The sequence below is a fragment of the Pagrus pagrus genome (genome assembly GCF_965226575.1).
Source record: "Pagrus pagrus genome assembly, chromosome: 11".
Taxonomy (NCBI): domain Eukaryota; kingdom Metazoa; phylum Chordata; class Actinopteri; order Spariformes; family Sparidae; genus Pagrus; species Pagrus pagrus.
The window spans coordinates 32,641,110-32,713,198 of NC_140195.1; the positions used below are offsets into that span (position 1 = coordinate 32,641,110).

Genomic DNA, 72,089 nt, shown 5'->3' on the forward strand with positions numbered 1-72,089 from the left:
ATCATCCCCTGCTATATAACCCCAGTCTCATCTCCACTCCGGCGCCAGATTGTTCTGCCAGTTACGGTGATTATTATCAAGGGCCTCTAGCCATTGTGTTAGCTTTGTATCTCCTAGAACTAATATTCTACGTCCCACAGACCTCCTTGTGTTTTTTCTCTGTGAGCCCCGTCTCATATGATATTGTTTGTTCTCCCTCGTGGCAGAAAACTCCAGCGCCTCTTCGCCCCAGCTTCCAGAGTTCCACCTGAGCAGCTCCCAGACGACCTTACCTGCCTGCCTGCCTGTTTGCCTGCCAACCAGCCAGGCTCACTCCACTACGTCCCCCTCCACGAACCCTCTGAGTTCTAATAAATTCACCTCAACTACCGCCTCCGCTCTCTGCATTTGGGTCCAGACAGAAACTCGACATAACAGAACAATCTGGCCAACATGGACCCAACGGAGTTGGAGCATCTGGTCACGCCCTCACCTCCCAAGGAGTCATGGTCGGACACCATGAGCAAGAAACTGCCTCCCGTGAGGAGCTTCTCTCTAGAGCTATTAGGTTGGACAATAGGTTAAGAGAGTGACGCAGGGAGAAGGCCGTTAGCATAGCCACAGCTATCCCCCAGCCCAGAAGACCGGTGTCAGCTACATCCTTTGACCCATCTCCATCCCCTCCTGTGTCATCGGAGGAACCAATGCAACTTGGCTGGATGCGCCTCACCCCAGTGGAGCGTCAGTGCCAGTACCAGGAGGGTCTGTGTCTCTACTGTGGGAGGACCGGCCACGTCATTTCCCACTGTCCTCGGCGGCCAAAAGAGCAGGCTTATCACGTCATGGAGGGGCGTTGATGAGTCGACCTATCACCACCAGCACCTCCTCCTCTCATATCCAGCTTCAGGGGACGCTCTCATGGCCTCAACAATCTTTACCCCTGCAAGTACTCATTGATTCGGGTGCAGATGACAGCTTCATAGACTCGGACATTGTAACCCAGACCCATATACCCACACTCACCCTTTCATCCCCTAAGGATGTCTTCGCTCTGGACGGCAGACTCTTAGCGCAGGTAACTCAACAAACAATCCCACTGACCCTGCTCCTGTCAGGTAATCACCGAGAGACTATTCAACCGTTCATTATCCCTTCGTCTCAATCCCCCCTGGTAATGGGGCTTCCATGATTAAAACGCTTTAACCCACACATTGACTGGTCCGGTTCCAGAGTCGTGAATTGGAGTGTTCACTGTCATTCCCATTGCCTGCACTCTGCCACCCCCTCCTGTAACCCCTCGACACCTGTTATTCCACAACCCAGTGACCTCTCTTCAGTTCCCCCAGTTTATCATGACCTCAGCGAGGTGTTCAGCAAGGATCGAGCCCTTTCATTAACTCCTCACCGACCATATGACTGTGCTATTGACCTGCTACCTGGTGCCACTCTGCCTTCGAGTTGGCTATACAACATCACTTGCCCAGAACGAGATGCCATGGAGGCCTATGTTATGGGTCCCAGGGATGGGAGACCACAGTAACAAATATGTGACCTGTATATAGCAGGTGAAGCAGAGGAATGAGGACACCGTTTGTCTTGTTTCCTTTCCAGATTGCTCTCTGTATGATTTATTTAACATCATGTATCATAACAGTCACATAAGCACAATGCATATCTTTTTACCTCCTCAGTTTTATGTAGTTCAATTTCTCATTTTCCTAATTCAGCGTTTATCTCACTTAAATCACTACTTCAGTCTCAATTACATACATTTTATCTCATCTTCTCTTTTCTAATCAACACATATTCAAATTTATATCAATAAACAGTTTCTGTAAATACACTACATTTTCTTGGTCATTTTAGCTTGAAACACATCATGTACAGGAGTTCAAGGTCCCTTATTCCAACTTTAACTAGTGCAACTGCAGTCGTGCTCGGCACAAAATGGTGTTTTCACGGGAAAAATTATCACATAAATGTTGTTTAAACACGAATAACTCATTGAACAGATTGCAAACTTCACACAAGCTAGTAATATCTATCAATGTAACGGAACATTTCATGGTGCATTAACCGTTTAGCGACCTGTATATAGCAGGTGAAGCAGAGGAATGAGGACACCGTTTGTCTTGTTTCCTTTCCAGATTGCCTCTGAGGAAACAGCAGCAGTTGCGCTCCTTAACCGTTCCCCGGAGCAACTCAGTAGAACACAAACGTTCCACCCCCCCATTTCCAATGTAAACGGAGCACCTCAATACTTCTTTTGGTCTATGACTTCTAATTGAAAACAATAATATATACCATAACAAAATAATTGTGATACTCATTAAAGGAATCTTACCACATAAATGTGGTCACCCTATTTTACACACACCTACATCACTGACTCCTCCGCCTGTCCTCCTCGCCAGTAGGGGCAGGATTCTTCTTCGTGGCAAAGAAGGATGGCTCTCTTCGCCCCTGCATTGACTATCAAGGGTTAAATGACATTACCATTAAAAGCAAATATCCTCTGCCCCTCATGGACTCTGCCTTCGGACCTCTCCATCGAGCCGCGGTCTTCTCAAAACTAGACCTTCGTAACGCATATCACCTGGTGCGAATTTGTGAGAAGGACGAGTGGAAGACTGCCTTCAAGACACTTCTAGGCCATTTTGAATACCTGGTCATGCCCTTCGGCCTCACCAATGCGCCAGCTGTGTTCCAGAACCTAATGACATCCTCCGCAACATGTTGGACCGGTTCATGTTTGCTTACTTGGATGACATCCTCAACTTCTCCCAGAGCCAAGAGGAGCACGTTCAACATGCTCGGTTGGTGCTCCAGCGTCTACTGGAGAACAGATTGTATGTCACACGACATCAGTGTATTTTCTCGTTTTCATTATCGAGCGTGGACAAGTGAGGGCGGACCCCTCAAAGGTGCTGGCAGTGACCGACTGGCTGGTGCTGGAGCGCCGTAAGCATCTGCAATGATTCCTGGGGTTTGCCAATTTTTATAGATGATTTATCCACGATTACAGTAGGGTGACTGCCCCCCTCACCCAGCTCACTTCCACCAAGCTCCCTTATCTATGGTCACCCAAAGCCGACGTGGCTTTTGGCCGGCTTAAGAAGCTATTCTCCACTGCCCCAGGTCTCTTCCACGCAGACCCAAGCCTGCAGTTCGTGGTGGAAGTGAACGCCTCCGACACTGGAGTTGGGGCCGTGTTATCACAGCGTTCGCTGGCCGACCAGAAGCTACACCCCTGCGCCTTCTCTCGTCGTCTCTCTCTGGCTGAGAAGAATTATGACATTGGCAACCGGGAACTGCTAGCCGTTATCCTCTCCCTTCAAGAGACACTGGTTGGAAGGAGTGACGCATCCTTTTCTGGCATGGACTGATCATAAAAATCTGGCATACCTGCGCTCAGCCAGACGACTGAACTCCCGCCAGGCCCGGTGGGTGTTCCTGGGGCATTTCGACTACACACTCACATACTGCCACGGGTCCAGGAACACTAAGCCCGACGCTCTCTCTCGCCAGTTCTCTATCTCTAGGAGACCCCCGAAGAACCAATTATCTCCCCCCGATGTGTTGTGGCAACAGCTAGGTGGGATGAGGAACGCTCAGTCCTAGCGGCACAGCGCTCTCATCCTCCCCCCAGTGACTGTCCCCCCGGCCGTGTGTTTATTCCGGATTCAACCAGGTTTCAAGTGCTCCAGTGGGGCCATTCCTCGAAGCTGGCCTGCCATCCGGGTTTTCAGAGGACCCTGTCCTTCATCAGGCATAGTTTTTGGTGGCCGGCAATCTACTCCCCACTACTCTACACCAAGGAGTTCGTCTCCGCCTGCTCCATCTGCGCCCGCGGAAACCCTGCTCAGTGACTTCTACCGGGAGTTTCCCAATAAACCTGGTAGGACACCTGGAGCCACCAGTTGGGGGCGCCATTTGGGGGGGGGGGGGTACTGTCACTGTGGCAGTCGGGGATGTTGTGTTTTTTTTGTTCTCCCCCTGTCTGTCTTCCCCCTCCCTTTTCCCTCACCTGCTCCTTTTTACCTGTGTGTCTGGACCTGTGGGCATGGCAGCAGAGTCGGCAGCAGCGGAGAGGTGAACCTGCAGATCATTCCACTCATCATCCCCTGCTATATAACCCCGGTCTCATCTCAACTCCGGCGCCAGATTGTTCCGCCAGTTACGGTGATTATTATCAAGTGCCTCTAACCATTGTGTTAGCTTGTATTTTCCAAGAACTAATATTCTACGTCACACGGATCTTGTGTTTTTTCTCTGTGAGCCCCGTCTCATATGATTGTGTTTGTTCTACCTCGTGGCAGAAAACTCCAGCGCCTCTTCGCCCCGGCTTCCAGAGTTCCACCTGAGCAGCTCCCAGACAACCTTACCCGCAGATTTCACCGGATACGTTACAGCTGCGTTACGGCTGACCCGCAGATTCCACTGGATACGGTACGGCTGCGTTACGGCTCCGCCACGGCGGCGAAGCTGATCGGTTGCACTCTAGTCTATGTGTTAACTTCCACCAGGTCTGCTGCGCTGCATGTCTGTTGCGTCCCAGCTCCGGCAGTCCGCAGCCCTGCGGAGCAGATACGCAGCACAACGCAGCAATTACGCGCACAATTCCCTGATCAGCGCCAGCTACCGGCATGACTCCATTCATGGCCGCTTATGGTTATCAACCTCCCCTTCTCTCAGCCCAGGAGGGCGAGATCGCTGTCCCTTCAGTCCACAAACGTATCACCCGGTGCAAGGAGGTCTGGAGAGCGGCTCGAGAGTCCATCACCCGGTCTACCAGGCGCAGTCACAGTCAGCCAGGAGAGAAGGTGTGGCTTTCCGCTCTGGATCTCCCCCTCCAGGTTGAGTCCTGCAATCTGGCTCCACATTTTGTTGGTCCATTCAAGGTGAAGAGATCGATCAACCCTGCTGCCGTTCGTCTCAAGCTGCCCGCCTCTTTACCTGTGCATCCCACATTCCACGTCTCCCAGCTCAAGCCCGTCTCCTACATTGAACTCAGCCCTCCGGCCGAACCCCCGCCACCCACCAGGATCATCGACAACGCTCCTGCCTACACCGGACCGGGATACGGTCCGAAGGAACAGTCCTGGATTTCGTGAGCCCTCATCCTGGACCATACACTCCTGACGGACTTTTACCGTGAGTTTTCCTCACAAACTGGGCAGGGCTCCTGGAGGCGCCCATTTAGGGGGGGGGGGGGGGGGGGTGCTGTTATGTCCTGTGATATTTGTGGGGGATTTTGGTGCTTAGTGTGGTTTCTTTTCTGTTTTATGCTTACAGAGGTGCTTGTAGAGGCTGGGCGGAGCTTTCCATTACCGGAGCCGCTGTCACATGCGCACCTGCAGCAGGTTGGCAATCAGCGGCTGCTGATCAAGCCCTGCTCTTCACACTACCTGTTGCCAGATGATTATATCTACTCGATGTGACAGATGGCTCCTGTTAGACTGTCGCTCTCTACGACTTCTAATTGTTTCGTTCCGCTCTCTTGGAAAACTAACTACTCTCGTGCTCTTTCTAGTGATCACCAGCCCACCAGCTTCCCGTGTCTCCTGCTCCAGCCATCCAGCCCCCCGCATCTCTGCAGCCAGCTGACTCACTCCGTGCTCCCCGGTGTCTTGACGCACCACGCTCCTACCAGCGTCCCTGTGAGCTACTGCACCTGCACCTCCACCTCCACGCAACCAGACGGGGACTCTGCCTGGAGCGTTCAACTCCCTCACTATCTAAACCATTGTGAAATCAATAAATCACTCCTGAAATTATTCCCATCTTCAGTGTCCACATTTGGGTCCTCACTCTACCAAACGTTGCACAACACTGGTACTGCCTTTTGCTAAGCCTGGTAAAGACCCAGCCAACGCAGAAAACTACAGACCTGTGGGGAGTAGATAAGCAATCACTGTTGGATATTTATAGAGCTTTAATACGGTCATGTTTGGCAACACTACAGATGGCGCCACGGACGGCTGCCTCGGTGCTTCTCTCCACAGTACTTTGTTTTTGTTTATTTGTCACGTAATAAGTTGTCCTTCCCTCATCCAATATACTCGGGAGGAACTTTTAAAGTCTGATCATTTAACTGCTCACACTTTTTTGCCATTTTCAGTCGATCCTGGAATATTTTCGGACCTTTTAGTTGGAGGAGCAGCCGATCTCTATGGGATGTTCAGGAGACGCAGACGGGGCAAACGAGCTGGCGCGCTCGTTAAGCTCAGACAGCGGGGATTTCGAACAGTGCTCCCGTCAATACACCTGGCAAATGTCCGCTCCCTGAACAATAAGATGGATGAACTGCTGCTTCTTAACAGTAGAAACTTGGACTTTTGCAGATCTGCCGCACTGTGTTTCACGGAAACCTGGCTCAGTGAACACATCCCGGACACCGAATTACATCTGCCGGACTTTCAAATTCTCCGAGCGGACCGAGTAACGGAGCTCTCGGGGAAGAGGATGGGAGGTGGAATCTGCTTTTATATTAAGGTTGGTGTACAGATGTCACAGTGTTAAACAAATCGTGCAGCCCCCACTTGGAGACACTATTCATAATCTGTAAGCCGTTTTATTCACCACGGGAGTTCTCCTCGTTTATTCTGGTTGGTGTTTACATCCCACCTCAGGCCTGTGTTACTGAGGCTTTACAACACCTGGCTGACCAGATAACAGACATGGAGAGGAAACATCCAGACTCTCTGCCCATTGTTCTTGGGGACTTTAACAGAGCAAACCTCAGCCATGAACTGCCAAGATATAGACAGCATGTTAAATGTCCCACCAGGGACAAAAACACTCTGGACCACTGCTACACTATTTTAAAGGACACATATGGCTCTGTCCCCCGCGCAGCTTTGGGGCTCTCTGACCACTGCATGGTTCATCTTCTCCCAAATTACAGGCAGAAATTCAAATCTGCTAAGTCTGTAGTGAAGACTGTTAAGAGATGGACCACAGAGTCAAAGCTAGAGTTACAGGCCTGCTTTGACTGCACAGATTGGAGTGTTTTTGAGGCTGCTGCTACAGATCTGGACGAACTCACTGACACTGTGACATCCTACACCAGCTTTTGTGAGGACATGTGTGTGCCAACCAAAACCTTCTGCACATACAACAACAATAAACCTTGGTTCACTGCAAAACTCAGGATGCTTCGTCAGGCCAAGGAGGAGGCCTACAGAAGTGAGGACAGAGTCCTGTACAACACGACCAGGAACACGCTGACAAAGGAGATCAAAGTGGCAAAGAGGTGTTACACTGAGAAGCTGAAAAACAGTTTCTCAGCTAACAAGCCTGCGTCAGTGTGGAGAGGTCTACAGGAGATCACCAACTACAGGAGACCATCCCCCCACATTGCAGTGAACCGAGAACTGGCTGACGACTTGAATGTCTTCTACTGCAGGTTTGAGAAGCCAGCATCAAACAACCCTCACCACCTGAAGAACATCACAGGCCCCCTGCTGGACCCCCTGCAGTTTGCATACCAGGCAAACAGGTCAGTGGATGATGCAATCAACATGGACTGCAACCAGGGCCGCCCCTGGCAAAATTGGGGCCCTAAGCAGAATTTTATTTGATGATATTTCTATATTTAAATATTTTTATATAGTTATTTTTACATTTTGTACTTAGGTTCTATATTCCTATACTGCTGTTTTTGTTGCTGCAACGCTTTAAATTTCTCCATTGTGGGTCAAATAAAGGATTATCTTAATTTATCTTATTTTATCTAATCTTATACTGTTATGTCCCCAGGGACATATGCTAGGATCCTGTTTATGGACTTCAGCTCGGCGTTCAACACCATCATCCCAGACATCCTCCACTCCAAACTCACCCAGCTCACCGTCCCAGCCTCCACCTGTCAGTGGATCACAAACTTCCTGACAGACAGGAGGCAGCAGGTGAGGTTGGGGAAAATCACATCCAGCACCCGATCAATCAGCACAGGCGCCCCCCAGGGATGTGTGCTCTCCCTACTGCTCTTCTCCCTATACACCAACGACTGCACCTCGAGAGACCCATCTGTCAAACTCCTGAAGTTTGCAGATGACACAACGGTCATCGGCCTCATCCGGGACGGTGATGAGTCTGCTTACAGACGGGAGGTGGAACAGCTGGCCCTCTGGTGTAGTCAAAACAATTTGGAGCTGAACACGCTCAAAACTGTGGAGGTGACAGTGGACTTTAGGAGTAGCCCCCCTACACTGCTCCCCATCACCATTTTCAATAACTCCATGTCTGCTGTGGAAACCTTCAGGTTTCTGGGATCTTCCATCTCCCAGGACCTAAAGTGGACTCCCACCGTAGACTCCATCATCAAAAAGGCCCAGCAGAGGATGTACTTCCTGCGTCAGCTCAGGAAGTTCAACCTGCCCCAGGGGCTGCTGATCCAATTCTACACAGCAATAGTCCAGTCTGTTCTCTGCACCTCCATAACCGTCTGGTTTGGATCAGCCACCAAACAGGACAGGAAAAGACTGACACGGACAATCAGGACTGCAGAAAAAATCATTGGTGCTAAACTGCCCACCATCCAGGCCCTATACTCATCCAGAGTCAGGAAACGGGTAGGAAAAATCTCTGCAGACCCATCACACCCTGGACACAATCTGTTTGAACTTCTCCCCTCCGGCAGGCGCTACAGAACACTGTACGCCAAAACAACCAGACATAAGAACAGTTTCTTCCCCCAGGCCGTCACACTGATGAACACTAGATCAGTCACCCATTGTCAGTAACCCCCCTGACTCCAGAACCATCCACTCACAGTCTTTACATTTACAGACTAAATTGCACTTTATATGTGTGTGTATATATATATATATATATATATATATATATATATACAGTATATTTACTACCTGTACATAATTGAACAACATCAGTCCTCCCTGTAAATAATATAATATATATATACTTAAATATATATTTATAATAGACCGGACTTCTGAACACTTTTTAACTTACTGTTCCTTGTTGTTCTTCTTCCTTCTAGTTGAATGTTTGTTATGTTTGTTTATGTTCATGCTTACGTCTATGTACATCGTGTGCTAAGAAAAACCAAGTCAAATTCCTTGTTTGTGTTTTACATACTTGGCCAATAAAGCTGATTCTGATTCTGATTCTGATTATGGATGCACAATATATGGAGCAGCAGCAAAGAGTGTACTGGAAAAACTAGATTGAATACAGTTCAGAGCTCTGAGACTCAGTATTCATGCAGTTAAAACAACTCCTACGAACGCACTACTGGTGGAAGCTAATTAACTACCACTACATCTAAGACGTACAAAGTTGTCATTGACTTATTGGGTTAAGTTGAAGGGATCCGGAGAGGAACAACCTGTAACTAAGGTGATAAGTGATTGCTGGGAGTATTCACAGCAGTGCAAAGGTAAAGGATTTGGCTGGTATATTAATTCAGTGGCAGAAGAATATTGTATAAATAGGTTAGAGTATAAGCCAAATGTTGTTTGGGGTAATGTTCCTCCATGGTTATTCCCAGTATCCAATGTGGACTCATAACTTGTGGACCAGAAGTGTGAATGGATTAAAAGAAATGAGGATAATAAAATTATTTGCAAAAGAACTATTATAATTTCATACCAATATTTACTGATGGATCCACAGAGCCAGTGAGTGGACTTGTTCATACCAGAGTTTGATGTAATCATATGCAAAAGAATTTATAATAGATTATCTGTGTTTACAGCAGAACTTACTGCTGTAATTTTAGGAATGCAATGGATAGAGGAGGTAAGGCCTGAGAGAGCTGTCGTCTGCTCAGATTCAACTGCAGCTCTCGAAAGCTTGAATACAAAATAAACAGTAGGAGAGGATCTATTGATGGAAATATATATGATAATGCTGATACTACAAAGACTTGGGATTAATGTGCAGTTTTGTCGGGTTCCAGCTCATGTTGGTGCAAAGGGTAATGAGAAAGCGGTAACGTGAAGTACATGAAGCCCTGAGGCTACATACTCCGGTACAGTAGGTGGCGGTATGCTCCTTTACACGTTGATTTGCGATCCGCCATTAAATTAGAGAAGAAGAAGCGGAAACCGGCGGCAAGCAACCACAGTGTGGACAGAGTAATGTGCAGCCAGACCTAGCAGTAGCTAAAAACTGTCCATTTAACTACTTTCCAGAACTGTCAACAACGTCTGACAGTTAACCCGACGTGAAATGCTTCATTTTGAACACTACATCAAGTAATGCTGCTGTTGACACATGATGTCTTCACTAACTCTGAATGGTGTAACTGTGAATTTCCCTTTTACTCCATATGACTGTCAGAAGGACTACATGCGCAAAGTGATAGAATGTCTTCAGAAGGTGAGTAGTTAAATGTAACATCGCTAATGGGAATGCTATCCATCAATGGGACACAACAGTTTTGTAATATTTCTCAGCTGGACAGCCGTACTGAAAGCGTTCATTTGAAATTGGTGTACATATGTGCCCGTTTGTTTCAGAAGGTGAATGGGGTTCTGGAGAGTCCCACAGGCACTGGTAAAACTCTGTGCCTGCTGTGCTCCACCCTGGCCTGGAGAGAGCACTTCAAGGACACCATATCTGCCCGCAAGGTAGCAGAGAGGCTGGGAAGTGAGGAGATGTTCCCCAACACGCCTTTGTCATCCTGGGGGACAGCTGCTACAGATTGTGACACACCAAGTATGTTCATACCATGTCACCAGACAGCTCAGTCAGTGCAGTTTTTTTAGTGGCCTTCTTTGTCAGTACGCATGTTAACACCACAATTAGTTTGGGAAATTTTGAGCTCATATTTCCCCTGACAACTTCAGTGTACAGTGCCAATGACGGTACAGGGAAAGCACTGCAATCAAACCACCTGTGAAGTTAAAATGTCCTGTTTCTGTAGACACTGTCAGGGAGGTGTTCTATAAACAATATAGATAACTTTAAGGCACTGGCTTTCACAACACCTTTCAGCTTAATGCAGTCAAATACATCAATGCGTTGGCCCACTGACAGCCTGGTGTGGCAGGGCCCCAAGGCTAAAAGTAGCTCCTAACTGGCTGAGTTAGGAGAAACTAAACATAAGGAGCTTCTCATTCTAAATCCAAAGACTCCTAAGTAAAAGAGAAATGTACAAAGCCTTTTAGCTCTGAAAGTAGCTCCTCAGCCTGAGAGAAGTTAGAGGCAGTCCAGAGGACTCCTCAGTCACTGCAACCTGCTCACCATCAGCCAAATGCTGCATGTGATGTGACTCATCGCATCAGTTGTTTGGAAAAATCCAACAAGCTTTAAAAAGCAGATTTTGATGGCTGGTGAGTAAAAAAAAAAAAAAGAAGAAGAAATAAATCAGCTCAACAGCAAATGGAAATTATCCAAAATGATTGCAGACAATCTTTTTAACAACTCCCCACTTCTCAGACTCTAGAAAAATTGGCAGTTTGTGGTGCTGACAAACTTGGAATATCTGAGCTGTCCGTGAAAAATATACCTCTCTTCAGATCCAGATTTTTTTGACAAAATCCAGCTAAATGGAAAAGCCTTTAACCCAAATCCACTAATATCACGGGCGGACACAACTACATTACTACTATATTAAGCTTCATGTGATTAATCAGAGTTTGCCAAGTTTTGCCAAAAGTTTGAAGTGAGACTTTGGGGGAAGGGACCTTTGGTTGCTGGCGGAAAAAATGGGAAGCCAGATTGAGAGTAATATCTCATTTTAAAGTAACATTAGGATTAGACTGTTGTGATGTCATTATTTGTTCTTAACCATCAATATTTGCACATTTTCCCAGTCACCTCCATGCCAGCTACTCTCCCTGCTCTGTTGGCCCCTGCTTGCTTTCTGCCTCTCTGTCTTTACTCTGAATATACCAGTGAACATGCAAGAAATATTATGAGTAAAGTAGTGACTAGAAAGAATGTTCATACACACATACACACATATTCAGGCAGCCCTTCTCCCCCACCAATTTTTTTTTGCATCTTAAAAAACAGTTTCCTGCAATTTTACATATTGTTCATAATAGGCCAGCATAAGTATAAATGAAAATAACTGTAAAATCTGATAAAGCAAGAAAAATTCAGATAAATGATCACTGGCCAGAATGAAAGCAGATCTTTCTGCTTCTGCCCTGACATTTTGAAATGGAAAAAAAGTTGTCAAGTGTGTTTGACCCATACGGTCTCAAAAAACTAGCTACTGTCCTGTAAATCAACTTAGCTCATAGTATCAATGAGCTCACAAGCAAATGAGTGATTAAAATCCAATCTGACACTCTACACTTAATTTGAATCATATAATGATCTGAATATTATTAAGAATGTTTCATATGCACAGTCAATATCCTTTTCCTCATATAATATTTCCCAATTTGTGCCAGTAAATTGTGTTTTAGTGCATTCATTAATTCCTCCGTCCTCATTCGTTTGTATTCTGCATTCTTGTCCGAGTGATCATTTTTGTGTTTAATGTCAGACTATAAAAACTGGTAGATGGTCACTGATATTGTTTTATTAATAGTCATAGATCATTGTATGGTTTTCTATGTCATTAGTGAATAAATTAATTATTAAAGTGGCACAGTAGGCTGTTACTCGACTGGGTCTGGTCATGTTTGGAAATAGGCACATACTGTACATTGTGTTGATTAATTCTTCAGTATTTTTTTGTTTATTTGGATTCAACAGATCAATATTGAAATCCCCACAAATGAAATGTACTTTCCGACTTATTTCTGAAAACATTTCCTCATCCAGTCCCTGAAAGATTCAATACTAGTCCCTGGTGCCCTGTATATACAACTAATTATTATATTTTTGTTTTTCTCTAAGCAGATTTAAATTGTTATACTCTCTAATAAGTTGTCCACCACAGTTGTCATACATTCTATCAATTAATGATACAGGTTTTTGTATACATTCATAGCCACTCCTCCTTCACTCTTATTTTTTTTAATGTTTATATAACTGAATTCATATCTGTCTGTTTCCAAGTTTCTTCCTTTATCAGGGTTGATCCAAGTTTCAGATATGGCAATTATGTGGAACGTTGTCATAACTGACTTCAGTGTTCCTTGATGTTGTTGAAGTTTGCATACAGGCTTCTGTAGTTGAAGTGGATTTTTGATAATCTGTTAACTGTCTTAATGGTTTGATATATTGTTCCTCTGTGTAGTAGCAGTTATTATCATTTGTATTACAGAAAAAAACATTGTCCAGATCGATATCATTTTCCATGGTCTGTAAATTGTGATGACAATTTAAGAACGCATTTTATTAATCTAGAAAAATAACATTAATCATATAAAAATGAGATGGATACCTACCATTTGACCTTTAGCTTCAGCTGACAGGCGGTCATTATCCAGCTCACAATATTTTTTGAATGTTTGCAGCCTGTCACGCTGAAGTTTGTTTTGATGGTATGACCCGTCCTACTCTGCCTCTGATTGGTTGGTACTCGTTGGCCTTTTGTTGGGTTGGTTAGATTTAGACATGAGGGCTGATGGTTGGTTAGTGTTAATATCTGGGTAAGCCAATCAGAGGCAGAATAGGGCCCTAAGTACGGCAACCATCAATTGAGGAAATATATTAGAGTGGGAAATAATAAAAAGGGGCAACTTATGATCACTGTGTAACATATGAGGTTTAGCGTGTGACCGTGTGAAGATGCTCGATTGCGTGAGTCTCATGGTCAATGTGTTAGACTTGGCAGCTCTGGTATAATACATTGTGTGTTATTGTTTTCCAGCTTACTACACAGATGTGCCAAAGATCATATATGCATCCAGGACACACTCTCAGCTTGCACAGGTTATTAATGAGCTAAAGAACACTTCATACAGGTAAACTATGTCATTTCTAAACCATACAAGGTGTTAGAATTATGTTTGGGTTATGCATGATGAATGTCGATGCATATTGTGGAAAAGATCAGATATATTTCTGACTAAATCTTATGGTCAGGGTCAAATCAGATCACTTAAGGATATGGCTGCACAAGTGATCAAAATACTATAAATAATTCAAAATCGCAGTATGGCCAAGTGCAATGTCCAAATTGCAGGAGGTGCAATTGTGCAATCGTGACTCATTGCAATTGAAGTATCTTTCAGAAATAATCACAATATGATTATTTTTGCACATCATTCAACCCTACTGTAGAAACAACGTTTAGATCAGTTCACTCAAAATCAGGATATCAACACTGCGATTCGGATGATATTCTTATCCCTAACCCAGTGTTTGACATTGACTCAAGTGTGGTACCCTTTTTCTGATGTAAAGGTAAACCCATATATAATTGTAACCTTGATGTGTCTGATTCAGGCCAAAGGTGTGTGTGCTGGGATCAAGAGAACAGCTGTGTATCAACCAGGAAGTGATGCGCCAGGAGAGCAACCACATCAAGGTAAGTGACTGATAACACTGGCTTAAACTCTAAGACTACATGTAAGTTCCTATTAAATTGTGAATGCTGCAGCAATCCCTATGGGTGATCAAGTTTTGCTACTTGTCTTAAAGAAGCAGCAGGTCAGACATGGAAGTTTGCACTGGAGATGAAAAGGTGGTTTTGAAATAGTCTGTGTCCATCTGAATATTTTCCTTGTGGATTTGATGGAATCTCCTGATTTTCAGGTCCATATGTGCAGAAGTAAAGTTTCCACCAGGTCATGTGTCTTCTACAATAACTATGAAGGTAATGGCTCAACACTTAGAAGAACCACATACAGTAGATATAAGTAATGAATGAAAAAGCAACACAAAATAACCTAAGGCCACATGTAATATTTTGACACCAGTATCAGTGCCACAGGAAGATTACTGGATCAGTAATGGAAGAACACAGCCGGCGGTTCTTCCAGCTGTGATGGGTTAAAGTGTTTGGAGCATCTGGCAATGACATAACATAATATTGGTTTTAAATGTTGCATGTATCGCATTGTAAGAGTTTTAACTATGATCTTTTCTTCTTCAGAGAAGAGCACTGACAAAGAGTTGGTGAATTCTATCCTCGATGTGGAAGATTTGGTGAAATTTGGCAACAAACATAGGTGGGATTTATATATTCATGTTCACTTACTACCAATCCCTGTTTTGATTTATTAGAAGTTCACTGAAACAGCTGGTGCATGGAACTATTGGGAAATCCCAATAGTGGTGTGTGGAGGGTAGGGCTGGAAGTATAAATTATTATAGAATACAATAGAATAAATCTTTATTTTCCACCAGGGTGGAAATTTTGGAAATAAATTATTATTATTTAATCAGCTGAAACTTTGTCTTACACAGATTAATAAATGTCAGAAAATACTAAATGTATCACAGTCTCAATTTCCTGAGGCCTAACTTGACTTCTTTAAAGTTGAATCCAACAAAAACCCTCACACTCAGAGATATTCAGTTGACTATTGAATAAGATAAAGAAATGTGCAAGACTTAAAGTTCTGCACCACTGTGCTGGACTGCCAGGGCTGTTTGAGATTAGAAAATACATTATTATTATATGTCTATGCCAGTATATTCTTGTATATTTCTTTTTTTAACTATCTCGTAGCAAGAAAATGGTTTTGTATGTATGTTATATGTAATAATGTAGACCTACTTTATTAATAAAATCTCTGTTTACACTGTAATACATTTGTAGGCATCTAGTAAATCACTAGTTAGGAGGCACAACACCTTGGCTGTGGCAGTCACCTGAACACGAGAGCAGTCACTTAGCAAACCTTATGAACATATCTGAACACCTTAGCAACCACTCCAAACACACTAATAAAGATGCCCCTAGAAACCTGGCAGGACTTTTTGGAGACAGTACTGGGAGTAAAAAAATTATCATATTGATACACCAGTGCACTGAAACAGTAAACTTCACTGCAAATTTAATTATAAATTACCCCAAGCATCATTCACTGCATTATGTTTTGCATAAAAAAGGCCTCATATCAGTGCATCAGCTCTGTGTTGGTGTTGGGTGCGGCTCAGCTCCTCCACCACATACAGAGCAGACGGCAGCGCAGAGAGGCTACAGAAAAGAGGATGAATGAGTGAGACTGAATGACTCACTCTGTGTTTTAATGTCGGGAATATTTTTTCTTTTACTTTGCTGTTGTAAAAATTGCAAATGGTGCTCAACAAACAATCTTTTGTTATTATGCCCTTTGTGGTGCAGCTTTGTTGTTGAAGTTAAGTCACGTAAAATCAGACTTTAACATTTTTCTGCAGGGCCTGTCCTTACTACCTCTCCCGGTCCCTGAAACAGCAAGCAGATATCATTTTCATGCCGTACAACTACCTGCTGGATCCAAAGGTTAGTAGATACTCAGATGGCAGATATCTGTGAATAAAGTTGCAAAGATCATTTCCTGCTTTTTTTTTACTTTAAAGAAACTTAACCCTTTAGATAAACTGCATTTACCTTCTGTTGGAAAATAAGACACAAAAACCACAGTTTTGATTATTATGTTTTCTAGTAACAATGACATATTCCTGGTAGGTAATGTCTGACGGTGTTAAAGCTAAAGCTGACCGTAGTACCTTCTTGACCATAGTAGAATCACCCAAGTACAAGGATGTGTCAACTGCATTGCTATGAGCCAAAAACAGTTTAATACACAAATTTAAATGAAAACACTGCCGACCTATAAAGAAACAGTGTAACTTCTCTAAAACCCTGCTGAGTATAAACTTAAAGACAGGACAATATGGTACACATACAGTACATCTCTTGAATATGATACAGTAACCTATTGACAGAGTTAGCTATCACTCAGAATCATTGGTGACAGATTAGCACTGGAATATTCCTGGTTGGTAAGCATGATAGTGGCTAGCTTTCCAGTTGGACAAATGTGCCTAGTAGTCCAGTGAGTAGTTATAACATCTTCAGCACAGCTTTTTTCATAAGACACCCAAATGAACCAGACCTTAGAGTGCTTTCTATCACAGTCACAATGAACTTGCAAGTTAAGACAGGTTTTCTTTAAAATGTAAAAAACAAATTTTCTGTTGTTTTTTTGTTGTTGTTTTCTTTACGTATTAAAACAAGCCCCCTATCTACTGCAGTTGTTTAGGAGAATTTCTGCAACACTTTTTTGCTGTGAAGCTCCAGAAATGTTTTGTGAGCCATGAAACCTCAACTGACTTTGCATCAGCATGGGGTTAAGTAGATAATGACTAGATTTAAATTTTTGGGTGAATGTTTGCTTTAACCGAGACTTTAGTGTGATCATTACATATCCATAGGAATGCTATTAATCTGTTCTTTGTTCCACAGAGCCGCAGGGCGCACAACATCGAGCTAAACGGAGCTGTAATCATCTTTGATGAAGCTCACAATGTGGTCAGTCTCTGTCATGGACATATTTGCTCTCTGTGAATGTCATAACTTATTAATTCCCACTTCAATGAAGATTGTAATGATTATTATATGTGATAACTGAGCACATTTTCTGACGGTCTCAAAAAGGTTCACGATGTTGCTCTTGATCGATTACACAAGAAGCAACGGTAGTGTGAAAAATGAAAAAGAAAGAATGATGAAGCCCTGCCCTGCCTACTCTTTCACTGTAGATGTGATTGTCAGTTTTGGACTTTGTTTGATTAATAATATTAAGATTCTGCACATTTGAATGCAGATGAATCCAAGTCTACACCAATGATTTTGAGAGCTAATGCACACCAACTGGAGTGAAGGTGCCAACCATAAAAGTGATGATGTAGGGTTCAATTTAATTAAACGTTGCAGACTCTTGAGCCTGCATGGACAAGAGATTCAGGGTCATTACGACAGACATAACCACAGTCAGTTCTCATAGAGGGCAGAAGATCCTACAACATGCTGTTTCTGTCATCTGCAGGAAAAGACGTGTGAAGAATCAACATCATTTGACCTGACGCCATATGATATAGCTTCAGCCATTGATGCTGTCAACAGGCTGCTTGTGGAGCAGGCTAAAGATGTCAGCCATGGAGACTCTGTCAGTGGGGACTTCAATGTAGACTCTCTCAACTCTGGTCAGAATGCTTATTTTTCTCATTGAGGTTGCACACATGGGGAGTAGAAATTATAGCATTTGATTGACATAAGTTTGAAAACATATCTGAATGTTCTAAACAAATCTATGTATGTACTTATGTTGGTAAGATTTTTTGTTTCAGGTTTAAAAATGGAGATAAGCGACATTGCTAAAATCAAACGTAGGTATTCTTAAAGGTAAAAAGAAGATAAATAAACTTTATTTGAGTATCTCATGAACTAGTACAACAAATGTCAATGCTGTGTGGGATTTTTACAACCTGTCTGCTTTGACAGAGATACTGCTCAATTTGGAAGCTGCCATTGATTCCTATGATGTTCCAAGTGACAAAGGCATCACTAAACCTGGAATGTACGTCAGTGTGGTATCCATTGTATTCAGTCAGTCTGTCTGTCTATTATTATTGTCTGTTACTATTGTCATGACATCTTACATGGATCTCCACAAAACCGTTTTGCATTCTATCTAAACACCACTCATACCTTATACAGTCACATCTTAAGTTATATGAATGCAATGTAACCTAAATGAATCTCATATTTCATTACATGACATTACATGCATACATTATTGCAGTATTTGTTGGTGCCAACCGACCCCCATTGTATCAAGTACTGAAATAGGGCCAGCTAATGTCACCTGAAATCAGTATTGCAATTAACTGTCACATTGAACTCAATAACCGTTAAGGATGCTATTTGTAAGAAAAGTAGATTTTTGAGTGTCATTCCTAACTGACGATCCAAGTCTCCCAACTAGTCAAAAACTAATGCTTTGGGATGGTGGCCAACCTGTCCTACTACCCCAGTGCGTCATTATTTGACAAGTTGGGAATGAGACTCAAAAATCAACTTTTCTTACAAATAGCACCTTTTAAGTGAAAAATAAATAAATAAATAAAACGATATTTAATGATATTAAATGATATTTAAAGGAACGGTTCACCCAAAAATGAAAATTCAGTAATTATCTACTCATTCCCATGCCACAAAATATTTCTGGAGCTTCACAGCAAAACAGCATTGCAGCATTCACTGCCTTTTTCGCAAAGACACCCAAATGAATTTTAAGTGTCCCAAACTAGACCTTAGAGGGCTCTCTATCACAGTCACAATGAACCTACAAGATAAGAAGGGGTTTCTTTAAAATGTTAAAAAAAGAAACATTTTCTGTTGGGTTTTCTTCTTTTTTTCCCCCCCTACGTTTCAAAACAAGTCCCCAGCTACTTCAGTTGTTTAGGAGAATGCTGCAACACTGTTATACTGTGAAGCTCCAGAAATGTTTTGTGGATTATGGAACTTCACCCAACTTTTTATCAGCATGGGGGTGAGTAGATAATGACTGAATTTTAATTTTGAGTGACCTTATCCTTTAATACACCTATTCACAAAATTATCTGTCCTCATGGTGTAGCCTACCCTATTATGAGTTCATTGTACTGAACATTAAACAGAAAGTCATAGATTATGTTGTAAAATAGGACGTAAAATTAAGCAAGATTCTGCATTTCAAATTTCTATACAGCAAAAAATAAGCTGAATTATATCAGTTTTGAATAAGATTACATACACCATGTATGTAATCTTATTCCATCTGTGAGATGTTGAGGCTCAAGAGTCTCCTTGGTGTTAAACAAGCTGTATCAACCCTCACTCTGGAAACAAAATGATCCAGGGCCATTTTGTAGAAAACCTCCTTGTAAACTCTTGACATTGAAATCAGTTGCTGGTTTAAAAAAAAACACAAACTAATTTTGAACAAGGTGTTTTCTGTCAATCCTCTCTGTCTATCTCAGCTTCATCTATGAGCTGTTGGAGAGAGCCCACCTGACCTACAGCAGCAAGACTGCAGTTTGTGAGGCTCTGGAGCAGATTATTGGATACTTAGCAGGACGTCAGTATGACTTGATTTCTTCTTCCTTTTTATACAGCAACATGTTACTTAATTTAGGATATTTTACATGTTCTGTTGTCCATCATGTGATGTCTCTTTTGCACATGGAGTCTCATTTCCCCTTAGACCTACATACGTAGTAGAAGAACATAGAAACTGTATGTAAAGCACTATATATTTATATGTATAATGCTTGGTCTTGATCCCTTCTTATTTCATACAGGGACTCACTATCTTTGTCCGAATACCATACAGACCCTGTGACAATACAAAATCACATGTGTAGTCATGTGTTTAATTAACCAATGAGTTGTTTGTCATATGTTCTTCATCAGAGCCAGGAGTGTTCCTGAACACAAGTGGACTGCAGACGTTGGCTGACATCATACAGGTATGCTAAATTATGAAGTTAAAGGAATAATTCAACATTTTGGAGTACACTTGTTGTGAGATGTCAGATGGATCTCTCTTGTGTATGTATTAAGATCTAGTTAGTTTAGCTTAGCATATAAACTTTAAGAATAGGGTAACAGGTAGCCTGGCTGTGTTAGAAGTTCAAAAATACACCTATACAGCTCACTGATTAGCAAGTTGTATTGTGTCTTTAATCTTTACAAAAAGAGAAATGTAAAAACAGTCTTTTTTATATTGCAGGCACTTGCACACTTGCAATAAATACTAAAGGTGCGAACCTTCACAGGCCTCATAATTCAAGTTGATTACGATTAACCTGTCGACGATTTTAATGCACAGTAATTCTTAATGCATCTTGTTGCATCACAATTCGCAATGTCCTCAGTTTTCTATATTATTGCACACGGCTACATTGTCATCATTTAAATTCCCCTTTTATTTAGAAAGTCCTTTTTATAAATCAGACTAAAGCTGAAGCTGCAAATCTTTGAATACCAGTATTTGTATGACCCATCTCAGTAAATAAACAAAACCTGAATCTGTCTGCAGTGCATTAAACGTGCTGTAATCTATAAAAATGGTTTTCACATAGCGGCTCAAAGACAGGCCACTTATTGCCTATGGTAAACAACACAAACATGACTCTGCCCCCCACACCTCTCTCAGAGCTGAGAAACAGAAAAGTTGACGGCTCTTTCTCAATTCTTGGCTTATCAGCTGGGCTTGGCTTTGTTCTTAATGGCGGCAGACATAAGCTTCAGCTGAAAGCTGAGAAAGTTTTGAAGCTCACGCTGGCATTGCGCGTGTCCGTGCACTCCGATGTCTGCATCAGTCATCATAAAATCTGAAATGTGACCCAAGATACTCTCTTTGAATTGTTTTATTTTATTTTTTAAATGACTTGCTGCTGATATCTGCCTCCCTCCGCAATATCTTCTTAGCGTAATGTTTGCCCACAATTCAATGCAAGAGAGGGACGTTGAATAAAACTTTACAACTTTGTTGTCCAGCAGAGGCTGGAAAGTCAACATTAACATGGACTGCAAACTTGCGATTATGCATTGATGCATAATATCTGCATCACGAGGCATCTTTTAATAGAGAAATTTCCACATCTCTAATCAATACAGCACATCATATTTTACCTTTGTCCCAGAGCTTTTGAGGTTTGTAATTTTTGGCATCCCCTGTGGGTCACCATGATTTACAATGATTGGACAAATTATAAATGTGTTATGTCCATTGTTCATTGTTCTGTGGACTTTTGGACACTTGGACTAAGCCAGAATGTGTGTATGAAATTTCTTCAAATTTGGTAAATGTTAGGGGTGGGCGATATGGCAAAAATATTATATCACGATTTTTAAAAAATAAAATCACGATTTCCATTTTATCACGATCTTAAATCAAAAAAAGAAAAACAGACAATTTAGGCCAAAGAACCTTTCTGAACAGATTTTAATTTAAATAGTTGCAGTTTTGCCAACAAGTGTAAACAACGTAAACATACTAAAAGGTAAACAACAACACTGATAAAGTGCACTCTTGCAACATAAAAGTGAGCTTTCAATAAACATGAAAGTTGAAATATCAATGAAGACATTACTGTTTGTTTTATTCAACAGTCATTTTAACAGGATTTAAGTATATCAAAACACTAAATAGCAGAGGTGGGAATTGTGGAGTCATCAAGTCATCTCCATGCCATGTATTTGTTCTGTTCATGCACTAAACCAGCTGAGTCCGATCAGCACAGCTCTTCAGCCAGGAAGGTGAGCTAATTAGTGAATGCACCTGGTTCAGTGACTGAGCAGAACAAATACATGGCATGGAGATGACTTGATGACTCCACAATTCCCACCTCTGCTAAATAGCTTATTGAAGAGGGTCAAATAAGTCCGTCAGTGGTCGGACTATCCGACGGGTGGGTGGGGTGGGGGTGGGGGGGGGTGGGGGGTCGTGGTAATTTGAACACTGTGCAATTAGCGCGATATAGCGCATTTACCGCGACCTATCCATGCGCCCATGTGTGTGTGCGTGCCCGCTCGCCCGCACCCGAGAGAGGCGGTAGGTGGAGGGGCTAACTGGCAGAGATGAGAGATGGTGAAACGCTGTTTTTTTTGTTTTGTTTTTTAAAAAAGCGACCAACTCCTCCGTTTGGCTTTCTGCCATGGCTCTCCATGCGGCTACCGCTACACACATATACAAGGAGGCGGGTAAGAAAGCGCGTCACTGCCCGTAATTCGCTATGATTGGTCGGTCAGGTTGACGATGTAATACGTTTGGTGCGTCGGTGCGTCAGCATAGAACTGCAATTTATAGAATGTGCCCTAGACGATCCTACGATCACTGCACTTTGGCAGATCGTCTACACATTCTAATCCTTCACGATCTAATATCGTCATATCGCCCACCCCTAGTAAATGTTCACCATTTTGGTGAACCAAAATGGTGAACTGCCATGAGGTCATTATGACCTCATGGCAGCCCATTCTCATGAACGTGATATCTAAGAAACACACTGAGATAATTTCTTCAAAATTGTACAAAAAGCTCTGGTACAGCATCTAGGCTGGTGCGCATACAGCTACGATGCGGTCTTTCTAGGCTTCCACTAGCAACAACAATTCTTCCTTTCTTTCCTTTTTCTGCAGCTGGTGTTTTGTGGAGAACCATCAGAAAAGGAGCGAGAACTGCAGATGCAGTCCAACACAGCTCATTTTAAGGTGTGTGTTTATTAACAGCTACTGGTGGCCATATTGAAATGATGTGTACCTTCACACAGTGACAGTGTCGGCTGTCTTGTGTTTCTGTTTGGCTCAGGTTCATATCCATCAAGACACCAGTTATAACAAGAAAAAACAGAGCACTGATGTGTGGTCTTCATCTTCATCAAAGAAACAAGGTGATGATACACATGATAGACACTGTGACATGCGGTGTTACAGTATTCACACAGTGGTGCAATCATTGAGCCCTTTTATTCAGACATTAAGTTATTTAAGTTAAGTTTTTTATAGTTGTTGTTTATAGTGTCAGTTCAAAACAGCTTGTTCAAATGATGTCATTTCATTCTGCCAGACAGTTTGTGAAGCACTGAGGAGTATCAGCTTTGTGCTTCAACTGTGCTCAAAACTGTCAAATCTACCCCAACACTAAACACTTTACTAATACCCTTTCTTTAACTTATCTCAATATACATACTGCCACTGAATATCAGAGCCAGTGGTTAAACCCTGATGAGAGTTTGTGTTTGGTTTGTCATTAGTGTCTCTCGATGAACTGACCCACATTCTGAGTAAACCTGGTTAACTGGTCTTTACACGTTTCTTTGCACCCTGTAGGCAAAATCCTGAGTTACTGGTGTTTCTCTCCTGGCTTCAGCATGCAGGATCTAGTCAATCAAGGTGTTCGCTGCATCATTCTGACAAGTGGTACCCTCTCTCCCCTGTCCTCATTCACTTCTGAGATGAGAATGTAAGTTACCTGTCTGTCCCCAAAGCCCATTTTACCGCTATCGAGTGATTGGTAAATTTGCCCCAAAAACTGTAAACTGCTACTGCTAACTAGGATTGCACAATATGGTTTTTTTCCAGCTGATAACCAATAATTACCTGTTTGTAAAGGCCGATGTCTATAAAATGAGAAAAATTCACATTTTTGTATTTTAAGAAATTCCTAACCTGTAGTTTATGTACAAGCACAGAAGCATGATAAAATATTCCATGAGATTTATATTAAAGCTAAAACTTTTCCTCCTCTCTGAACCCTTGTGGACCACGTATTGTAAATTGCAGTAGTGCTGCCTTCCTCTGAAACTGTTAAAAGCATCCACACTAAAGTAAAAGTAAAGTAAAAGTCCTGCACCTGGTTGGAGCCAGTGTGGCTTTCTTTTCTTCTTTTCCTCCTCTGCCGCCTTCTTCTTCTGCTTCTGCTTCTCCTGCTCTGTTTATTGGCTGATCGCAAACCAAGTTTAAAGGTGCATACTGTCACCTACTGCATTAGACTGTGCAGATGTTGCTCAAAGCAAGTTGGTTTTATATTATTAGCTCTATTTTCTGGCTATAATTTAATTATCAACTGATAGCCAATAATATACATTTCCTATTTTCACCCTGATATATATCATGGATCCCTACTGCTGCTCACCATCCCGTGCTCTCAATCTCCTCAAATTACAATTCCTAGCAAGAGTTATGTGTGACTATGAATTTCAGACATGGTAGGTGATCCCTGGACTTTCACTGTTTGTGGTGGTTGGGAAAGTTGAAAAACAGAGTTGAGTTTTGTTTTTGTATGTCTAAGGAATAAGGAATATGCCTATGTATAAGTTGGTGTGGCCCAGAACGGCTTATAAAGACATCAGCCCCATTTTTATATAAGCAAGTAAAATACCAAACTCCGACAGTTTGGTATTTTACTTAACATGATGTTCGCTCTGCTACGACCTACGGCCGTGCACCTGTCTTGTGCTTGCACAATGAAGATAGAGCCTATTGTCTTGTACTACCGGATTGTACCGGGCAACGTGTAGAAGCAAAGGGTTTAATTTGGCCTGCCAGTTTCTAGTGAAAAGAATAAAATTATGTAATTGATCACATTGAGCAGAGTAATGCACAAAGGAAGTCAGACAATTAAGGGAACTTGGGATTCTAGTAATATGTAAGTGCTTTTGGCCTGTGGCCCACCATTAAGTTTCAGTTTTGGCCCTCCAAGGGAAAATGTTTGTGCACATCTTGTCTGGTGGTCAAAGTTACTGGATTTTCTACAAAAAAAGATGGTGGACACTATAGACTGGAGCCAGAATCGATCCATAGGATAGCGGAGTCCGATAACATGCGATCAGCTGCACTTGATGATACAAGTGTCTCACAAGATGAGAGGTTGAAAATCAGACCAGTACATAGCATTACATGATACATGACTTTATCTCACATATGTCTTTACATTATCCCTTATGAACACATTGCCACTCTGTCTTTTATTTACTGCTTTGCTGCCCTGTGTCACACTTCATATTTAGACTATTTCTAGAAAGAATTTCATGCATATGTGTCAGTTACATTAATTAATACCCAGATCCGATATAACTCTTTATGTTTGAATACAAAGAACCTTCACACCAGAGAAAGCTGAAGAGCTTTACTAACCAAACACACCCCAGGAAATGTTTTCCATAATATCCTATTTAAAAGATTCAAGCAAACCCCTGATAATTCATATGTTGTTTGATTAACAGAAAGTCAACCTTGATCCTGATCTCTGTTATGTTTCTGTTGGCTCAGAGAATTCAAAGTGAGTTTGGAGAATAGTCATGTGATTGACCGGGACCAGATCTTTGTGAGCATCATTGACAGAGGCCCAGATGGAGTGCACTTAAGTTCAGCGTTTGACAGAAGGTTAGTTTGATACTTTACAACAGTTAACCTTTTTTTTTAATAGTAAAATATTTTGTCACATCTATGTAATTGTTACTAAAGTAGTGTCATTTATATCCTGGTATGTCCTTCAATATTGATTCTTTGGTCCACTGTGGTTTACCCTGCCCCATCTGGCACCCAGGGGAGTAGCACTGCTGTGACCAGGGTATCTTTAGTATTTTATTTCTTTTATTTCTTGTTACTGTGATCAAATCAAATTCAGAATCTTTCCCTCTGACAGGTTTGTTCCTGAAAACATGGCATCTTTAGGCAACACTGTTGGTAAGATCAGAATATATATGTATAGCATTTTTTTTTCTACCATGTGCATGAAGACATGTTTTTCTAGCTGACATGATCACCATCGATGTTTGTAGGTTACTTTGTGGTGAAAACATCCTACCTAGTTCCATGTTCCACATGTCCTATTTGGACAGGACTGTCATTTTGTACTATGCCTATAGTATGATAGTATGATGTGTGTCATGTCTAGATCATCACATGAATGTGTTGGTTACTGTGTTCTCTCTTCAGCCAACCTGAGCCGTGTGGTTCCTCATGGCCTGTTAGTGTTTTTTCCCTCTTTTCCTTTAATGGAAAAAACCCTCGACTTTTGGAGAGTGAGTGCAGATTTCAGCAAGAATCACTTTTTTGATTTATTTGTTTTGAACATTCCAAATGATTTCTGGTTTGAATGTTGTCACATGTCATGTAAAATCAGCTACAGTATGTTTGTGTCTGTGTTCTGTTTCACTAGGCTAAAGGACATGCAGATCGCATCGAGACTGTAAAGCCCATATTTGTTGAACCTAAAGGAAAGGGTACCTTTACTGAGGTGAATGTTTTACTAAATAACAATATGTTTATAAATATATATATGTAGGATTATGAAAACTCCATCAAGATAATTTCCAGGTTTCCTCAAAGGTCTTGCAGTATTTCATGAGCTCGTCATGGTGTGAGCTGCCTGGAAATGTGTGAGCACTGATAACAGCTGGTTTTGTGTCTTTTCTTAGGTTATGGATGGATATTACAACAAAGTCAATGATCCAGCATCCAGAGGGGGAACCTTCTTTGCTGTGTGTCGAGGGAAGGTGAGTTTTAATGTTTGGGATTAAGGATATGTTTTTTTTTTAGCTATGATCATCACATCTAGGCTTACACAAATGGTTCCCACTCATACCATTTCTATTGTGTCAGGCTAGCGAGGGTCTGGATTTTGCAAACGCCTTTGGTCGGGGTGTCATCATCACCGGCCTTCCTTTCCCTCCCAAGATGGACCCTCGAGTCATCCTGAAGATGCAGTTCTTGGATGAGATGAGTCGGAAGAATACTTCTAAGCTGAAGGTGAGAGGAAAAAGTTCTCTGACAGTCACAGATGTCGATGCTGTTTCTGTGGCTCAGTCTGACTGTGTGTGTGTGTGTGTGTGTGTGTGTGTGTGTGTGTGTGCGTGTGCGTGTGCGTGTGCGTGGGTGCGTGTGTAGTACCTATCTGGCCAGCAGTGGTACAGACAGCAGGCTTTCCGAGCTGTGAACCAGGCCATCGGGAGAGTAATTCGCCACAGGGAGGACTATGGAGCCATATTCTTGTGTGATCAGAGGTCAGACACGGAGCTGGCATGTCACATCTTTACTTCTTCATAGACCTTTGGCCCTCATGCAAGAACCACTCATACCAACAGATTTGTTCATGGATGAGTAATCCGAAACATTTAGTTGATTATTTGGATAATCAATTAATTGTTTAAGCATGAATACCACTTTCCCTAGTTTCTGCTCTTCCATTGTGATAATCTATTGCTCTTCTCAGTTTTACATAATAATGCTAATTATCTTTTTATCTGTCTGACAGACAAAACAAGGACTTTGAAGACTTCATGTTTGACTCTTAAGAAATTATGATGGGCATTTTTAAAAAAAATGTTGACATTTTGTACATTTAACGACGAATCGCTTTATCCAGAAAGGAAGCAGCAGGTAAATCAGTAACAAGGCTATCGTTACGTCTGTCACAGTACAATGGCGCCCTAATGGCACATTGTTGGCAGCTGTTCTATTAAAACTCTCTTTATTGTTTTGGTGCCTCTGTTAAAACTATACTGCTAAATCTTGCCCACAAATTGTAGTAAAACAGGCAGCCTTGTATGACAATTTCACAGAGGCAATAATTGTAAGGGTAAATTAAGCAAGAACTTGGAACACTCTGAGCAAACCTGATGTAACCTGAACATGTAAAAGAAGTTAAGAATCAAAGTACAAAAATGTTCTTGGATGAAGCCTAATGTCTGGATTGGGGTGACACTGCATCCACATGCTGCTGTAGTGCAGCTCAGGTCATGCTGTAGGGCTGTCTTCATGAGTTGGTCCTCACAACCACCCTGCAACTTTTTATGCTTTTATGTTTCCATCCTGGAAAATAACTACTTAAGAATGTTTTGGAAAACAATTTTAAATTTGGACCATATACTAGGGTTTGTAATTTGTTGAAAAAGAATAATTTGAAATGATTCATAGGATGGGTAAATCCTCATTCTTTAAATAATTATGTACACAGTCTTGTACCTCAGTACCTTTAGAGAGAAAGATACTGAATTTTAGTTTCAACTATCGGTCAAGCTTATAATTAAACTTGATCCGATATTTCCTGTAATGCAACAGGATAGTGACTTTCATTGAACCCTCCCTACCACTTCAAGTTCCACTTCCTTCAAATGCTACTTAGCTACAGTAACATGTGACTTTCCTCCCAGGTTTAAAAACTCTGATGCCAGGGCTCAGCTTCCATCATGGGTAAGGCCTTATGTGCGTCTGTATGACGGCTTCGGGAATGTAGTCCGTGATGTCTCTCAGTTCTTCAGGGTTGCACAGAAAATGGTAGGTTCTACTCTCACAGTAAACTGTTCACTGAATCACTGTCCTGAAAAAGAAATGGACAGTATTGTGCCTACAAAAGCCTACAAACATTGGACCTGATTGTGCACTGCATGATTGCAGTTGAATATGTGTGTTTAAATGTGCCAGAGGCCTGTGGTAGAGAAGAAGGCTGTAGCAGAGAGCTGTGAGATATTGCATCTACCGGACACTCGGTCCTCTGGCTTCACTTCCTGCTCATACTCCCAAAACTCCAACACCCAAAAGGCCAAGGTGCTGGACACCCACCTCCCCAGCCTGAAGAGGAGGAGACTCAGTAAGCAGAAAGATAAAGGGACCAATTGCATGCCAGCGTTTCACAGAGGAAACATTTGTTGATGATTTTGTTTTTCTTTCTCTGTTATCTCCCCTTTGTGATCAGACGAGCAAGCTGGAGCCAATGGGATGGCCAGAATATGTGTTGAGTACGAGTGTGAAGTGCAGGACAGTCAGAGGAGACCAGCTAACCTGCTGGATGCTCTGGAGCGAGGTGACCACTGCATTGGAGAGGATGACGATGCTGTTGTGGGAGAGGAGAAGGTAGCTTGTCTTTTGACAGACACTGTAGTCTGTTCTGTTTGGAGTTTGTGGAAATATAAGGCATGTGTATACAATTGCTAATTTAACTGTGGTAAATGTCTGGTACAGTACCATTATTGGTGAGATTTATACTGTGCTTTACAACCCATGTGTGACATGGCACAGTACAACTATTACTGATGCCATCAGACAACAAAGGGAAAGGTCAATTTTTTGTAAGTTGTTTATTTTCCAATTGTGCTTTTTCTTTTAAAGGCAAACCGTTTGTCCACACTGTCTCTTCAATATGACAAAAGGAAGGATGATGAGATGCGAGGAGGCAAACGTAAAATAAGACTGGTCCAAGAACAGGTACATGTTATGTTAAAGAACAGCAGCACTGTTAGATTCCCTGTTTTTCGAAACGGCTGCAGTCACTGGGACTGGGCCAGGACACCATCATGTACGTAAGACTAAAACAAAGCAGTTGCACTCATAGTGCCCAGTTTAGTGTATAGCACATCATCTAAAGCGCAAGGCGCTAGTGCTTTTAGGACATGTTCAAGTCCATTTTGCTAGTTAAACAGCAGTTAATCTGGGTGCAGAGGGCTTGTATTTTGACACTGAATTGCTCATGGGCGTGTTTTGGGGCGGAACATATATTAAACCAATGTGAGTGTCATCTCCCATTCCCTTTTAAGAGCCAGGTGTACCAGGACCTGGAGCATATAAACAGTGGCACTCGTCTTCAGTTAGGGACAGGGAAGTGGTCCTCGGCTGCTGGACCCTCTGCCCCGCTGTTTCACAATCATCTGTCCCATCAACAACTCTGTTTAACTGCATATGAAAAAAATACACTGATATTTAACTGAGTAAGAGGAGGAGGAGAGCTGCTGTGTCCCTCTGTGTGTGTGGATCTCATTACGTGAATCAGACAGGACGGGTTATAAAAAGTATCATCTTGATCAATAATGGGTGGGATGAGAGGGTGAAATACGCCCTTAATGAGGAAAATATTAATGACATTACCTTCAGCAATCCTCCAGCAACAGAAACCATATGTGTATCTCTACATTAACATGCGCATTTGTGCACGAGGAACAGCTTATAAACTTAAATGATTATTTAAAACTCCTGACTAGCGAGGACAGGATCAGTTAGTATTTCATGTTATTTAATGTTCTGTGGTCTTCTACACATTGAAAGGTCATACACACTGTCAAGATTCATACAGTAAAATATTTTAAGACAGGATCTATCAGGACACCTGCTTTTACTCCACACTATTTATTTTAGAAGCTAAAAGTTTAACACCGTTTCCTCTGGAGAGTTTATAACTACAGCTTTTAGTGTTGCTGATTAAATGTGCCACGATATTTGTTACAGTGACAGTACTGTGTGCATGGAAATGTTTAAAAAAACTGAAAGCAGCCTCTTTAATCATAAAATCAGAGTGTATGCATGCTGTGAACCTTCCTCTGTAGTTGCATCTTAGTAGTAGTAGTTGCTGATCTGGAGCATGCCCACTACTGCACTTCATTAGCCTTAGTCATAGTTTTAGTTTTAATTTATTATAGTAATATATTGTGTGTATTTATTGTGTTCTTGTCATGAGATCCCGGAAAAACGCAATCTAATTTTTGCTGCACTACTTTTGTAGGTACAGCTAAATGACAATAAAGCTTTTGATTTATTGATTGATTGACTACTATCTAAATAATGCGCTCTTTAAATAGCATATGTTTGGTGCTGCAGATATCTATTGATCATTTTTATTTTTCTAAAAAAAATGTTTTAAAGTGCATTAGAAATATGAGAACTTTTGTCCATCCTTGTCAAAGAAAAAGAGCAGGTCAGAGGATTTGTCTGAGGAAAATAAAGACAGCAAGGCAAAGACTTTCCTGGCAGAGATGAAGAAGTCACTGAGCCAGGTCAACTTTGAGCGCATCGTACAGGCGCTGCAGACCTACAAGAAGAGTGACAACCTGGACGTCCTGCTGACTGAAACCACTGTCTTATCTGATGACGCCAATACTCACAGTCTGCTCCGGGGTAAGTCTTCTGCTCAAAAACACAGCATCTTATGCAGCATGCACATTTACACTGTGAGTGTGGGTCTGCCTGACTGACATATCTCACTAACTATTGGATGGATTGTGAGGAAATGTGTTTCAGATGTTCATGTTCCTCTCTGGATGAATTGTACTAATGTGATGATCCTCTGAGTTTTCATCTAGCACCATTATCCTTAGAGCTGGGTTAACAAAATAGACTTTGCAATTCAAATCAATCTTTATTTGAATAATCCAATACCTTAAAAATATCATAAATATGATATAAAATCCCCAAATCTATCTTTCAATATATGCCTTTTCTTGTGGCTGTGTAATTTATAGCGTGCTGTTTCTGTCCCTCTGCTTTCTGTCTGTGTCAGATTTTCAAGCATAAGGGACAGGGATTTCATGTTGCATTCATGTGAACTTAAACCTATACTCGAATGGCCACAATGGTTGTTTAAAATGGGAAAGTTTCTTTTTTGGTTCTTACTTCCTTTCTTGAAATACAAACCGTAGGCCTCCATTTGTCACTACAGCATTTTAAATTAGTTAGTTCTCTCAGAATTTCTGTTATCTAAGTAATATTTGCCAAATTAATGACATTCCCATCAGACTCCGTTGTGCTTTGTGTTTACTGCTAATTAGCCTATGTTAGCATGCTAATACCCTAAACTAATGCTGCATCCCCATTCCAAGTCGAAGTCTATTTCCAAGTCTATTTTTCTGACTTCCAGTCTGAAAGCATTGCAGTGCATCTGCTTGGAAAAACATGGACGCCTTCTGCAAAACAGTGATTGAATGGCAGGTCTGCAAACCTCACAAGCAGCTACATGAGCTGATTTAACAGTTAAGGGCACTTAATAAAGGAAAAGAGGAGTAGGCTCCTAATGCATACTATCAAAATCTTCAATTTAGCACAAATCAACTGAATGAAAGTGAAAATGACAGCTACAAAGTGTGGTGTGAGAGCGCGCTCAGCTCACAGAGGCTTTTATTCTCACTTCATTATTATCTGAAGCAAGAGGTGCACGAGTGCTATCAAAAGAACAGCATAGTACACCAAACATGGATAAGTACCAAACACTATTATTTTTAACAAGCACTCCTGAGATATCCTCTTGCATCTAATTTTTTCTGTTTAAGTGTTGTTTTTGCCTGAGCATCCAGACTCTGTGTGTCTGTCTCTTTTCATGTTAACTTTGTCACTAGTAGGTCTCTAATGCAGCCACTGTGTCATAGGCCTCTACCAGTTTGTTCGTGCACATCACAAGCAGAGGTTTGATGAGGAATGTCAGGAACTGACGGGGCAGGGCTGTGGATACAAACCTGATCACTCGTTGGCTAAGGACAAGAAGACAGCGCTCAAGCTGCATGGAGGTATGAAACATTGCACTCATCTTTATACTGTATTTTAGAAATGTTCACGTTTGATTAATTAAATCTTTGAAGTTTTAGAAGTATATGAAATATGAGCAGTACTCTTCCAGAGGTCCAGAATGACATCATCAGGATGCTTCTTTTGTTTGACCAACATGCCAAAAGTCAAAGAGATTCAAAGAAGAAGAAAAAAATTCTCACACTAGAAACTGGCACCAGCTTTTAATTTAAATAACAATTTATTTTTGATTGTAGCTCTGAAAGAAGGGATAGCACATTCGTCCTCTTACAATATACAATAAGTAAACACAATTAACTCACAAAATGTCAAGGAAGGAAACATTTTCACACTTATTTTCCATCTTAAAATGCAATCCCACACCATCTCAATTCAGGTTTCTCTCATTCAGTGAAGTATGATGAGCTCAACTGCCTCATTAACTCATCATAACACGCACTTCCTTTGAAGTCGACGGAAACATAATAAAACTCGCCTGTTCCTACTGTTAGTAACTCTGGTTTGGTCACAACAAAATCATAATTTGCTGAGTTAGATGTGAAATTTTCTGTGGCTTTTTGACAGTGTTGTGTGGAGAAGATCAGGTGAAGAAGAGGTGTAGACAGCTGCTGAGCCCCTGAGAGCTCTGACAGAGAGAGCAATTTTTAGACAGTTGGAGAGCTCGGAGTTTATACTTTTTTCACTTAAGTAGATTTTTGGCTTATGAGCTGATTGTCCCCACCAACTCTCTCTGCTGTTGTGGCCTGTGTGCGACTGTATTTGCTCACTGAACAAGTCTGTTGCCGACTAGCGTCTTCTCACTTTTTGGAGGCAAACCATAACTAGCAAAATAAATGACAAAAATGGCCCAATAAATCGCAAAAAAAAACTGGCAATGTACCAACCGCTGATACCCGATATATGCATCCAACCGCCCAATCTTACTACAGCCTTATTCGTCTAGTATGACCTAGTAGTGTAGTGGCTAATGTTAGCTGGCTATAGGTAAATATTTTGCCTGGTAACTGATAGGGTTGTCACAATTCTCCAAATCCACGACTCAATTTGACTTTCAATTTTAGTTCCCTGACACTAGGGCTGAACGAGTCAGTCTTCGTCGGTGCTAGTTCTTCGGTGTGGGTATGGTGTATCTGGGCCGCCAAGGTTACGATTCGGTTCAATTTTCAACTGAAACCTTTTTCTCCAGCACTGATGGCTATGGCATTTTTAAACCATCAAGTCCTATTTTGTAAAGATCCACAGATCATCGGATTCATACCCCAAGACCTGTCATTTACAAGTCTTCTTTAAAAAGATAGGCTACAAGATATGTGTACCCCATAGGGTCAGTTTTAAATAATTTATGTAAAATGTAATAATGCAGCAGTGTGTGTATGTGTATGCAGCCTACAAACTGTTGCTTGTTGTTGTCATTCTTCAAGGCAAACAGCAGAACAGTTGAGCAAGACTTATCTCTGCTTAACTCATTCCTGTTGACTGAATTAACTGACATTAGAGTAGGAAAAAAGTACTGACTCTGTTGTGTTTTGTTTTCTTAAAACTACAGACAGTCAGGCAGCTGTGGCTCTAAATTCTGCCAGCGGGACATCTAAATGCGCTCAGCTGAACACACAGCAGCTCAACAAAGGAGGACAGCACCTAAACCAGCAAGGATTAGGGGGACCTCAGACTGGTAGGACATTATATTATCATACCTTTTGAATTCAGTAATTCTGAAGTATTTGATGTATTTTTAGATGTTATTAATTAAATATTAAATGCTAAAAAGCCTTGCCATAGTTCTCTGGAGATATTGGTCTGTGTGAGTGAGACCACACAGATATAGCCCTACCAGAGAACTTTGTTATTATGTATAGCCAATTACATGCTACCAGGAAGTTAAAGGGTACCACCTGAGTTACCACCTGAGCTTGTGTTCCCAGATTTTGGGGAGTTTTACTGCATATGTTGTAAGGTAGTATAAATCCTTTGGTGTCTCCAGAGGTAGCGGTGTGAAGTCTGGTAAATTTCCACAGGTGATGTCACTTGAGTCAGTGTCAGTTGAAGAGTTAAGGTTTGAAAATGAAATAAGTCTTTTGGCTTGGAGTTGGAGGCGTATGTTTACCTGTCCTCTGTAAGCCTGTTGCCCCTCATCTCTGCTGCAAGCTATAGGCTCCAGGCTACATTACTCGCTACTAGCATAACACAGTGACAGCTGTGTGGTAGATTGTAGAGGGAGAGCTGCATTAAAAAGACAATATCTCTGATTCTGAACTGATGTCGATACTTTTTAGACTCAGTTTGTGTCAATTTTCTCAGTTATGTAGTTATACTGTGCAGTTATACTATACAGTATAACTACATCTACTCTGCTCATGCAGGCACAATGGACATAGCCAACGTTACATGTGACATATTGTCTGCATATCAAACAACATTAATATGTCTTACTCTTTACACATTTCTATGAACTAGTGGGTTTGAGTATGCTTTGGTTGAACAATAATGTAATTTAGCTTTTGGCAAGTATATTCCACGTGTTGAATGGATGTTTATCAAATAAAATCCAGTACTGTCTTGTCATGTTAATCAGGTTCTGCTCCAAAGAGTGAAGTCCATGCTGCCTTTCTGGCTGATGTGAAAAAAGCCCTCGGAGCAGAAAAATCAACTCAGCTCTTTCAGGCCATTTATAGCTACAAGAAAACGGACAACTATGAAAACCTGGTGACCACGGTGGTGAGCTTATTCACTGAGAGAGATGAGGACTTTAACCTTCTAGTCAGTAGGTTCTAACAGTTTACTACATACATCTACATTAATTTAAATTTGGGAGGTTTGAACAGCAATCACCATTCACACTATCTTTGATCTTTATTTTCTTAAGGATTTGGTGTGTTTATTCGACCTCACCATAAGAAGCGGTACAAAGACATGTTGGATTCTTTGGTCGGTCAGTCGAACTCTGCTGCTGATGTTCCTGCTGTGAGTGAAGACCAGCAAAGACATGGTAAAGAATAACCCAATGAACAGTATTATAGTATAATAGAAACGTGTTTTTGTATTCCTTCAATTATGTCTAATAGGGGTGTAACGCTTCACGTATTCTAAACCGCCACAGAACAGAATGTCACGGTTTCGTGCCTGCAGTCATACAAAGAATGCGTCTGTCACACTTCAGCAAGAGCATATTTTAGTGTTTGGGAGAATAACCATTCTGATTAGGGCTTCAGGATTTGGGGAAAAATTGACCTGACCCCCAGGTTAAGAAACCAATGATTTAGATAAGAAGATTAGTCTGCACCTTTGGCAGAAGCTACCAGTTTCCCCCAGCTTTCAGTGCTATGTTTAGCTAAACCCACCCAGAACAATTGTGACAAAGTTCTTGCATTGGATCAAAAACTCTTAGCTGTGAAGAAACGAACGTGTCCTGCACACTGTTGGTTACTTGTATTCACTTTATTAACAATGCTCCGGAGATCTGAGGACCAAAAAGGTTAATAACATGAGTATAACAATCTAAAGAGCATGTTGAAAATAGGGAGATCACATCACCCGCAACGCAACATCAGTGTGAACAGATGAAATGTGGCAAATTAATTCAACTTGTGTTCAATATGATGTGTTTTAAACACCGTTTGGAAAACAATGGCACAGGAAGAAGATATTTCAGGCATGGTTTCACACACATAATACCTGTCAGTGGAAACATTGAATGTTGGTTTGGATCTCTTCAGGAGATTTGTTGACAAGAATAAAAATATGGAATATTGCCAGACTTAAAGTGTCCTTTTAAAGATCAACCTGCCACTGGATCTTCTTATACACTATCACTGAGGTGCAAAATTTGGACATTTCAAACTTTGTGGGGGGAAAAAACACACATATTGCAAATGATGATTTGTCTCACATTTTCCACAGACACAACAATAGTGTTATACTTTATGAAACAAATAAACGTACTATCATATAAATATTAAATATAACAAGACCTATGACAACTATGTGACCTTCCAACTCATTTTGCATGTTTTTTTGTTGTTTTTCAGTTTTATTGTCACCTACTTTGAAGACACAAAGCAAGATTTCCAATTTTTTCTCAAGCAGCCAAAGAAAGTAGAATCTGAGTTACAGGAAAATTGTGTATTTAAAGAGTTCCTAACTGTTATTGCTTACACAACCATACACAAGCTAGGCACAGTAATCTGGCAATGTAGCTGTGTGAACACTGAACACTGGGATGGATTGGAGAATTAATGAGCCAGGAGTAGTGGCCGACTCAGCAGTCTTTCAAAGCAAACCAGAGTGAAGTCTATGGCTCATGAAGGCAACATTCAAGAGTCAGCACCTTCAACATGATCTTGTGGTTTGCTCTATCTAGAGTGACACTCTCAGCGATGAAGCACAGATGGATATGACATGGCACGAGTGCTGTAAGAGCATTGTAATGCAATTGTAAATGAAACCTGTTCTGTATTGAATGAATGTCATGAAAAGTGAAAATGTAATATGGAGAAATAAAATATTTTATATGTTTTTGCTAATTCAATTTCTAAAATCTACATGGTCCTTGAGTTTCTATTCAGGTATGCTCTAAATACCCCCATTTATGGGGGGGGGGGCATAAATGGACGTCACAGTGTTGGTAGTTAGGTATCGCGAGAGTTCGCTTCACACAGTATTTCCATCATGGCAGGCAGTAAGTTGGTGCTAGAAGGAAGAGTAAGTATAAACGCATTTATTTTAGGGCTCAGCGTGATTGTAATCCCATTGACCAGAACCTGGTTTGGACATCTTGACTGGGTCTTTGATTACCTGACGGAAACTCCCGGAAAAATAGCGATTTGTATCCATATTGCAGTTGTCAACGGCCTCTTGCTAATCGTATACAGGGGACCTCTGTACAAGGTAAGCATTGATATAAGGTAGGGGCACCAACTTCTTGGCTTGTATGTCATTTTTTCTTACCTGAGTTTTTGTGCTATCAGCTGTAAAGGTAACATTAATTTAGTGGCGTCATACATAAATTCCTTCGCCTTTCAAACTTTAATGTCGCACCGCTAATGATGGCTAACGTAAAGTAAATCACCGAGCTAGCTAACATTAGCCACCTAGCGTTATTTACGTTAGTTAATCTTATTAGCTAAAGAGCACAGACCGTCCGTGTTGTGTTCCCCAGATAGAAGCCTAAGCCAGGTAAAGCTGCCTTGGCAAACTGTCTACATGCATCTCAGTGTCTTTAATTTTGTTTTGTAAAAATCCGTGACAGTAGTGTGAAAAGATATGAAGCACATCCCAGTCCTGAAAACTCGATATTCGGCGTTGTCTTACATTGTGTCAAATGTACAACTTCACCGTTAACACATATTGGTTAAAATCAAGCTAAACGTTTAGTGTTTGCGCCAAATTGTTGTTTGAGGGTTGTGAGAAAATGAACCTACTTCAAGAGTGTACACTATTGAGATTAAATCTTTTCCATATAATGCCAGGTACGGGGTTTTATTAACAGGTAATTCATGATTAAAATCCCAGATATTAAGCATGGGTTAGCCGGCTGACGTGTGTTGTGGGATAGCTTCAGAGAAGCTGGGTCTATTTGGGTAATTAAATGCTGTATGTGACCAGGATAACCTGCGTGTCCGGACTCGTTCCAGGTTGCTGTGAGAGCCTGTTTCCTAGGAGTTACTTTTGGCTGTGGCTTAATTATAAGCTTCTCTGAGACCACCTGGACACATTTTGGCTGGTATGTAGATATTTTCAGACCTCATTGATCATTTATTATGATAATTGTAAACATTTAAGTAACATGCTGCTACTTATGTCAGTGTTTTTGTTTATTAAATTGATATTTTAAAGTTTGAGGGTGCACTGTAGTTTTAGGGAAGAAATCTTAATCGGAGCAGAAAAATATTCATTGATTGATTTTGATAACTGAATAAACAATAAACAAACTGTCCTCAGAGGACAGCACCACTTTCTAATGTTTTACTTTGTTTATATTTGCAGGACCCTACTCAGTAGCCACCTTTTTAGTTTGAAACACTGTTCAGGGGAACTTATTTCCTTATGAGGACAGCTTGTTAATTCAGTTCTGGAAATATATTCATCAAATAAATATTTCTGACTTTTTATTATTACCTTTTTATTAATGCAAATACTACATAGTCCACCTTTAACCATCATGTCTATGTGTTTATAAACAGTACCCACCCCATAATATTTGTCAGACTTCATTTTAAAGCCTCTTACACAATTAAATCACAGTGAGTAAAATTTGACTAAAACATACATCTGATATGATAATGCTTTGATGAATTGTTCATCTCTACAGAGATGAACCAGGGCATGTACCATATTTTGACAGCTGTATATATTTTGTAATCCAGGTCAGTTGCAGTTGAACTTGTGTACTAATGGTGCCTCTCTGCAGGTACATGTGCTCTCTGTCGTTCTTCCATTACTCTGAGTACCTGGTGACGGCCATCATTAACCCTCGCAGCCTGTCGCTGGACTCTTTCCTGCTCAACCACAGTATGGAGTACACCCTAGCTGCTGTCTCGTCATGGGTGGAGTTCACAGTGGAGAAGCTGACCGTTCCAGGTACGTCTGTCATCATCTCCTCTCTCTCTCTGTCTTTCTCTCTCCTCTCTCTCATCTCTCCTTACCTTCGTTGTGCCAGAACCCAGAAGTTGAGGCTTTTTTCATAAAAGTTTTGGTTCTCCAACTTGACTTTGGCTGGCTGTGGCGGCCTAAGCATGCAGCTGAGTACTGGATGGGGCCATTCAGGCCTCAGGAGCGAAAGGTCAAGAGGCAGGAGATTGTTTTATAGTCTCCTGTGAAAAGGAGGCAGCAGTGTGATGTCATTGCTGCTACATCTCACTCCTCCTCTTCTGTACCTCTCCTTTCTTAAACTGGTTCTCTCTGCTGCAGAATGACATCAGTCTTCATTGAATTAACAGAATATTAACAGAATATTACATATTTTGTTATAAGTCACTGACTTAAAGTCAGTAATAGACTGAATAGAATGGAGTATTTCTCGAAGATTTTAAACCACATTTTCAGGTGCTTGTAAATTGTAGAATAGCATTTTGGATTTGGCTACTTTGACTACTTTCAGTAGTGAGCATTAAATGGAGATTTAGGTCACTCGAAAAAAAATCCTAACTTTTTGTCATTACCACTGAAGGAATAAAGTTTAAGGTGACTAATTTTTGCATTTATAAGGTGTGCCCCATTGTTAACAGCCATGGGATAGTTGCCTTCAGACCTGGGGTCCTCAGTTGGACCCTCGTGCAAAAATTATTAATTAAAAATTAAGACATATATGGATGTTGTCCTGCACATTGTGAGCCCTTTCATGCTATAATGTCCACCATTACTGTACACTACATCAGCATGTCCTCTCTCCCAGAGCTGAAGCAGCTGAACTGGTTGAGCCTTGTTGGTCTGCTCATGGTGCTGTGTGGTGAGGGCCTTCGTAAGGCGGCCATGCTGACGGCTGGTTCAAACTTCAACCACATCGTCCAGAATGAAAAGGCCCAGAGCCATGTGCTGGTCACCAGTGGGGTCTACTCTTACTTCAGACACCCATCCTATGTGGGCTGGTTCTACTGGAGCACAGGAACACAGGTGAGACATACAGGGTTTCCCGCAGCGCTTTCCTGTTAAGGCGGCCGCCTTAACAACAAAGGGCTGCCGCCTAGACTAACGTCCTCAAAAAAAACAAAAAACGGCTGGTTCAAACTTCAACCACATCGTCCAGAATGAAAAGGCCCAGAGCCATGTGCTGGTCACCAGTGGGGTCTACTCTTACTTCAGACACCCATCCTATGTGGGCTGGTTCTACTGGAGCACAGGAACACAGGTGATTCTAAATCAGATGTACTAGATGTACAATATTCGGGAGGCACCGATAACATTCTAAGACTCAAAAAAAAAAGTCTCTTGGTACCTTGACTAGAGATGTTCCGATACCATTTTTTCCCTCCCAATACCGATTCCGATACTTATGCTGTGGAGTGAAATGAAAGCCATTTATTTTTTAAAAGAATAGTATAAAGCCGAATTCAGCACAGAGCAAAAAATTTGACTGTATTTTTAGCAATTTACAGGGGTCATACTTTACTAATTCCTCCTCCTCCGAGGTTATCTGATCCACCTAGTAGTTGGTCATCATTGATAAAAGTTCTTAACCATGAAAACAAAAAAAGTTTGAGATTTCGCCAAATAGTGTGGCAAATTTAATGTACAATTATCGGGTGGTATGTTGCCACAAAATGGATACAGGAAGGGACATGGGAGTCCTTTGCGCATTGTGCAAACACATAAAAATTCAGAGTCTTATCAATCAGTCAGTGTCTGGTAACAAGGCCACAGCTGCTGCGTTCCCCAAGTGGGGGTGTGTGGGCCTGTTCAACACTGCCTTCAGCTTTAAATTTAATTGTGATACACTGTTAAGATTTTTTCCTCTACAACTTGCCTTTTAAAATGTAGCACCTTGGATATGTTCCAACATTGTCCTCCAATGACTAAGAGATGAAATGATGGTCATAATGGTTTGCTGCCCTTTGGTTGTAAAAATTGTGATGATTTCCCACATGTTCTGTTTTGTTGATTGACGAGGATGTTGACTGTTGCAGGTCATGCTGTGTAACCCGATTTGTATATTGGGCTACACAATAGCCAGCTGGCGGTTCTTCAGGGAGCGGATCGAGGAGGAGGAGCTCTCCCTCATCCATTTCTTTGCAGAGGACTATGTGGAGTACAAGAAGAAGGTTCCTACCGGGCTGCCCTTCATCTCAGGCATCCGTGTCAACTAGTCCCAGGAGCAGGATGCTAGACATAACAGACTTGAAGCACTGAAGCTGGTCAGACCTGGTGGGTTTGTGGCATCTGCCATGGCGGCTGTTCTCTGAAGAGAAACCGTGCAGCTGGCTGAGAGCCTATAGCTAGCAGACAGAGACCATGACAGCTTGGACAGCAGCAGGGCTGCTGTTTTTCTACCAACTTCCAAAATCCGGTTAAAGACCAGACAACCTCCACTCTACTACAATTATTTCAATAACAGCCATTCCATCAGTTTCTCGTGCTTCTGTTTGCATGCTTTCACCATGCTTAGTGTTTTCGCTGATGACTTGTGTTGAATGATACATCATACATGCAGAGCCATGACCATTCTTTTAATGACAAATGTTTGGAGATCTTTGAGATTCATGGGAACTCCACCAAGTTCACTAGGTTTGTTTTTTTTTTTTTTTTAAATGATAGGTTTATTAATATTTTCAAGAAATTTCCATCACTGACTCTAGGTAGGACTCCCTAAAAACTGTGTATTTCACCCAGATGGATGTGGTTTTGCATGACATAGCAGTGCATGGTTGTGCAAGCTCCTTACCTTCAGAAGTCATTTGACTTGTATAAAGGGAGAAGAACTTCAGATAAAAAGCAAGTGGTAGGATCCATTACATAACTTTCATCCCGGACACAGGGGTTGTGCTCCTGTGTGATACTTTGATGATTATTTCTTTAGACTTAAGGTTTAGGTGAAACGTAAGGTTTCACAAAGGTCACAAGCAGCGTTGGAAAAAAAAAAAAGTGTGAGTCTGTAGGTTTAATCTTGAGTTTAAGGCAAAGGTCAGATTAATGAACAACTTTTTAGATAAAGTTTAGGTTTGCTAGTTCATCCAAAAAGTGATGACAACCTGCAAGTTGTCAAGAACACACACCAGGCACATAACACGCTGTGTGATGCAGGACATAAGGCCTGGGTGAATTACCAACTTTTTAGGGAGTCCTATTCCTAGGTTAGCAATAGTCGACATTCCTAAATTAGTCATTTTAAAACCTAACAACTTCTTAAAGGGGAACTACCGTTTTTTACAACCTGGACCTTATTTCTAGCATAAAATACGATGGTTTACTCACCCAGATAACTTTGGTGTCATATGGCGTCGTTCGGACAAAATTAGATCCAGTGGAGCGCCGCGTATATCCATATAATGCGAGTGACCCGGGCACCGAAGCGCAGGCTCTATGAGCATTATCTGCCGCGAAACTAGTTCATTTCACCAATATTTTGTTATGATACGCTAGTGCTATTCCCCTCTGAGTCCGGGCTCGTCTGTTATCAACATCCGGGGTCTGTAGGTTGACCTACTACCTCTGACCTGGATGTTGTCATCTCTGAGCTGTGTGCGCACCCGCGACAGCCGGCTTGTTTACCTGTAGCTGCTACTGTTAGTTTGACCCTGGATGTTGATAACAGACAAGCCCGGACTCGGAGGGGAATAGCACTAGAATATCACGACAAAAAATTGGTGAAATGAACTAGTTTCGTGACAGATAATGCGTTATATAGAGGCTGTGTTTCAGTGCCCCGTCACTCGCATTATATGGATATAGCGGCGCTACACTGGATCTAATTTTCGTAACGACTTCAAATGACACCAAAGTTATCTGGGTGAGTAAATGATCATATTTTATGCTAGAAATAAGGTCCAGGTTGTAAAAAATGGTAGTTCCCCTTTAAAGGAATACCCCACTGAAAAGCTCTCCTTTAAATATCAGTCGGTCATCGGCGTTAGTATTGCTCTTTGCGGGTCTACTCTGTATCCACAAGCCATCCCTGGACATGGGCAAGTTGGGTCAAAATGATTCTGTGTCTGTGTCTGTGTGTCCTGCTTCCATATGGAAGATGGCAGATCCTACAGCATAATCATTGTGGTTTCTCCACACCAAGGCTTAATGATTTCATGTCAGGGCTTCACCTCCTTGTAGCTGCGAAGAGCCCTGCCCCATGTTGGGTGGATAGGGTTGATTTAAGCAACAGTGAACATACGAATCCAAATATTTTCAGTATGGTATTCTTTTAAGTTTCCCTAATCATTTACAGGTTGAAACATCCAACAGAATGGACCATGGAAAGAACTAAAGCCATCCACCCAAACAAAGAAACAGGGAATTCTACTAGAGTTTATTAGCTCTTGAACACAGGGTGAACCAGTGCATCCAAAGTGGTAAAAAGGAACAATACATTTTTATGGAAGAATGTATCAATAGATTTATTATTTAACTATAATGGAATGGATACAATGAGCAAAGAAAGTAAAGGACACTATCAGGTTTTTGAGACTATTTATTTAAATGTAATTAGTGAGGAGGCTGTTGAATTTCCAGGCTAATTTAAGGCTAATAGTGGCCTAATTTATGCCTATTAGGATAGCCACTTCCTCATTTTGCACTGAGGCTAAAACAAATCAGTCACAAAACCTTCCTTGTTTCTCTTGGTTCATTGTCAGTTAGTATACACCGGGACACGAGGCATAATAGCTGATAAGTTGTTTTTCATTGGAGAAAATAAGAGTTGGGTTCACCTCTGTGTTATCTTTATGGAAAAAGGAAGTATTGACACCCCTTCCTTTGCTGTAGCCGCTTTTGTGTTTCTTTTTTGTTGCTGTTTAATATATACTGTACATCATTAGTTGTCTTGTGTTGTTAATGAGTCACCATCCTGAACTGTACTGTGTCAAGTCATTTTCATCAGCATCACTTCATTATTGTTTTTCTCCCATTGACCAGTCAAAATCACTTTGTATTGGAAACCAACCAAATGACTGAGATGTATACTGGTAAAGGGGGTTGGAAGATTCTGTCTCTCTCTATCTCTCACAGTGCTACTGTCCACTCTCCACACCCTGATCTCACTGTGAGAGAGAGACAGAATTCAATCAAATAAATAAAATGAAAGGTTCCCAGTTAAGTTTTTAATAATGAAAGCTTTACAGGGTAACATTTCAAACCGGAATATTGTTATTCAGAATGTTAATGAATACAATATGGTTTTAGAAGATTGTCCAGTTGGTCAGCTCCTGTACAAACAAATTATCACCACCAAAAAGATTATTCTCCAGGGGAAAATGCAACTGTGCAACCCCCAACGCTTATGGGCAAACTTAAAGCAGCATGGCACTGACCTAAGGTTACTTAGCATAGCACATTCTAAAGTACACATACCATGGTGTTTGATAATGTTAGCTGCAGTTTTAGCGTATTCACTACTATCAGTCTATGCTAAAGTTCAGAGCCTCCCGAGTGATACTAATCTCAACACTCAGGACTAGCATGGGATATGTAGTGGCTTCTTGCTTCCTAGAGCCGCAGAGATGGGGAAGATTAACCTTGCTATTACGCACTGTCCAATGATCAATGTCTACTCCAAGTTGTTCCGTTTTTAAAGGTTTTATTGAATAATTAAAGGAACGAAGAACTGGTAGAAGACTGTGAGCTGAACGTGCATGTGGTAAATGAAAAATGTCAATCCCAGGTCACCCCCTCTCTCTAACACCGGCATCCAGGTGTAATTATATAGGTTAATTAAGGGGTCCATCCCACATCACGTCACCACACCAAAATAAGTGAAAATAACCAAAAAATAAATCTAACGCAAGTATATGGCTCCTACAGGATTTTAAACAAATTCATAAATTTAGTCTTAATTTTTATTTGTTTTTTTAGTAGGTAGATTGCACAATCTACTAAATACTATGTTTTGCAGATAAAACAACGCGCATGTACATGTGTTTTGGGATCAGCGTTTACGTCTGAATGAGTAGGATTTGTCAATTGTGGTTTGTAAACACAACATTAAAGTTAGACCCTCCTCCCCTCTTCCATGTGTCCCACTCTAACGCCCTGTATGTTTTTATTGGCAGGGGGCTACACATCCACTGTCCTAACATTGACGCCCAGAAACCAAGGCTCAACAAGAAAGATTAAGTAAATTGCCATGTCGGGCTAGTAAATCGAGCAACTCACTTACCCAATCAGGCAAGTGGTAAAAGAGCATGAAACGTATCATTTTCTCCGGCTTTCTGCTTCCTTCTCACCTTTGTTGAGTGTTGCGCATGCACAATACTGATTAGGCACTCACAAGAAAATGGTAGCAGTTGAAGATGTTAATGAGCTAAGTAAACATTTCAATTATTCTGAGGTCAGGAGTTAATATTTCTTGATATGCAAGAATGTTTGTTACTCTGCAGCTATGACACACAATCTCTTTGTTGCATGTTGATGAAAGTTCTCAGTCATTCAGGTCAGTTAAATCTAAGTGCTGTATCATAGGCAATTGGACTTTTTTCAGTTTCTTGAAGATGTTTCACCTCTCAACCAAGAGGAGGCTTCAGTTCTAACTGGAGGGGAGTTGCAGGCTTTTAAACTCTGTGTAGGAGTGTCCTTACAGAGTGGTTAAGAACGTGTGAGCTCTGAGTTTCAGAGTCGTTGGGGCCACTTGTGGGTCATTGACCCAACCAGAAACAATGGTTTCTTATGATGTCGCATCACTCTTTACATGCATTCCCACTCAAGAAGCGGTTAATATGGTGAAGAAATGCCTGCTACAGGACAGCACTCTGTCCAGCAGAACCAACTTCACCCCAGACCACATTTGTGCCTTACTGCTCCTAGCCACTGGTTCAGGTATGTGGATGACACCTGGGTCAAAATCAGAACAAGGGAAGTGGAAGCCTTCACAGAATATATAAATGCTGTGGACAATAACATCAAGTTCACAGGGGAAGATGTCAGAAGAGAGACTCTGCCCTTCATGGACTGTGCAGTACACATTAAAGAAGACAGAAGCCTCAACATTGAGGTGTACAGAAAACCTACACACGGATCAATACCTAATTGCTGTTCGACTCTCATCACCCACTGGAGCACAAGCTGGTGGGCATCAGAACCTTAAACCATCGGGCTGAGAAAGTGCCCACTAAGTGAGAGGGGAAGGAGAAGGAACAGAAGCACATCTGGGGAACACTTAAAACCTGTGGCTATCCAAACTGGACCTTTGTCAAAACTGCTGACCAGATCAAGATCCAGAGCAGACAGAGAGGAGGAGATGAGAAAACCTCACATCATCATCATTCCCTATGTTGCGGGAACATCCGAAAAAACTCAGGAGGATCTTCAATAAACATCATATCCTGTTTCACTTTAAACCTTCCAACACGCTGAGGAAGAAACTTGTCCATCCTATGGACAAAACGCTCAAGCATAAACAGAGTAATGTAGTTTATGTGGTTCAATGCAGCCAGGGCTGCACAGATTTATACATTGGGCAGACAAAACAACCTCTCCATAAACGAATGGCACAACACAGGAGGGCCAACTTCGAAGATGGTTTGAAAGAGGAGTAAAGGAATCCATCTATGTCAAACTGGAATGAAAATGCAATGCTTTACTGAGTTCCCTCCCCAGACAGCTTAACAACCATTTGTACCTGGGCTCATGTACATGGACGTCGGAACTATTTTCTGAGAGGGGGGGCGGGATTTTTGTTGGGAGGGGCGGGGGAAGCACGCACTTTTATCAATGATTAAGGATTTGATTTGAAGTTATTTTATAATGGCGTGCAGTTATAAGAGAACTAGATGGATGAACACGGCATCTTTATTGTTAAGAAAATGAAACTTTGATAACAATCATTTAAGGAACATAACAGCGTTATTTGTACCCTTGAATAAAAAAATAAAAAAAAGAACAGTCTGCGCTCCTGACTCATGGCTTTCATGCATTTCCAAAAGTGGACCTTCTCTCAGTTGACCTACTGATGAAGATTTTAAGCAGGGTCGAGACATCGCTTTCATCCATAAGGTCACTGTGAACGTTCATAACGGTCAAATGTGTTAGTCTCTCCTGTATCATGGTGCGCAGCAGGTTTTCAGCCTGCGCAAGGCTGAGAAAGAGCGCTCGGATGCCGCGACAGATATTGGCAGGGCCAGACACAGCTTAATGAGCTTCTCCACCTCCGACAGCATGGAGCGGGTTTGGGGCTGCAAGGTATGCAGGATGGACACAACATCCTGGATGATGCTAACTTCTCATCCCCTACACACATTCCTCAGTATGTCCAGCTCAAGGCTTAGCCGCTCTCGTGGAAAGGGGGTCAGTTCCGGGGAACCCACATCCACTCGTTTCCCCTGAGCCGCCTCAAGAACTGCCTGCTCTCGCCCTGCAGCTATGCGGACTATATGCAGCTATCCTTCCTGATCAAAACGCCGCTCCGCCTCGGAGCGCACCGGGTCCAGATGCAGCCTGACTCCTATGCCAGATGCCTAGGCTACTGTATGTAGTCAGGCAGGCTGCATGTCACATCAAAAGCATAGATCTATGCATTAATTATATGTAAGAGATAAATGTAAGTCATATTCTTTATTTTTTTTAAAGCGTAATGCCGTGGGTGGGGAGGCTGATGGGGGTGCGGGGTCCGACGTCTATGCTCATATAGCCTTAGCAACCCACATGAAGGCCGGTTGGGTCAACGACCCACAAGTTGGCCTAACAACTCTGAAACTCAGAGCTCACACATGTCCTTAATGACTCTATAAGGACACTGCCACACAGAGTTTAAAAGCCTGCAGCTCCGCTCCAGTTAGTTAAAACTGAAGAAGTCTCTTAGATGAGAGGTGAAAGTGGAAATGGGGAAATACTGAAGGGGAAGTAACGTTGTCTGTGGTATTACTGTTGGTGCTACTGTTGCAAAAACAACATTAGCAACCTGGCTCCTACTAGCAGCCTGACTACTGTCCAAAGGACAAACAAGTGTAAAAAAAACAAAACAATTTGACCTAGAAACCTTGGTCTCAGTGCGTGAAAAGGCAGAGTAAACACTTGGTTGTGATAATGAGTAGGCAGGTTTTGTTACTTACTGATCTTGTAGAAAATAATGCTGGTTTTGAACTGCCTCAAGTCCCGGTGACAGGAAACGTATATCAATAGGGGAAAAGACCTTGACACCCAAGTGCTTGCCATTGAGCAGTGCCCGTCTGTTCACTCTTGTTTTACCTCGGTGTCTATCACTCTCCCTCTTCGCTTTCTCTGCCTCCTCCATCAGCACGGTTCTCTTTCTTGTGTAGAGTTGCCACAGTTTTTCCAGTTGTTTCACTGTTACCTGTGGATAGCTACTGGGGAAAACAATGCCTCTTCCTGTTTTAGTTGCGTATGGCAGACTGGTATGCCGTAATTCAGCTTCATTTTCCCTGATCGAGCCTGGTGTCAGACTGAATAGCACTGTGACAGAAAGGCTTATATAGAACCAATCTAAACACGAATGGTGTCATTTATCTATGGCTGTTACACTGTCCAATCAGTATTTACTTCAGAATGACAAGTTACTACAAAAAGTTGTCTCTTGCCAGTTTAAATAAAGATTAAACATGACATTAAACTTTATTCTTTTTTTTCTTTTTTTTGATAATTGCTAATACATAAAACAATTTAAGATAAAAATTGACTTCTGTTAAGTAGATTTCTGACCTGCTCTCCTGACTGGACAAGTGAAAAAAAAAGAAAACAATAATGAATGCTGCTAGAAAAGTCCCAAACACAGAAAAATTAAAATACACGTGATGATTGCGAGGCATCACCTACAGAGCCCCATAAAGGGACATGGGGAAAACGTTTCTTGTGTGCACGGGAAACTTTCAGGTGTGCACAAGAAACTTTTCTTGTGTTTACGATCAGACTGGCTGATATTTTTACAACTGAAAGATGTTTATGGAATAATTATTACACTTAATTATAAGCTCAAATACGGAAGTGAAGTACGCGAGTAACACTGCTGGTTTGAATGTTTATGAAAACGTGCTCACGTTTTTTTTGGTAGGAACATTTGACTCATTCTGCCTTTAAAGTGACACACTTGTAGCATATCTATGAAGTGAACTGTACAGGATGACATGATGAATCGGCTGTATGCAAGGTGTTGAGATAATGAGTTGACTGTTGCAGCATGGCACACCTGAGTTGAGTTTTGGATTTGTTGCACTTTTACAGTATACAATACCATTTACCATTGACCTGTATTTAAAAATCACTCTTAGTGAAAACTATTGGCTGAGTACTGTGCATTTACTCACAAAGTAGATTTTCTCAACACCACATGTGTGAAATAAAATGAAGGCAATTATTGTTGAGGCTCTGTCTTTATTACTCACATTGTACAAAAGCAATTTTGGAACTGGCTGTTTTTGATAGGTCTGACAACATCTCAGGTTACATGCATTGGATTTACAGTAGAAACTCCCAAAAAAATCCATTAGCAGTGCATTTGTTGCATTACAATATAGGAATTTTGTAAACGTATTCAAAAGCCAACAAATGAGTTATAGTCACATAACTGTAGAGTTGAAGTCTAAGATGGAAAAGTTGAGTAACTCATTTATTAGCTGTGTAACCAGGCTTCAGGAAGACATAAAAAAAAAGGTTAACCACCAGTTTTACACATTAAAGTGTGTTTACAGGTATTGGGGAGTACTACTGGATCCGTGAAAAAGTAGTATAAAGCCTTTTGTGGCTCCAGAGGTGCATGTAATCTGATAAATTTCTTCCAGTGATATCACTCAATGGGTAATGAAGGCATCAGATTTTTATCTCCAACATACTATACAGATACAAGTTGAGACACTGTGTCTCTCCACCTGCACCTCATTCCCTTGTTATTTTAGTTTATTTAGTTTACCCCTCACTCTTTGTCAGTTTGTCTGTTCTCGTCATGCGTCTCCTGTGGTCCTGTTCCCCCCTGGTCCTGTTTTACTCAGGCTCTTCATTGGTTTGCAACTACGTTGTTTAAAGTTACTGAGAGGTGATGTTTTTCCGGCGACGGGTGCAAAAATCTTTGGCCATCGCTCCTCGTTATAGCTTGTACATGCGCACCTCACTCGTATAATACAAGAAATAGCTAGCTAGCTGGGCCAGACTCTCACCGCCCGGAGGATAGACAGCACGAGAAAGAGTTAATGGGGACTACATAGAAGTTCACAGAGAGTTAAGTCTTAAGTCGCTGAAAACAATGTCATTTGAGAAAAGAACACTGCAGGAAAAGCTAACAGGCTGGGCATACTAGATGCCTGTGTGCTGCGTGGTGGCTGCGTTACCGAGCTGCTGCGGCTCACTAGTGTGTTTGTGTTCACGCACCATACTGTGTGGCCGCTGTGTGTCAGCTTCAGCATGGCTCCTGCCTGCCCTATCTGTTTACACAGAGTTTGCCTTTGATAATTATCGATAAATATGATGACATGATTTTCCATTACCCCACTGAAAGAGTGAGAAAGCGGAGGAGGGAACGAGAGGGAGCAAGGGAGAGAAAGTGAAAGATGGGGAAAATAACTGGAAAGAAACTGTCCTCACCTGTTGTGTGTATTCTCTTTATGCCTGTGACATATTCTACACATACAGACATTAAAACAATGCCGACATGATGTGCATAAGGTTGTTTTCGGGTCTTTTTCGGGTCACAGCGTCTCAGGCATCCAGTGTGAACTGTCTTACCTGTTAACATGGACGCTGAAATTAAAAGTGAGAGGTAACGCCACGCAGCAGCGCTGCACACGCATCCAGTGTGTCTAGCCTAACCAGACCAGCCAGTTATCGTGATAAAACAACAAGCACAAGACAGAGGAAGACAGTACACCTGGGCCCTTATTCCTAAAGATTCTGAGAATCCTCTCAGAGAGCTCCTAACTTAACCTAAAAATTCCTAGCAAGGAGTCTTAGCTTAGGAGTGATTCCAGAACATTCTCAGAGAACTCTGACCAAGGAATGGACAGAAACTCCTATCTTAGTGAGGAGGTGTGGTTGACCCCGTTGCTAGGTATGAGTCATCATTTCAAAAGCTGTGATTGGTTGATCCTAAAAGCTAGATAAAAAATATACTTTTGGTGATAATGGGCAAAGGATGGACCCTCAAATCGATAAACTTAATCATAGAATCTAATCTTATGAAGACTGTGTAATTGTAAATAATATTTCACATAAAAGAAAATATCTGTTAAATGAATAGTAAGCTAGACTTTAAAATTATCCTACAAAATGTGTGAAAACTTAGGCCCACTTGCACAGTATTCACATAGTGATAGTTATATTTATTTGCTTATATTAATTGCCATGCTGGTAATTTTTGCACTTTCAACATTTCTACTCAATTTGGTATTAACAAGGGTAAAATGGCTCAGCTTTCATCAATGTTTGTGATTGCTGACTGGCCTATAAGAAGCAGTGTTGGTTGGCTTTCATTTCGGGTGGTATTGCATTGTGGCGTTGTGTTGGAGATGTAAGTGCAACCACAAACATGATTCCCGCACGATCCAATTTGTAGCGTTTCATTAATTCACTGTCATCCAGTGTTTGGAGAATATCTCTCCTGTCTCTTCCGTCCGCCATTTTGTCCTCTGCTTAGGGAACTCCTAAGCCGCTTAAAAGTCCTCTTCCCTGCTCTTACCAGATCTCACCTTAGGAGCTCTCTTAAGAGCTAGGATTCTTTAGGAATAGCTTTTATCTTTACTAGGATCTACTCTTCACTTTTAGGGGAAATTCTAAGAAAACATCATGATTCTAAGAATTTTCTTAGAATTTGGCCACTAGGAGCAACTCTTTTCACTAAGAATCTTTAGGAATACGGCCCCTGGTCTTTTTCATGAGGCTGGTTTGCTAAGAAGTTGTGGCTAACTGCATGTAGTGAGGTCGGCACTTTATTTTGCTTTCCCTGCCTCCTTTTTCAAACAGCAGGAACCGGATCCAGTTAGGTATGACCGATTTGAAGCACTTTGCAGAAAAAATGAAAAGGCATGAACAAGCGAAGAGCCACATGGGAAGTGCTGTGCGTCCTGGCATGTTTGGTAGAGTAGATATTGCTCCTCAGCTTGATGAAGGCTACAGGATAAGGATCCGAATACAAACCTCATTCCAATGAAGTTGGGATGTTGTATAAAACGTAAATAAAAACAGAATACAATGATTTGCAAATCTTTTTCAACCTATATTCAATTGAATACACTACAAAGACAAGATATTTAATGTTTAAACTGATAAACTTTATAGTTTTTTTGCAAATATTCACTCATTTTGAATTTGATGCCTGCAATACGTTCAAAAAAAGCTGGGACGGGCAAAAAAAAGACTGGGAAAGTTGAGGAATGCTCAAAAAACACCTGTTTGGAACATTCAACAGGTGAACAGGTTAATTGGAAACAGGTGAGTGTCATAATTGGGTATAAAAGGAGCATTCCTGAAAGGCTCAGTCGTTCACAAGCAAGGATGGGGCGAGGTTCACCACTTTGTGAACAACTGCGTGAGCAAATAGTCCAACAGTTTAAGAACAACGTTTCTCAATGTACAATTGCAAGGAATTTAGGGTTTTCATCATCTACAGGCCAAAATATCATCAAAAGTTTCAGAGAATCTGGAGACATCTCTGCACGTAAGCGGCAAGGCCGAAAACCAACATTGAATGACCATGACCTTCGATCCCTCAGGCGACTGCATTAAAAACCTGACATCATTCTGTAAAGGATATTACCACGTGCGCTCAGCAACACTTTGGAAAACCATTGTCAGTTAACACAGTTCATCGCTACATCTACAAGTGCAAGTTAAAACTCTACCATGCAAAAAGAAAGCCATATATCAACAACACCCAGAAACGCCGCCGGCTTCTCTGGGCCCGAGCTCATCTGAGATGGACTGACGCAAAGTGGAAAAGTGCGCTGTGGTCTGACGAGTCCACATATCAAATTGTTTTTGGAAATCATGGACGTCGTGTCCTCTGGGCCAAAGTGCAAAAGGACCATCCAGATTGTTATCAGCGCAAAGTTCTAAAGCCAGCATCTGTGATGGTATTGGGGGTGTGCTAGTGCCCATGGCATGGGTAACTTGCACATCTGTGAAGGCACCATTAATGCTGAAAGGTACATACAGGTTTTGGAGCAACATATGCTGCCATCCAAGCAATGTCTTTTTCAGGGACATCCCTGCTTATTTCAGCAAGACAATGCCAAGCCACATTCTGCAGGTGTTACAACAGCGTGGCTTTGCAGTAAAAGAATGCCGGTACCAGACCTGTCTCCCATTGAAAATCTGTGGTGCATTATGGAGCGCAAAATACGACAACGGAGACCCTGGACTGTTGAGCAACGGAAGTGGTACATCAAGCAAGAATGGGAAAGAATTCCACCTACAAAGCTTCAACAATTGGTGTCCTCAGTTCCCAAACGCTTATTGTGTGTTGTTAAAAGGTAAGGTGATGTAACACAGTGGTAAACATGCCCCTGTCCCAGCTTTTTTGGAACGTGTTGCAGGCATCAAATTCAAAATGAGTGAATATTTGCAAAAAAACTATAAAGTTTATCAGTTTGAACATTAAATATCTTGTCTTTGTAGTGTATTCAATTGAATATAGGTTGAAAAGGATTTGCAAATCATTGTATTCTGTTTTTATTTACGTTTTACACAACGTCCCAACTTCATTGGAATTGGGGTTTGTACAACGAGGAGGTTGACAAAAACAGGCACATCTTGTCTAAAATAATAGACTGTGTGAAGTTCTGTGGTGTGTTTGAGCTCGCCCTGCGTGGACACGATGAAAGTGAATGCTCAGAAAATCAGGCGTTTTCAGAGGACTGGTGGATTTTGTAGCATCACTAAATGCAGCAGTACAACAACATCTGCACTGTTTAAAGGAACATCTAAGACAGTACAGAATGAACTCCCAGTTTTGAGAGAGCACATCATTGAAGAAATCAGGAGTGCTGACTTTGTTTTAAGTCATTTTAGTCGTTTTTCAAGCTTAAATGTCAAACATTTACTGTTTCCAGCTTATTGAATGTCATTTTTTGCTGCTGTTGTTCTTGTTTTCAGTAAATGAAGAGTCTGATGGTTTGACAGGCAGGGCTCTGGGAATTTGCAAATAAAAAAAAGTTTGCAAAACTGCTTGACTTTTTAAAGAGGGTCATTCTAATGTAGTAATAATACTATACTACATTTTAAGGAAAAATAATATCAGACAAATATCACTGTTCCAAGCAGATTATTTTTTATTTTTTATTTATTTAAATAGACTGGTGTAATGCACCAGTAGGGTGCCTTGGCATGTCCTACTAGTGATACATGGTTATAGCGCATCTGACAAATGACTGATGATGAAAAAAACGTCACCAGCCGCAGTTTATATCTACACTGTAAATACTAACGTTCAATTTAATTCAATTTATTTTTATTATTCCATTTACATCCAGTTGTACGTTTCTAAAAACATTTGTGTGAGAAGACATGGCTGGTAAAGCGCAAAAGAACCGTAACACCGCTTCATCTGCACCGAGGCCCAGCGCCCCGAGTTCATCCCCGAGGGAAAGTGATAGCCCAACCCCCGCCGACATGACCTCAGTGCTAGCGACTGAGACCTTCAGGCGGGAGCTGCTCACATCGCTACGTGAAGACATCGGTCATGTTATCAAGCTGGAGATCAGAGAGGTGCTGAAGAGTGAGATGACGGGGCTTCGCGGAGACATAAATACGGTAAAAACCGAACTACAATCCTACCAGAGTTCAGTTGCTGAAGGGCTAACCTTGCTAAAAGACACTACGTCTGAAGTGGAGAAGAGCCTGTCCTCCTGCACAGATGATGTTGCAGCGTTACAGCGTGAGGTTAAGCATCTCCAGAAGCAAGCGGAATCATTGCAAAACAAATGTGAGGACTTAGAAGCCAGATCAAGGAGAAACAACGTCAGGATTGTTGGGGTACTGGAGAGCCAGAGCAGCTCTACCACCGCTGTTTCAGCGCTTTTACAGAAAGCATTTGACCTCGAGGAGGCCCCGGTACTGGATAGATCACATCGCTCACTACAGCCAGCGCCAAGACGGGGAGACCAGCCGCACGTCATTGTGGCTCGCCTACACTACTTCCGGGACTGTGCCAACATCCTTCGCCAGGCCAGGACGAAGCAGCAGATCAATGTGGACGGGATGACCATCTCTGTCTACCCAGATTACACTACACAGGTGGCCAGAGCTCGAGCAGGTTACAACGCGGTGAGGCAACAACTCCGAGGGCGTGAAGGAGTTAAGTATGGCATCCTCTACCCGGCTCGCTTCAGGATCACCCACAACAACCAGGAGCGGATCTTCTCCACACCAGAAGAAGCGCAGGTTTACATCGCGAAGAATATCTCCACACAGGGGGCTTCTCACAGTGAGTGACTGACTGTTATGACAAGGAATACTCTGGAGTCATAGAGAGACATTTATTAGAACTATACAGGTATTGTTCTCAGTCTGCTGAAAAGCTAAACTTTATCTTGAATTTTTAGTTCTACCACCAGCTTTGTTGTCATATAGCACAACCTCAAAATTATGACGCCAATTATCATAGCATTGGCCTGAGGGTGTGGAGGAGAGAGGGCTTATACTCATATTAGGATGTAATATTATTTTATTTTATGACGACTTTTGCCACGTCGGTTATTAATACCATTTACTCGACATTTAATTGCTTTTGCCAGACCACTCAAAACAATCTGTTTATTTAATTATTTTACTCTTCTTTTCTATTTACCAATCTTATTTACTTACATTTATGGTATGTTTACTTTAAATACTACTGAGTGCTACAATCACTGCTTTTTTGTTCTGGGGCTCCTAGTGGAGTGTTTAGTGTTAACCCAGTATACTTATGAGGGGACTCAGCCTAGGGTTAGGAGAGGCTAGAGCGACCTGGGTGTTCGTACAGGTCAGCTTAGGGTTTCAAGGCCTTTTTATTATTTTTGGTTTCACTTTCTTGTCTAATGAGAAATACTCACATGCTTATGTTTTTCACAACAACCGTTATTGTAATGGGGACATGCATTTTTCTTGAGTCAGTCCAGCTGGTCACACAGCTATGCATCCGCACATCATATAAAGATAACAACAATAAACTCTCAGGGCCTAGGCTCGACAAGATTTATTAGTTGGAATATCAAAGGGATCCAACATCCTATCAAGCGCAACAGGGTTTTGGCACGCCTGAAACTATTAGGTTCAGACATCATGTACTTCCAAGAGACACACCTCCGAAATAATGAATATGATAAATTGAAGAAAAACTGGATTGGGCAGGTATTTCATTCAGATTATGGTGACAGATCTAGAGGGGCTGCGATACTGATTAGAAGAGGTCTGCCTTTCACGCCAGTTAATATTATACCAGATAACAAGGGTCGATTCATCATAGTAACAGGAAAGCTGTATGGTAACTTGGTGGCACTTGTCAATCTTTATGGCCCCAACTGGGATAACCCTCAGTTTTTCTCCAGCCTCATAGGAAAACTCCCAGACCCTAATTCACATTTGTTGATATTGGGGACTTTAATTGCACTTTACAGCCAGCTTTTGATAAATCTAATCCTAAACAAAATAAGAATGTGTCCAAATCAGGTGCACTACTTTTGTCTTTCATGCAATCTTATAAACTATATGATCCTTGGAGACACACCAACCCCTCCGCTAGACAGTTTTCTTTTTTTTCGCCAGTTCACCTCTCATATACAAGAATCGACTTTTTCCTTATTGATTATAGGACAATGTCCTTTGTAGCTGATAGCAGGTACCATAGCATCACAATTTCTGATTACTGCCCTGTCCAGTTGGACATGTCATTTCCAAACAGTTCTGTCCCCCAGCGCTCATGGCAACTCGACCCGCTACTATTAAAGCAACCATCATTTGAAAAATTTATCTCTGACCAAATAGACTTTTTTCTCCTGACAAAACATGGCACAAAGCGCAATTCCTGAAATCTGTGTTTCACAAGACTCGACCTCTTCACACCCACAAACCATTACTGATCGTTTTAAAGCATATTATACTGAACTTTACAGATCACAGGCATCTGCAAATGTGACAGACATTGAGAATTTTTTAGACGGCCTAACTCTACCACAAATTTCCGCGGAGGACAGAGACATGCTTGATGCCCATATAACAACAGAGGAAATAATACAGGCAATAAAATCCATGCAAAATAGAAAAACACCGGGTCCGGATGGATTTCCTGTAGAATTTTTGTAGTATTTGTTTCCAAGCTGGCACCTTTTTTACGTTTATTGTTTCAGGAAATCATTTCAGACGGGAAACTTCCTCCCACCATGACACAGGCTACTATATCAGTTTTGTTGAAGAAAGTCCCAGTGAAGTCCCACTGGACTGTGGCTCATATCGTCCGATCAGCCTACTGTGCTGCGATTATAAGATTCTTACAAAAGTTTTATCACGTCGCTTAGAAACAGTGATACCAAAAATTATTAATTCTGATCAAACAGGGTTTATACCAGGGAGGCAATCGTTCTATAATATGAGGCGTTGGTTAGGATATTATATGCATCGCCAACGGCCTCAGTGCGCACAAATTCCGTCAGATCTGATTACTTTAGGCTATATAGAGGTACGCGGCAGGGATGCTGCCTCTCACCATTTTTATTCGATCTAGCCATCGAGCCACTGGCTACATCCTTGAGAATGCAACAGTGCATTACAGGTATCACCAGAAATGACACGGTGCATAAAGTTTCATTGTATGCAGATGACCTTTTATTATATATATCAAACCCACTGGAATCAATCCCCAAATTTATACACACGCTACAACAATTATGAATACTATCAGGCTACAGTCTTAACCTAACAAAAAGTTTGCTCTTCCCCATAAATCAACTAGCTAAACATATTGACTATAGCGGCTTCTCATTCAAATTAGAACAACAGGCTTTCACGTACTTGGGCATAAACGTTACACGGTCATATAAAAACCTGTATGACCACAACCTTAAAGTTTTGTTAGAACGCACCAAACAGAACTTTCTTAAATGGTCAGCTCTTCCTATTACACTAGCGGGCCGAGTTAACACGATCAAGATGACAGTGCTACCAAGGTTTTTATATCTGTTTCAGATGATCCCGTTTCTATTAACTAAGTCATGGTTTAAACAATTGAATAGTCACATCACTAGTTTTATCTGGGGTACCTCCTCCCCACGAATTAAAAGAACTTTGTTAGAGATGCCCAAGAGCACAGGGGGACTGGGCCTGCCTAATTTCCTATTTTATTACTGGGCAGCAAATATCTCCAAATTGAATTACTGGATCTTGATGCACGAAAACAAGACAGGACCAATGTGGGCCGCAATGGAACTCGAATCTAGTTTGCCACTTTCACCAGTCTCCATCCTAAGCAGCTCCCTGCCCAGTAATTTAAGTCTTCAACACTTGGGGCCGGTTATTAGAAATTTCCTAAAGATATGGCTGCAGTTTAAGAAAAATTTCCACCTCAATCAGCCAACCACTCTCCTTCCCCTGGTTCGAAACCACCTGTTTCTCCCGTCTCAAGCTGACACTGCTTTTGAAACGTGGCATCGTAATGGATTGGTGTTCTTCAAAGACCTCTTTGTAGATGGCACATTCGTATCTTTTGACCTACTGCAGAAAGACAATAATATTCCTAAAAGTCACTTCTTCAGATACCTGCAGGTACGCAGTTTCACCAAAAAGCACTTCCCATTTCCTCAATTACCGCCTAAGAATATATTGAGCACTATATTGGAGCTAGACCCCAATGGAAGGAGGAGGGTAGCCAAGATTTATCAAATGTTACAAGATATTGACCCACCGTCGTGGGAAAGTACTCGGTTGGCCTGGGAAAATGACTTAGACATTACACTATCTGAGGAGATATGGCAAAAAAGCCTAAAGCGTATACACACCACATCTCTCTGCATACGTCATGGTCTTATCCAATTTAAAGTTTTACATAGATTGCACTATTCAAATGAGAAATTGGCCAGAATATATCCTAACATCAACCCTGAATGTCCAAGATGCAGCCACAAATCAGCCACAGTGGGTCACATGTTTTGGGCGTGCAGGTCTCTGAACAGCTTCTGGACAAAGGTCTTCGAAGCTATATCTTACATACGAGGTGTTACTGTAGATCCTGACCCAGTAGTCGCCATCTTTGGGACAACACCCTCAGAAGAACACTTTACTTCCTTACAGATGAATGCCATAGCGTTTCTAACGCTGATGGCACAGAGATTGATTCTTATGCAGTGTAAGTCGGTAAGACCTCCGTCATTCAAACACTGGGTTAAGGAGGTCCTCTCTATGATTCCACTTGAGAAGCTGAGATATAGTTGTAACGGTAGCAAAGACAGATTTATTAAAACCTGGACTCCCTTTATAGAGTTTATTGAAAACATATCTTTCACTTAACATCGCTCTGGCGTGCCAGCCTTTGTACATCTAGAATGACCAGCTGGAGCCGTGTAGTGGATTAGAATGTTCCCTTCATGTCATTCATACAGGATTGTATGTGATATATGTGTTTGTACATGTATAAGTATGAATATATATATGTGTGCGCGTGTATCTGCGTGAATATGAGCATGTCCATGTATTTATGATGTGTGCGCATGTAGGAACATGTGAATGATATACTGTATGTGAGTTTACATCTATATGAAGATATATACATTGCACTTATTTTCCTTTTTTATGTATTATATGTTTATTTATTCATTTATATATACATTTTCCTTTTTGGCCTTGTGGGGAGTGGGTGGGTGGGGTTGTTGTTTTGTGTTCTGAAAAAAAGTATATAAATAAAGTGCTTAAAAAAAAAAAGAAAAAAAAGAAATCCTGAGTTGACCTAAATCAGTCTTTATCATCTTGTTATTAACACTCTTTTTAGATAAGTTAAAGTTAGGTCTGCGTTTTAACTGTTTTAACTATCTGGATGAGCGAGAGACATCTGAATTTCCCTACTGGGATTAATAAAGTATCTATCTATCTATCTATCTATGTTCTGAAGGTTCAGACTGGAGCCACACAAACCACCAGGACACAGAAGTGCTTTGCTTTAATCTCTGTTTATTTGTTTTGATGTTTCAATTGAGGGGTGGTGTCACCGAGTGCCATGGTTCTAAAAGGAAGAAAGGAAACAAAGGAATCAAAGTAATTCATGCCTGATAAATACAACTAAATACCATTAAATTAGAATACAATCAATCTTTTAAGTTCATTATCCATAAACACATCAAACCAAATGATTCTCATTAAACTAGGCATGTTAAAATACTAAGCCTTGAAACTTAAACATTGACCTTAACGCATTGAAATAAGTTAGATTTACTTACAATGAAATGAAGTCAAACACGCATGGCAAACTCAGGTGAGCACCACCAGCACACACACAGAGTCTGGAGACAAAGGAAAAGAGGGAGGGCCTCAACTGGGCCTCTATTTGTAAGGTGGGAGGAACAGTGGGAGGTGCTCACATCTCCATCCCACTTGGTTCTCCTGCAGACAGGAGTGTTCAGCCTTGGAGTTTGTGACAGCCGCCCCCGGATTTGTGCAGCAAATACGTACATTTACTTCAATCTGGGATTTCAGGAAGTGGGATTAGTCTGGCAACAGGTTGTATGTATTCTCTTCCCTGAATACTGACCTTGGCACTGCGAACCTTTCCATCCTTTCCAGGGTATACTTCAGTTATCCTTCCAATGGGCCATGATGCTCGAGGATACTGGGGGTCAACAATCATTGCAACCTGACCTGAATCCAAGTTTTCCTTGTCAGATTTCCATTTTTGCCTGGTTTGTAGAGTAGGGAGATAATAGCGAATGAATGCTGTCCAGAAATGATCTGCCAAGATCTGGCTGTGACGCCATGTCCTTCGGCCAAGGAGTTCACTTGAACAGTAGATTGCCTGAGGAAGAGAGGAGTCAAGCCGCCCCATCAGCAACATATTTGGTGTTACTGGATCTGGATCGGCAAGGTCAGAGGAGACATATCCGAGGGGCTTTGAATTAAGGATGCCTTCAACTTCGACCAGTACTGTGTGCAGGACTGTGTCTGTTGTTGTTTGCTTCCCCAATGCAGCAGGCTGTTTTAACTGATCTTATTTCACGTTCCCAGCTTCCACCAAAATGTGGGGCAGATGGAGGATTGAATTGGAATCTCACCTGTGTGTGGGCTAATTTCTGCTTCAAATCCGGTGCCATAGCCTGGAAAGCATTTCTTAGCTCTGTCTCTCCTGCTCTGAAATTTGTCCCACAATCAGAGAGGAGTTCAAAGGGTTTTCCCCTGCGTGAGGCAAATCTTCTGAAGGCCATCAAAAATGCATCTGCATCCATACGGTCAAGCAGCTCAAGATGTACACAGCGTGTTGTTAAACATTTAAAGAGTATGCCCCACCTTTTCTCTGTGCGGCGGCCGATTTTTACTGTGAAAGGCCCAAAACAGTCCACGCCTGTGGACCAGAACGGGGGCTTTGACAATCGAAGGCGGGCTGGAGGAAGATCGGCCATTTTGGGAATAACTGGTTTGGCTCTCCATTTCTGACAGTCTTGACATTGATGTTGATGCTGGCGAATGGCTTGACGACCACGCAGAATCCAGTACCTCTGTCTCATTTCTCCCAGGACGCGCTCAGGGCCTGGATGCAATAGTTTCTCATCATAATGTTTAATAATGAGTCTAGTGACATGATGTCTGGGATCTAAGACGATTGGGTGAATAGTGTCGTGGTCAAGGGTCTCTGCTCTTCGGAGTCGGCCTCCTACTCGTATTAGGCCGAGTTCACAGTCATATTCAGGAGACAGGGGAAGTAGTTTGCTATTCCTTGGAATAGATTTCCCACCTTTAAGGGCATTTATCTCCTCGGGGAAACACTCTGATTGAGCTCTTTGCAGAAGGTGCCTCTCTGAGTCGATGTAGCATTGGGCTATGTTTGAACTGTGATCCGCCGCCCCATAAAGCAAAGTCTTTGTTTCCTCTATTAAGTCATCCCAGCTGCCGTACTTCTTCAAATCAGGAAGGTTTATGCCAGTTGACACCACTGTTCCACAGAACATTGACTTCCTGATTTCATCAACTGGTTCTGGTTGAGCTGGTACAAGTGGACTGGTTGGCCAGCAGTCAGCATTTAAGAGAAGGAATGGTGGGCCTTGACTCCATCTGTGTTGCTGAGAGAGCTCTAGCAGAGTTTTGCCCCGTGTTATATCATCAGCTGGGTTATTCTTTGAGTCAACATACCTCCAGCTCCTTGTGTTAGTCAGGGTCTGAATCTCAGCTATTCTGGTTCCAACAAACACCTTGTAACGGCAGGAGTCAGAGGTCAACCAGGACAAGACTGTTGTTGAATCAGTCCAGAGTGTCACAGACTGTTGGGGAATAGTGAGCTCAGCACTGAGGAGATGAGCCAGCTGGGCACCTGCTAGAGCTGCACACAGTTCAAGACGAGGGATAGAAAGTTGGCGTTTAGGGGCTATGCGAGACCTGGCCATGATGAAGCTAACATGATTGTTCTCAACATTGTCCTCAACCCGAAGGTAGGCGACTGCACCATAGACGCGCTCTGAAGCGTCACAGAACACATGCATTTGGGAATCTGATGTGGCCGAGTTGATGCAGGTGGGTAGATAACAGCGAGGGAAGTGAATGTCAGGGAGATTATTCAGTTCCAGCTCCCATGCTTGCCATTGCTTCAACAGGCTTTCTGTTTTGATGATGTTATCCCATCCTCTTTCCTGTTTCCATAGGTCTTGAACCAGGATCTTTGCTCGGGTTATGAAGGGAGTCAGATAGCCCAGAGGATCATATTGACTTGCCAGCACTCTGTATATATTCCTCATTGTAGGTTGATGGTAGGTGACTGATTTGGTTTTGTAGCTCAGCATGTCTGTCAGGCAGTTCCACTGGAGACCTAATGTCAGTTCTTTGGGGTCTCCATTTCCTGAGAGCCACAACTCACTTGTTTTGGACTTTGCATCTGGTGGAAGATGGTGTATGACAGCTGGATCATTACTAGCCCATTGTCTGATGTCAAAGCCACCAATTGCCAGCAGAGGGCGCATCTTTTCAATGAGCGACTTGGCTTGGTGAGAGGATGGGAAACTTTGGAGGCAGTTATCAACATAAAAACATTGTTGAACAGAGTGAAGAACCTCCTCATTTCCATCACAATGATCTTGGACATGTCTGTTGGCTGCATAGATGGCGCAGCATGGACTACAGGTTGTCCCAAAGGGCAACACTTGCCATTCATACACACCTGGCTCCTGATCCAGCTGCATCCCTCTCCATATAAAACGCAATAAAGATTTGTCTTCATTCAGAAGGCGTACCTGGTGGAACATACCTTTAATATCTCCACAGATTGCAATGGGATGTAGGCGAAATCTGAGGAGAACTCCCAGCAGAGAGGGGCCGAGTGTTGGACCAGGCAGAAGGCATCTGTTCAAAGTTTGTCCCATATACTCAAAGGAGCAGTCAAATACAACCCTGTGCTTGTTGTTGTGTTCAACGATGTGATGTGGGAAATACCAGATCTCTTTAGGTTGGTCTATCTGTTCACTGGGGATTTGATGAACATAGCCAGACTGCACCAGCTTATCCAGTTCCTCTTGGTATTTCTCAGACAGTTTGGGATCCTTGGATAGGCGTCTTTCTGTGGCACAGAGACGGGGCAGGACAGCTTCCTTTGGAGCTCTAAGGACAGGCATAGTAGGGGCTCTAAGCAATGGAGTGGCATAGCGCATTACACCATCTATGTTTACTCTCACCGTCTTAGAATTGAGAAGATCAATGGCCAATTTATCCTGTTTTGATCTTGTGGCTGTCTTCTCGTTCACATAGGGCAAAGTGTCAATCTGCCACAACCTTTCCACATTCCTGAGTAGTTCACTTTTGAAGCAGGTAAGAGTGAAGGAAATATTTTGCTGGGTTTGGATTACATTAGCTGGCCCTTGGAGGGCCCATCCAAGCCGGGTGTGCACTGCCAGTGGACCACCAGGGGGGCCCATCCGTATCTCTTCTGTGGCCGTGATTAGATGGGCATAGTCTGAGCCAATGAGAACCAAGGGACATGCATGGTCAATGGGCTGTAATGGGATACCATTGAGGTGGTGATATTGCTCTTGTAGCTGCTTCAGGGGGTATGTGTGTTGAGACAGCCCAAGGTTCTCTGCCGTGAAAGCTTGATTAATAACATGTCTTTCATTCGGCTGGTTAAGAGGGGAAATTTCAAAGGACACAGATGCCCCATCCAATTGCACTACGTTATGTCTTACTGTGCATAGGGAGATGGTTTCAGGCTGAGTGGCGAGGCCCAAATGTTGGACAGCTTGGGGGAGCAGAATGGACCTATCTGCACCATCATCAAGAACTGCATGCGTTTTAAGGGTTTTATCCCTGTTGTGTATGAGTACATTCACAACCTTCAGCATTACTTTACGAGAGCGATTAGGTTGGTCAACATAGAGGAGCTCAGAGGGGGAAGATGCAAACATCACAGTGGCCGATTTAGGTATATGGAGATCATGGAGAATGGTTAAGTGAATCTCTTTACATGTGTTACATGGCCTTTTCAAGGTGCATTTGTCCATTTTATGCGTTCTCCCACATTTAGTGCATCTCCCTTTCTCACTGATCCATTTCTCAATGTCGGATATTGTGAGTTTCTTAAACTCTGCACATGCACCAAGGAAGTGGTCTCGAATGTTACAGTAGGGACAGTAAGGTTTAGGTTTAATAGTAGCTTTGTCATAAACATTTGCCTTCTCCTTGGAGTGTGCTCTCGATGTGCCATTCTCATCAGATGTTGACAACAAGTAGACAGAGGAGACTGATCTGGAGGGCTGGCGTTTCCCAGTTTGCTGTTTTTCTTGTTTGTGAAACTCCACAGCTCTCTCCGATATGCGTTTGGCCCTTGATTTCAACTGTAGCCAGGTCGAGAGGTCGAGGAGGGAATAAGTTCTGGTTGCCTGTCCAGTGAGAATGCCTCGGTTAATACAGTGCTCAATGAATCCATCTCTGTACTGTACAGGGAGTTTACTGAGGAGTTTATCCACATGAGAGCCACATCTTAATTCAGGTCCTGTTGGGCCCTCTAGTGTCAGCAACATTCCCACCAGAGCATGGATAGAGAGAGAGAAATCATCGAAGGCCTCAACATCACCAATACGAATAACAGGAGAATTCAATATTGAACCAATCTCACTCTGAACTAACAGCCTTGGTTGACCATACTTCTCCTGTAGCGCTTGAAGGGCAGTGGAATATGGTCTCATATCATGCATGCAAGATTTGGCCAATTTGTGGGCTCCTGGATGTAAGATGTTCTAAGAGGATCTGGTATTTGAATTGCTCAGTAAGATGGGTGTGGTTGTCGAGGAGGTTATCTAGGGCCATTTTTAACAGAGCAAAATCACTTTCTCTACCACTCTTGAACACAGGGAGTGAGGGCTTTGGTATCCCATAGGCTGAGGCCAGGACCAGATCCATAACATTGGGGGGTTGCGAGTGCACAGAACGTGGAGGCTGGGATGATATCTCCATAGGTGGCAAACTCCCAGTGAAGGTGGGCTGCGCAGGGCCAAGCATGGATGCAGATTGATTTGGGGCTTGGACTGAGCTTAAAGCTACAGTTGCATGCCTAGATGGGATTTGACTAGGGGCTTGGACCATGCCTAGAGTTACAGGTGCATGGTGGGTAGCGAGGGACGGTAGTATGGCATCAACTGGCAGAGGGGGGATATATGACTGGACAGTAGAGGTGGGAACCTGGACAGGGGGTAGGATTTGCTGTGAGGGTTGAGGCATAGGATGAATCTGAGGGGCATTGGAATAGCCAATTTGTGATAATGGGGGTGTTGAACCAGTTTGAGACTCAGCATATCTCATGTTTACAGGAACAGGAGTAAATATTCTGGAGGGAGGGAGATCATAAAAGGAAGTGGAAGCTACATGGTCATGAAGAGATGATGATGTTGGTGCAGAAGCTGCAGCAGGGTGATCATCTGAGAGGTTTTCTCTGATAAAACTTGAAACAAGCTGGGCTGCCTCAAGCTCTTGCTCCTTAATGCGGATGCGTCGATTTGTTGCAACCTTTCTGACAATTTTCTCTCTCATCTGTTGTGCTTCCTGTTGTCTTTGCTGAGCATCTCTGGCTTCCTTGTCTATCAATGCACATTCTGTATCAAGCTCTTCATCCTCCTTTTGTTGTCTTTTCAACTCCTCCAGCTCATCTCTTCTCTTCTTTTCCTCAAGGAGGCTGGCTTGGAGATCACTTAAGACTGAAGTATTGCTGCCTCTGGAAAACCTACTAATTTGAGAGGCTGGGGGGAGACTGGAAACTGACTTGGAGCCAGTCGTCTTACTATGAGCACCACTGCGTGGGCCACGGGATTTTATAGATGTTCGTTGTGGCAGTGCATGGACTCGTAATAGTCCAATAGTCAGGGGGGCGTCTATGCCTCCTGTGTCTCTCTTGGCCACTGGGTTCTGTGAGTGGGTTCTCAGGGATTGTGTAGGATACTGATGGCAAAGGGGGAATTGATGGTTCAGGTGGAAAGGCAGGCTCTATGTGTTGAGTGGATGAGGATGGCCGAGGTGTTGTTTGAGACAATACAGGGGGAGCCTTATCCATATTAGGCCGGGTTATGTCTTGTCCACCTTGGTGTTCATCCATAATTTCAGGAGAAGCCTGCACTTCATCAGTGATCAGCCCATCAACCGGGTTAATGCCAACAGCCTTTGAATCAGCTGAATCAGCCATTTTAAGTTGCTATGTGAACATGTGGAGTGTGGCTCAGGATCCGGCTCGAAGGACCAATTTTGTTCTGAAGGTTCAGACTGGAGCCACACAAACCACCAGGACACAGAAGTGCTTTGCTTTAATCTCTGTTTATTTGTTTTGATGTTTCAATTGAGGGGTGGTGTCACCGAGTGCCATGGTTCTAAAAGGAAGAAAGGAAACAAAGTAATTCATGCCTGATAAATACAACTAAATACCATTAAATTAGAATACAATCAATCTTTTAAGTTCATTATCCATAAACACATCAAACCAAATGATTCTCATTAAACTAGGCATGTTAAAATACTAAGCCTTGAAACTTAAACATTGACCTTAACGCATTGAAATAAGTTAGATTTACTTACAATGAAATGAAGTCAAACACGCATGGCAAACTCAGGTGAGCACCACCAGCACACACACAGAGTCTGGAGACAAAGGAAAAGAGGGAGGGCCTCAACTGGGCCTCTATTTGTAAGGTGGGAGGAACAGTGGGAGGTGCTCACATCTCCATCCCACTTGGTTCTCCTGCAGACAGGAGTGTTCAGCCTTGGAGTTTGTGACAATCTATCTATCTATCTATCTAAATACTTTTGTAAAACAGCACTGTTTGTGCTGTGCATCGTTATCCGAGAAAAGTTAGACACATTTGTGAAGCTCGATTCACTTATTTGCTGTACCAGCTACTAAAATCTTTAATTCGCATTCAGATCTGTCCCATGGAATGCTCTTACAGTGGTGGCAATAGTGCACACTTGTGCCTGCAGAACTGCATTAGGTTTGGTTGGCTTTACCAGAATGGAGTCACATATCATACTTGTTTATTGTTCACAGGCAGCGAAGGGCGTAGAATTGGGTAGGGACGCTAGGGACACGTCCCTACCAATATTCGGCCGCTACTGTGTAGTCACTATCAATACAACCGCTGTCCGTAGTGTTTAGTCAATGATTATGGCACACAAAGGGTTAAATGTCGGTGTCTGCTAGAAGTCCCGCCTATAACCTAAATACCACTCCCTGATCGGCTGCCGGTTTCTCGCTAACTTACATGTGATTGGCTGTCCCCACTGTAACTCCTGCTTGTACCTGCAAAGTGCTAGTTGGACCGGACGAGAGGCAGTGCATGTTATCTGCAACTGCGAGTGTAAGTTGTCAACATGTTCGGCATTTGTTCTTCCTGGTGGTGTCATTTACATTTGTGTTTGTGTACGTGTGTGCGTGCGTGTGTGCTGTATAGGATTTGAAGGATGTTAAAGAAAAGAAAACTGGATTTAAGAAACTTCTTTAGGAGTCAAAGTGTAAGTTACTTCAAGGGTGTATAGGTAGAGGCTCAACAATACAGATATTGAATAAAAGAGAATATTTAATGCCAAAGAGATGCACTTTTTTAAAGTTATTTTTAATTCTTATTTTCATGTATTTGTGTAGAAGAGAGCAACGGTTTAAAAATACAAATAAAGAAAATTTGTGGTGGAAATACAATAAAACCTCAGATTCTAGATCAGGTATGTCAAACTCAGTTTGGTTCTGGGGCCAGATCCAGACCATCTGATCTCATGTGGGCCGGACCAGTAAAATAATGGCAAAATAACCTCTGGTGGAGCGTTTGTCCCTGCGACCTGACTACAGATAAGCGGTTGAAGATGTATGGATGGCTAACCTATGTCAACTCCAAATCTTTAGCTTTGTTTTTCAGTACTATGCTTTATCATTCAGCCTACATTTGTAGCCTACAACATATTATATTATAATCACGGATTACAAGGCATCTATTCTAAGCACAACACATTTATTCACAAACAATGGAATTGAAATAAAATCATTTCACTTTCAAATCAAATCAAATCAAATCAAATTTTATTTGTATAGCCCAAATTCACAAATCACAGTTTGCCTCAGAGGGCTTTACAATCTGTACAGAGACGACACCCTCTGTCCTTCGACCCTCGATTCGAGTGAGGAAAAACTTGCCCCAAAAAAAGGCCCTTTTAACAGGAAAAAAATGCGGAAGAAACCTCAGGGAGAGCCACAGAGGAGGGATCCCTCTCCCAGGACGGACAGACGTGCAATAGATGTCGCATGTACAGAGCAGATCAACGAGATCACAATGTATTCAATTATAAGCGATGGTTGACAGGAGTGAAAGTACATAAAGATGTATTACAGCAATAATAATGAAATGCACATGGAAATGTGATTACTAGTGATAACAGTAGTAGTGATTAATGGTAAGGATGGTATGTAGTAATGCATTACAATAATAGTAGTGGAACGTATGTAACAGATGTGACTAATATTAGCGACAGTAGTGGTGGGTGTCAGGCAGGGTCATGGCAGAAGGCGCATCCACGATCCGGCAGGGTCATAGCAGTAGGCGCATCCACGATCAGGCAGGGCCATAGCAGTAGGCGCATCCACGATCAGGAAGGGCCATAGCAGTAGGCGCATCCACGATCAGGCAGGGCCATAGCAGTGGGCGCATCCACGATCAGGCAGGGCCATAGCAGTGGGCGCATCCACGATCCACGACCCGGGCGCGGCCAGGATCCATGGGAGCCTGTAGGACTAGAAAGCACAAGGACTCCGGGGAAGAAGTAAGTCAGTGACATGCAGAGATGGGGCATGTATACAGGCATAATGTATACAGATGGAGAGGAGAGGAGAGGGGAGGAGAGAGAAGCTCAGTGTGTCATTGTCCCCCGGACTAGGCCTATAGCAGCATAACTAAGAGCTGGCCTGTCCTGGCCCAGCCCTAACTATAAGCTCTATCGAAGAGGAAGGTCTTAAGTCTACTCTTAAAGGTAGAGAGGGTGTCCGCCTCCCGGACCAAAACAGGAAGATGGTTCCACAGAAGAGGAGCTTGATAGCTGAAGGCTCTGGCTCCCATTCTACTTTTGGAGACTTTAGGAACTACAAGTAATCCTGCATTCTGGGAGCGTAATGCTCTAGTTGGGTGATAGGGTAGTATGAGCTCCTGGAGATATGATGGTGCCTGACCATTAACAGCTTTGTAAGTTAGGAGAAGGATTTTAAACTCTATTCTTGATTTTACAGGGAGCCAGTGCAGAGAGGCCAATACAGGAGTAATATGATCTCTTTTCTTAGTTCCTGTCAGTACACGTGCTGCAGCATTCTGGACCAGCTGGAGACTCTTTAGAGACTTGTTAGGGCAGCCTGATAATAGAGAATTACAATAGTCCAGCCTGGAAGTAACAAATGCATGGACTAGCTTTTCTGCGTCTTTTTGAGACAGGATGGGCCTGATTTTTGCAATGTTACGTAGATGAAAAAATGCAGACCTTGAAATTTGTTTTATGTGGGAGTTGAAGGACATACCTTGATCAAAGATAACTCCCAGATTCCTGACAGTGGTGCTGGAGGCCAAGTTAATGCCATCCAAACTCGCTATATCATTAGATAATGCATCTCTAAGGTGTTTAGGACCAAGTACTATAACTTCGGTTTTATCTGAGTTTAACAGCAGAAAATTGCAGGTCATCCAGGTCTTAATGTCCTTGAGACATGCATGGAGTTTAGTAAGCTGATTAGTTTCATTTGGCTTTATTGATAGGTATAACTGTGTATCATCTGCATAACAATGAAAGTTTATGGAGTGTTTCCGAATTATATTTCCTAGAGGGAGCATATATAAGGTGAATAGTATGGGTCCAAGCACGGAGCCTTGAGGAACACCATGACTAACCTTGGTATACAGGGATGACTCATCATTAACATGTACAAACTGAAATCGATCCGATAAATAGGACTTAAACCAGTTTAATGCGGGTCCTTTAATGCCAATTAAGTGTTCCAGTCTCTGTAGTAGAATGTGATGATCAATGGTATCAAATGCAGCACTAAGATCTAGTAAGACCAGGACAGAGACAAGTCCTTTGTCAGAAGCGATTAGGAGGTCATTTGTAACTTTCACCAGTGCCGTCTCTGTGCTATGATGTGCTCTAAAACCTGATTGAAAATCCTCATATAAACTATTTTTTTGAAGAAAGTCACATAGCTGGTTTGCGACTGCTTTCTCAAGGATCTTGGAGAGGAAAGGGAGGTTGGATATAGGTCTATAGTTGGCTAAAGCTTCTGGATCAAGATTAGGCTTTTTAAGAAGCGGTCTAGTTACAGCTAGTTTAAAGGATTGTGGTACGTATCCTGTTAATAGAGACAGGTTGATCATTTCTAGTAGAGATGTGCTAATTAAAGGTAAAGTTTCTTTCAGCAACCTAGTTGGGATGGGATCTAGGAGACAAGTTGTTGGTCTAGATGAAGAAACCATCGAAGTTAGTTGGTGGAGGTCGATGGGAGAGAAGCAGTCTAAATATAAGTCAGAATTTACAACTGTTTCTGAGGTTCCTGTGTTTAAAGATACAATAGTGCCAGTTGAGGGCAAGCGATGATGGATTTTGTCTCTAATAGTTAAAATTTTATCATTAAAGAAGCTCATGAAGTCATTACTACTGAGCGTTGTAGGAATACATGGTTCAGTAGAGCTGTGACTTTCTGTCAGCCTGGCTACAGTGCTGAAAAGAAACCTGGTGTTGTTTTTGTTTTCCTCTATTAATGACGAGTAATAGCTTGCTCTGGCATTGCGGAGGGCCTTCCTATATATTTTAAGGCTATCTTTCCAGGCTAAGCGGGATTCTTCCAAGTTGGTGGAACGCCATTTCCTTTCAAATTTCCGTGATGTTTGCTTCAATTTGCGGGTATCCGAGTTATACCAGGGTGCTAACCTCCTGTGTTTTATAGGTTTCCTTTTCAGGGGGGCAATAGAGTCCAGTGTTGTTTGCAATGAGCCTGCAGTGCTATCAACAAGATGATCGATTTGTGAGGAACTGAGGTTAGCGGAGGAGTCCTCTATTATATTAAGACATGGCATTGAATTTAGTGCCAGCGGTATAATTTCCTTAAATTTAGCTACAGCACTATCAGATAGACATCTAGTGAAGGAGTTTTTGCCTAATGGTGTGTAGTCCAGTAATAGAACTTCAAAAGTTATTAAGTGATGGTCTGATAAAAGAGGATTCTGTGGAGAAACTGTTAGAT

The 72,089-nt window shown here is 42.0% G+C and overlaps 2 protein-coding genes across 3 annotated transcripts; both read left to right on the forward strand.

The window, feature by feature from the left end:
* The first annotated feature begins 10,052 nt into the window (after positions 1–10,052).
* On the forward strand, positions 10,053–37,148 carry rtel1 (regulator of telomere elongation helicase 1). Of its 2 annotated transcripts, none has more exons than XM_084366444.1 (33): positions 10,053–10,326; positions 10,467–10,665; positions 13,724–13,817; positions 14,302–14,383; positions 14,611–14,671; positions 14,951–15,026; positions 16,201–16,285; positions 17,252–17,317; positions 17,835–17,991; positions 18,136–18,174; positions 18,290–18,365; positions 19,810–19,907; positions 20,243–20,298; positions 22,976–23,047; positions 23,145–23,226; positions 23,666–23,798; positions 25,607–25,720; positions 25,983–26,023; positions 26,276–26,361; positions 26,499–26,576; positions 26,758–26,835; positions 26,942–27,088; positions 27,227–27,342; positions 28,492–28,615; positions 28,763–28,928; positions 29,034–29,191; positions 29,447–29,542; positions 31,012–31,222; positions 32,467–32,604; positions 34,170–34,295; positions 35,196–35,384; positions 35,487–35,609; positions 36,649–37,148. In XM_084366444.1, exons 1-33 carry the CDS (start codon positions 10,222–10,224, stop codon positions 36,717–36,719), a joined length of 3,543 nt encoding a protein of 1,180 aa, XP_084222570.1. In that variant the 5' UTR covers positions 10,053–10,221; the 3' UTR covers positions 36,720–37,148. The 2 variants fall into 2 exon arrangements, with proteins under 2 accessions (XP_084222570.1, XP_084222571.1); XM_084366445.1 differs by having other exon boundaries at positions 27,017–27,088.
* Positions 37,149–37,269: 121 nt separating this feature from the next.
* On the forward strand, positions 37,270–41,683 carry icmt (isoprenylcysteine carboxyl methyltransferase). Its single transcript, XM_084366680.1, has 5 exons — positions 37,270–37,507; positions 38,254–38,342; positions 39,030–39,199; positions 40,014–40,231; positions 41,242–41,683. The coding sequence occupies exons 1-5, from the start codon at positions 37,289–37,291 to the stop codon at positions 41,419–41,421; spliced, it is 876 nt and encodes a 291-aa protein (XP_084222806.1). The 5' UTR covers positions 37,270–37,288; the 3' UTR covers positions 41,422–41,683.
* Positions 41,684–72,089: the final 30,406 nt, after the last annotated feature.

Bases quoted from the DNA above. Each gene is read 5' to 3' on its own strand.
- rtel1 (XM_084366444.1), top strand. From the start codon at position 10,222: ATGATGTCTTCACTAACTCTGAATGGTGTAACTGTGAATTTCCCTTTT. The intron at 18,366-19,809 runs GTACGTCAGTGT...TGTCTATCTCAG, and splicing joins GGCATCACTAAACCTGGAAT to CTTCATCTATGAGCTGTTGG. The intron at 23,799-25,606 runs GTAAGTTACCTG...CTGTTGGCTCAG, and splicing joins TTCACTTCTGAGATGAGAAT to AGAATTCAAAGTGAGTTTGG.
- icmt (XM_084366680.1), top strand. From the start codon at position 37,289: ATGGCAGGCAGTAAGTTGGTGCTAGAAGGAAGAGTAAGTATAAACGCA. The intron at 37,508-38,253 runs GTAAGCATTGAT...GACTCGTTCCAG, and splicing joins ACAGGGGACCTCTGTACAAG to GTTGCTGTGAGAGCCTGTTT. The intron at 38,343-39,029 runs GTATGTAGATAT...GCCTCTCTGCAG, and splicing joins ACCTGGACACATTTTGGCTG to GTACATGTGCTCTCTGTCGT.